Here is a 72089-nt window from a genome sequence, read left to right on the forward strand (position 1 = left end):
CCCCTTTAGGTGATATCAAGAGCTCCCTTCAGGTTATTGTAGCTTCCCCCTTTAGGTCATAGGTGATAGTAGCCCCAAGATTGGACAAAAAAACTCACACGGCTGGATTAGAGTACCAAGACAGGTTAACAAGATTCGGGTTATTTAGTGTGCAGAAATGATGTCATAGGGGCAATTTTATCACAATGTGCAAAAATATAAATTTAGCTAAAAAATCAGGGCATAGCTTCTCATAGAGTAGTACAGAGGTATGAGCCACACCTGTCAAAGTCACAGCTGTAAATAGCATCAGGATTTATTACTGTATTACTGTTTATTCCTGTCCCCTTGCTGTCGGTTTCTAAGGATCGTCCTGGCCAATAAGAAAGGAACTCGTACTTCCCAGTGGAGAAGGAAAAATCAGAGTTTGAACCGGCGCTGCTACCAGTTAAATGGATCAGACTTTTTTGACCAGTTTGGTCAAAAGTAACAGCTTTTATTTGCCATCACAAATGCGTTTTGAGTCTCTAGGTCTCTTTGTCAATGTGAACATGGCTTGATGACTTAAAAACAAAGCAACGTAATTTATAGGAAAAAAAACGTAACAACTGACGCTGGTGTGATCAGCTCACACATATGACGTAAAACACTGAAGTGTAAAATACATTGAAAACAATAAAACATTTTTAATTAACAGAAATAAAAGTACTTACTATAATTTTGTTGTTTTGTACAACAAAGAAAAATGGAGTCACTGACTAAATAAATGACACATGCTTTATTAATTACTTGAAAATAAAAACAACATTTATACATATATTCATATTGCAAGGAAAGAATCAGACATAAAAAACTGTGATATCACCGGATCCACTCATCATTAAAGGGGTACTCCCATGGAAAACTTTTTATTTTTAAATCAACTGGTGCCAGAATTGTGCCAAACAGATTTGTAAATTACTTCTATTAAAAAAATCTTAATCCTTCCAGTACTTTTTAGTGGCTGTATACTACAAAGCAAATGCTTTTCTTTTTGGATTTCTATTATGTCACGACCACAGTGCTCTCTGCTGACCTCTGCTGTTCATTTTAGGAACTGTCCAGAGCAGCATATGTTTGCTATGGGGATTTTCTCCTGCTCTGGACAGTTCATAAAATGGACAGCAGAGGTCAGCAGAGAGCACTGTGGTCGGGACATAATAGAAATCCAAAAAAGAACAGCATTTCCCCTGTAGTATACAGCCCCTAAAAAGTACTGGAAGGATTAAGAATTTTTAATAGAAGTAATTTACAAATCTGTTAAACTTTCTGGCACCAGTTGATTTAAAAACAAAAGTTTTCCACGGGAGTACCCCTTTAATAAGAGTAGTGTCCACAGTAATGGATCAGATTATAGCAGCGTAAATATGTATTGCACATAAAAAATGTATGAAGTTCAATTTTATTAATTTCATTATACAAGTTCAATTTTATTAAGTGGTTATCTACATTCCACAAGGAAATTAAACAAATTGGGGGGTATTTATCAAAGGATTTATGTGTTTTTTTCATGTAACTTTGGCATAGTGTATTTTTGCGCCAAAGTTTGGCGCATCTTCTCCACTGTCATTTTTACAACTTTCTCAAAATCACACGGTCCTGTGTGTGATTTTAACTTTAGTCAGTAATTCATCATTTGCGCCAATCAATTTTTGGCGCAATTTTGAGCCTTTAGGTTTTTTTTTTTTTTTTTGCGCAATTCACTGCCAAGAAATTTTGCACATAGATAACACACTTATCAATGTCAGAAAATGTAAAGGCGGCAAAATCCATGAACATTTTTTTATGTGAAAGCAGCGACGTCTCTGGGGCTGCGCAATACTATCCTGCGACATAGTTGTCTCTGAGGAACCTTCACCCTCCATTGAGCCAGCATTGGACATGGCCACACAGGTTCAGGAAAGGTAAGCACTAAAGCAGTGGTCTCCAACCTGCGGACCTCCAGATGTTACAAAATTACAACTCCCAGCATGCCCGGACAGCCAACGGCTGTCCGGGCATGCTGGAAATTGTAGTTTTGCAATATCTGGAGGTCCGCAGATTGAAGATCACTGCACTAAAGTAACCAAAAAAAAAAAAAAAAAACGACTCAAGTTGAAAATAAAATCCATTTCACATGGTGGCTATAAACCCCACAAAAGAAAATAACTCATGTTCCTTGCTGATATACTGCAGGAGGGACTCCGAAATGGCTGCTCTACAGGGTTAAATACGTTGTCCTCTGTGGCGGTAAGTTCTGTGTAAAAGGCGCTGTGAACAGCTGATTTCAACATTTGAGCCAAAATTACTAACAACTTGCACCAAATGATAAATTTGGTGCATGTCCACGAAAACCAAAAAAAAAAAAGTGAAAAAAAAAAGGGTAAAAAGAAACTGTCAACAGGCAAAATTGATAAATACCCCCCATTATGTGCAAACATTGGAACATCTTGCTACATGCTCCAATACTTAAAGGGGTACTCCAGTGGAAAACGTTTTTTTTTCTTCTTTTAATCAACTGTGCCAAAAAGTTCAAGGGTACCTCTCATCAAATAAACTTTTGATATATTTTAGATTAATGAATGTTGAATAACTTTCCAATAGCATGTTAATGAAAAATATGCTTCTTTCTATTGTATTTTTCCCGATCAGTCCTGTCAGCAAGCATTTCTGACTCATGCTGGAGTCCTAAACACTCAGAGCTGCCAGCCTGCTTTGTTCACAGCCAAACAGGCTGTGAACAAAGCAGGCTGGCAGCTCTGAGTGTTCTCCTTTGTGAACAAAGCAGACTGGCAGCTCGTAGTGTTTAGGACTCCAGCATGAGTCGGAAATGCTTGCTGCCAGGACTGGTAGGGAGACCCCTAGTGGTCATTTCTTCAAAGTGGAAAATTAAATAGAAAGAAGCATATTTTTTAATAACATGCAATTGTAAAGTTATCCTGCATACATTAATCTATAATATATCAAAAGTTTTTTTGATGAGAGGTACCCTTTAAACATAATTGTTAATTACTTCTATTTAAAAATCTTAATCCTTCCAGTATTTATCAGCTGCTGTATGCTCATGAGGAAGTCAAATAGTTATTTTCTGTCTGACCAGAGTACTCTCTACTGATACCTCTGTCCATGTCAGGAACTTCCCAGGGCAGGAACAAATCCTGATAGCAAACCTCTGCTGCTCTGGACAATTCCTGACATGGACAGAGGTGTCAGCAGAGAGCACTGTGGTCAGACAAAAAATAACTATACGACTTCCTCTTTAGTATACAGCAGCTGATAAGTACTGGATAGAATAATAAATCTGGGATCTTGTTTAGGAGAGCTAAAACCATCAAAAACATAGTGGAGTCAAGCTGCCTGAGAAAACCATGAATCAAAATCAGTGCAAAATCCTCAAACAGAAAAGAGCAAAATGGTTGCTGCAAGTGCAATATAAAAAGTTGCTTTGATCCTTTACCCGCAACACTACAGGTGAAGCCTTCCCCATTCCTCTGTTATATATCTTATGGAATGTCTGTGCAAGTTGCACGTCTATCCTGCATGTCTATCCTGCTTCTAAGGCTAGGATTCCATTTCCGCCAGTGCAATTTCCGCCATCTGACATTTTTGCATTTAAGTGGAAAATGCATTTCTGGGTACGAAAAAAAGGATGCAGTAGGGATGGGAAAAATTTATTTAACGAAATTTTTATCTTTTATAACGACATTTTAATACATTTTTAAAAAAGTGTGTTTGTGTTTCACTTTTTTCTCTATTTTTTTTTTTTTACATTTTTTTTAGGTAGTACTACTACTCCCAGCATGGAACACACTGTTCCATGATGGGAGTAGTAGTACCTGTACTAATAGACATATCGCACCGGGTGTGCGATGTCCATAATATTGCAGAGATGCGCAGCAGCTCTATACAGCGCTCGCATCTCTGCACTATACTCAGGCCAGTGATGTGAATTGAAATTCACATCACTCATTAATATTTTCGACCCAGAGTGGTGATTGGCAAGATGGTGGCAGCCAATCACCGCTCTCAGAGGGAAATATGAATGAGTGAGTGGCCGACCTGAGTACGGTGCAGAGATGCGAGCGCTGTATAGAGCTGCTCTGCATCTCTGCAATAGATAGGACGATTGCAGCGGGTGTCAGAAGTGACACTTGCTGTGATCTGTCCCTTACTGCAGAGAGTTTTAAAACTGAAAGATATCTGCTGTGCTGAGTGAATCTGTGGAGCTGGGGTGACTTGTGTGAGTACTTACATTTGCACATAGAGGGATCACTGACTTAACCCCTTAACGACGCAGGACGTATATTTACGTCCTGCGCCGGCTCCCGCGATATGAAGCGGGATCGCGCCGCTCATCAACGGCCGGGACCCACGGCTAATACCACACATCGCCGATCGCGGCGATGTGCGGTATTAACCCTTTAGAAGCGGCGGTCAAAGCTGACCGCCGCTTCTAAAGTGAAAGTGAAAGTGACCCGGCTGCTCAGTCGGGCTGTTCGGGACCGCCGCGGTGAAATCGCGGCGTCCCGAACAGCTGACCGGACACCGGGAGGGCCCTTACCTGCCTCCTCGGTGTCCGATCGGCGAATGACTGCTCCGTGCCTGAGATCCAGGCAGGAGCAGTCAAGCGCCGATAACACTGATCACAGGCGTGTTAATACACGCCTGTGATCTGTGTAAAAGATCAGTGTGTACAGTGTTATAGGTCCCTATGGGACCTATAACACTGCAAAAAAAATGTTTAAAAAAAAGTGTTAATAAAGGTAATTTAACCCCTTCCCTAATAAAAGTTTGAATCACCCCCCTTTTCCCATAAAAAAAATAAAACAGTGTAAAAAAAAAAATATAAACATATGTGGTATCGCCGCGTGCGTAAATGTCCAAACTATAAAAATATATAATTAATTAAACCGCACGGTCAATGGCGTACGCCACAGTCAATGGTACCCTACGAAATTTTATTAAAAAAGGCATCTCCATCGCCATCAAGAATTTTTTTAGACCTGGTCAGGAGGGGGTCTAGATTTGCAGGTTTTTTTTTGCACCATTTATGGAAAAATTTGCAGGGAAATTAAAAACACGCAGATAATAAATTCATGACCACTGCATCCGTCACTTTAAAAAATGGTCTAGCAAGACCAAAAGGTCAAAATTACGGATTTTAGAACTTGAAAAAAAAACGCAAAAAAAACCTGCAATTTGCGCAAAAATAAACAAAATTTGCAAATGTAGACCAAAAAGAAGAATATAACACAATGATAAATAAACCCCATAGTGTTTCAATAAGTACAATGCACGTACATAGCAGCCAATTCTCCAAGCTGAAAGGCACCATCTGGGAACAAATTCCTGAGGATTCCTCAAGAGACATGAGCCATTCTGGACCTTTAAAATAAATGTGCCCACAAGGTCTTAATGACTGCATAGGTTCATCAAGCCATGATCACATTGACAAAGAGACCGAGATTCTCGAAACGCGTTTGTGGTGGCAAATAAAAGCTGTTACTTTTTACAAAACTGGCATCTTGAAGTCTGATCCATTTAACTGAAGGCACCTGTTCAAATCCATTTTTTTCCTTCTCCAGTAGGGAGTACAAGTATCATTCCTTTCCGCCAGGACGATTCTGAGAAACTGACACCCAGGAGGAAGCACCAGCCCATACAGGAATTATTCCTGATGCTATTTAGGGTATGTTCACACTGAGGAATTGGAGAGGAATTTACTCGAGTAATTCTGCTCGCTTATTCTGCTCCAAATCATCTAAAACAATGAAAGTTCCATTTTCTGTTCCACCTGAAGATAGAACATGTTCATTCTTCAGGCGGAATCCTTGAGTAAAAGCCCATTGAAGTCAATGGGATTTTTTTTTCCAGACAAAATCCATTTCAAGCGGAATTCAAGCGGAATCCAGAAAATTAGAATTGAATAGCCTCCTCCTTCATTCCTCTTCATCTCTGTGTGGAAATTCTGCCCGAATTCTGCACAGTGTATAAAAAGACAGAAGGCAAAAATTTCCTGACAGAAATTATTGCTCATGAATTCCTTTTGACACAACTGAGCAAGGTTAACAGTTCTTTTTATATGCACCTCACCCCTCTGTACGAAGACTGTACTACTCTATGAGAACCTCTGTCCTGATTTTTTTAGCTAGATTTTTATTTGAACATCATCATAGTTACATAGTTACATAGTTAGTACGGTCGAAAAAAGACATATGTCCATCAAGTTCAACCAGGGAATTAAGGGGTAGGGGTGTGGCGCGATATTGGGGAAGGGATGAGATTTTATATTTCTTCATAAGCATTAATCTTATTTTGTTCCAGGAATGTATCTAATCCTGTTTTAAAGCTGTTAATTGTTCCTGCTGTGACCAGTTCCTGAGGTAGACCGTTCCATAAATTCACAGTCCTCACGGTAAAGAAGGCGTGTCGCCCCTTGAGACTAAACTTTTTCTTCTCCAGACGGAGGGAGTGCCCCCTCGTCCTTTGGGGGGGTTTAACCTGGAACAGTTTTTCTCCATATTTTTTGTATGGGCCATTAATATACTTATATACGTTTATCATATCCCTCCTTAAACGTCTCTTCTCAAGACTAAACAATTGTAACTCCTTTAATCGCTCCTCATAGCTAAGATGATCCATGCCCCATATTAGTTTAGTCGCACGTCTCTGCACCCTTTCCAACTCCGCAGTGTCCCTTTTATGGACAGGTGCCCAAAACTGAACAGCATATTCCAGGTAAGGCCGTACCAATGATTTATAAAGGGGGAGTATTATGTCCCTGTCCCTTGAGTCCATGCCTCTTTTGATACATGACAATATCCTGCCGGCTTTGGAAGCAGCAGCCTGACATTGCATGCTATTCTGTAGTCTGTGATCTGCAAGTACACCCAGATCCTTCTCTACCAGGGACTCTGTCAGTTTAATCTCCCCTAAGACATACGATGCATGCAGGTTATTAGTACCCAGATGCATAACTTTACATTTATCCACATTGAACCTCATTTGCCAAGTGGATGCCCAGACACTTAGTCTATCCAAGTCATCTTGTAACTTATGCACATCCTCTATAGACTGTACCGTGCTACAAAGCTTGGTGTCATCTGCAAAGATAGAAACAGAGCTATTAATACCATCCTCTATATCATTGATAAATAAATTAAACAACAGCGGTCCCAGTACTGAACCTTGGGGTACACCACTAATAACCGGGGACCAATCAGAGTACGAATCATTGACCACCACTCTCTGGGTACGATCCATGAGCCAGTGTTCAATCCAGTTACAAACTAAAATTTCCAAACCCAAAGACCTTAACTTACCTGTCAGACGTCTATGAGGGACAGTATCAAACGCTTTAGCAAAATCCAGAAACACTATATCCACAGCCATTCCTCTGTCAAGGCTTCTACTCACCTCTTCATAAAAGCAAATTAGATTGGTTTGACAACTTCTATCCTTAGTAAACCCATGCTGGCTATCACTTATAATACCATTATCCCCTATGTATTCCTGTATGTAATCCCTTATAAGTCCTTCAAACAATTTACCCACAATGCACGTTAAACTTACCGGTCTATAGTTTCCTGGGGAAGACCTAGAGCCCTTTTTGAAGATTGGCACCACATTCGCCTTGCGCCAGTCCCTTGGCACAATACCAGACACCAGAGAATCTCTAAATATCATGAACAGGGGTACAGATATTACTGAACTTACCTCTCTAAGAACTCTTGGGTGTAGTCCATCCGGTCCTGGGGATTTGCTTACATTTATATCACTTAACTTACCTTGTACCATCTCTACATTAAGCCAGTTCAGTACATTACATGATGTGTTACCAGCACTGACCTGGCCAATGTCAGCTCCTTCTTCCATAGTGTATACAGAACTAAAGAACCCATTCAGTAGCTCCGCCTTCTCTTGATCGCCTGTGACAACCTCCCCATTATCATTATTAAGGGGTCCTACATGCTCTGTCCTTGGTTTTTTTGCATTTATATATCTAAAAAAATATTTAGGATTAGTTTTGCTTTCTTTGGCCACCTGTCTCTCATTTTGAATTTTTGCTGTTTTTATTACATTTTTACAGATTTTATTAAGCTCCTTGTACTGTTTAAATGTTATAGCTGACCCATCAGATTTGTATTTTTTGTAGGCTATTTTTTTGTTGTTTATTGCTCTTTTAACATCATGTGTCAGCCATGTAGGATTTAGTTTTAATCGTTTATATTTGTTCCCCTTTGGTATATATTTAGCTGTATAGTTATTTAGAGTTGATTTAAAGATGTCCCATTTACCTTCTGTATCAGTATTTTACAACACCTCCCCCCAGTCTATGTCCTGTAGTGCAGCCCTCAGTCCAGGGAAATTTGCCTTTTTAAAGTTACATGTTTTTGCCTTCCCCGCCTGTCTTTGTTTTCTACATTTTAAGTCAAAAGTAACTATATTGTGGTCGCTATTACCAAGGTTTTCCCGCACAGTTACATTACCAACCAGCTCTGCGTTGTTGGAAATGATCAGATCCAACAAGGCATCACTTCTTGTTGGGTCTTCCACAAACTGGCCCATAAAATTATCCTGCAATAAATTTAGGAATTGTCGCCCCTTTGTAGTTTTAGCCAACCCCGGACCCCAATCTATATCTGGATAGTTAAAATCTCCCATTATTACCACTGTACCTGCCCGGGCGGCCCTCTCTATTTGTTTATGAAGCCGAACTTCTATCTCTTCAGTGATATTAGGGGGTCTGTAGATTACCCCAAATACTATTTTTTCAGTGTTTCCCTCCTTTTGTAATTCTACCCACAATGATTCCACATCCTCAGAATCATCACACACTATGGCATCGTTCACACTGACTTTCATACCACTTCTTACATACAGACAGACTCCACCACCTTTTCTGTTCATTCTATCCTTGCGAAACAATGTAAACCCCTGCAGATTGACAGCCCAGTCATGCGAGGAGTCCAGCCATGTCTCAGTGACCCCAACTATATCAATATGTTCCTCCAGTATCAAGGCCTCAAGCTCCCCCATTTTATTTGCTAGGCTTCTGGCATTTGTGAACATACATGTCACGATGCCGGCTGGCAGGTAGTGGATCCTCTGTGCCAGAGAGGGATTGGCGTGGACCGTGCTAGTGGACCGGTTCTAAGCCACTACTGGTTTTCACCAGAGCCCGCCGCAAAGCGGGATGGTCTTGCTGCGGCGGTAGTGACCAGGTCGTATCCACTAGCAACGGCTCACCTCTCTGGCTGCTGAAGATAGGCGCGGTACAAGGGAGTAGGCAAAAGCAAGGTCGGACGTAGCAGAAGGTCGGGGCAGGCAGCAAGGATCGTAGTCAGGGGCAACGGCAGAAGGTCTGGAAACACAGGCAAGGAACACACAAGGAACGCTTTCACTGGCACTAAGGCAACAAGATCCGGCAAGGGAGTGCAGGGGAAGTGAGGTGATATAGGGAAGTGCACAGGTGAACACACTAATTGGGACCACTGCGCCAATCAGCGGCGCAGTGGCCCTTTAAATCGCAGAGACCCGGCGCGCGCGCGCCCTAGGGAGCGGGGCCGCGCGCGCCGGGACAGAACAGACGGAGAGCGAGTCAGGTAGGGGAGCCGGGGTGCGCATCGCGAGCGGGCGCTACCCGCATCGCGAATCGCATCCCGGCTGGCAGCGGAATCGCAGCGCCCCGGGTCAGAGGACGTGACCGGAGCGCTGCCGCGGGGAGAGTGAAGCGAGCGCTCCGGGGAGGAGCGGGGACCCGGAGCGCTCGGCGTAACAGTACCCCCCCCCTTGGGTCTCCCCCTCTTCTTAGAGCCTGAGAACCTGAGGAGCAGACTTTTGTCTAGGATGTTGTCCTCAGGTTCCCAGGATCTCTCTTCAGGACCACAACCCTCCCAGTCCACTAAAAAAAAATTTTTCCCTCTGACCTTTTTGGCAGCTAAAATTTCTTTGACCGAGAAGATGTCCGAGGAGCCGGAAACAGGAGTGGGAGGAACAGATTTGGGAGAAAAACGGTTGAGGATGAGTGGTTTGAGAAGAGAGACGTGAAAGGCATTAGGGATACGAAGAGAGGGAGGAAGAAGAAGTTTATAAGAGACAGGATTAATTTGACACAAAATTTTGAAAGGACCAAGATAGCGTGGTCCCAACTTGTAGCTAGGGACACGGAAGCGGACATATTTAGCGGAGAGCCATACCTTGTCTCCAGGGGAAAAAACGGGGGGAGCTCTTCTTTTCTTATCCGCGAACTTCTTCATGCGTGATGAAGCCTGTAAGAGAGAATTTTGGGTCTCTCTCCATATGATGGAAAGGTCACGAGAAATTTCATCCACAGCGGGCAGACCAGAGGGCAAGGGAGTAGGGAGGGGGGGAAGAGGGTGACGGCCATACACCACGAAAAATGGGGATTTGGAGGAAGACTCAGAGACCCTGAAGTTATACGAGAATTCGGCCCATGGGAGGAGATCTGCCCAGTCATCCTGGCGGGAGGAAACAAAATGTCGCAAATAATCACCCAAGATCTGGTTAATCCTTTCTACTTGTCCATTGGACTGGGGATGATATGCAGAAGAAAAATTTAATTTAATCTTGAGTTGTTTACAGAGAGCCCTCCAGAATTTAGACACGAATTGGACGCCTCTATCCGAGACAATCTGCGTAGGCAACCCGTGAAGACGAAAAATGTGTACAAAAAATTGTTTAGCCAACTGAGGCGCAGAAGGAAGACCAGGAAGAGGGATGAAATGTGCCATTTTGGAGAATCGATCAACGACCACCCAAATAACAGTGTTGCTACGGGAAGGGGGTAAATCAGTAATAAAATCCATACCAATCAGAGACCAAGGCTGTTCGGGGACAGGCAGAGGATGAAGAAAACCAGCGGGCTTCTGGCGAGGAGTCTTATCCCGGGCACAGATAGTGCAGGCTCGCACAAAGTCCACAACATCCGTCTCCAGAGTCGGCCACCAATAGAAGCGGGAGATGAGTTGCACAGATTTCTTGATACCCGCATGACCTGCGAGATGGGAGGAGTGACCCCATTTGAGGATTCCGAGGCGTTGGCGAGGAGAAACAAAGGTCTTTCCTGGAGGAGTCTGCCTGATGGAGGCAGGAGAAGTGGAGATCAGGCAGTCAGGTGGAATGATGTGTTGCGGAGAGAGTTCAACTTCTGAGGCATCCGAGGAACGAGAGAGAGCATCGGCCCTAATGTTCTTATCGGCAGGACGAAAGTGAATCTCAAAATTAAATCGGGCAAAGAACAGAGACCACCGGGCCTGGCGAGGATTCAGCCGTTGGGCAGACTGGAGGTAGGAGAGGTTCTTGTGGTCGGTGTAGATAATAACAGGAGAACTTGATCCCTCCAGCAGATGCCTCCATTCCTCAAGTGCTAATTTAATGGCTAGAAGCTCTCGATCCCCGATGGAGTAGTTCCTCTCCGCTGGAGAGAAGGTCCTAGAGAAAAAACCACAAGTGACAGCATGCCCGGAAGAATTCTTTTGTAGAAGAACAGCTCCAGCTCCCACTGAGGAGGCATCAACCTCCAATAGGAAGGGTTTGGAAGGGTCAGGTCTGGAGAGGACGGGAGCCGAAGAAAAGGCAGACTTGAGTCGTTTAAAGGCGTCTTCTGCTTGAGGAGGCCAGGACTTGGGATCAGCATTTTTTTTGGTTAAAGCCACGATAGGAGCCACAATGGTAGAAAAATGTGGAATAAATTGCCTGTAATAATTGGCGAACCCCAAAAAGCGTTGGATAGCACGGAGTCCGGAGGGGCGTGGCCAATCTAAGACGGCAGAGAGTTTGTCTGGATCCATCTGTAGTCCCTGGCCAGAGACCAAATATCCTAGAAAAGGAAGAGATTGGCATTCAAACAGACATTTCTCAATTTTGGCATAGAGTTGGTTGTCACAAAGTCTCTGAAGAACCATACGGACATGCTGGCGGTGTTCTTCTAGATTGGCAGAAAAAATTAGGATATCGTCCAGATATACAACAACACAGGAGTATAACAGATCACGAAAAATTTCATTGACAAAGTCTTGGAAGACGGCAGGGGCGTTGCACAGTCCAAAGGGCATGACCAGATACTCAAAGTGTCCATCTCTGGTGTTAAATGCCGTTTTCCACTCGTCCCCCTCTCTGATGCGGATGAGGTTATAGGCGCCTCTTAAGTCCAATTTAGTGAAGATGTGGGCACCTTGGAGGCGATCAAAGAGTTCAGAGATGAGGGGTAAGGGGTAGCGGTTCTTAACCGTGATTTTATTAAGACCGCGGTAGTCAATGCAAGGACGTAGGGAGCCATCTTTTTTGGACACAAAGAAAAATCCGGCTCCGGCAGGAGAGGAGGATTTACGGATAAAGCCCTTTTTTAGATTCTCCTGGACGTATTCGGACATGGCAAGAGTCTCTGGGGCAGAGAGAGGATAAATTCTGCCCCGGGGTGGAGTAGTGCCCGGGAGGAGGTCGATAGGGCAATCATAAGGCCTGTGAGGAGGTAGAGTCTCAGCTTGTTTTTTGCAGAAAACATCCGCGAAGTCCATATAGGCCTTAGGGAGACCGGTTACTGGAGGAACCACAGAGTTACGGCAAGGGTTACTGGGAACCGGTTTTAGACAGTTCTTGGAACAAGAGGACCCCCAACTCTTGATCTCCCCAGTGGACCAATCCAGGGTAGGGGAATGAAGTTGAAGCCAGGGAAGTCCAAGGAGAATTTCCGAGGTGCAATTGGGGAGGACCAAAAGTTCAATCCTCTCATGATGAGATCCGATGCTCATAAGAAGGGGCTCCGTGCGGAAACGTATGGTACAGTCCAATCTTTCATTATTTACACAATTGATGTAGAGGGGTCTGGCGAGACTGGTCACCGGGATGTTGAACCTGTTGACGAGGGAGGCCAAAATAAAATTTCCTGCAGATCCAGAGTCCAAGAAGGCCACTGTAGAGAAGGAGAAGGCAGAGGCAGACATCCGCACAGGCACAGTAAGACGTGGAGAAGCAGAGTAGACATCAAGGACTGTCTCACCTTTGTGCGGAGTCAGCGTACGTCTTTCCAGGCGGGGAGGACGGATAGGACAATCTCTCAGGAAGTGTTCGGTACTAGCACAGTACAGGCAGAGGTTCTCCATACGGCGTCGTGTCCTCTCTTGAGGTGTCAGGCGAGACCGGTCGACCTGCATAGCCTCCACGGCGGGAGGCACAGGAACAGATTGCAGGGGACCAGAGGAGAGAGGAGCCGAGGAGAAGAAACGCCTCGTGCGAACAGAGTCCATATCTTGGCGGAGTTCCTGACGCCTTTCGGAAAAACGCATGTCAATGCGAGTGGCTAGGTGAATAAGTTCATGTAGATTAGCAGGAATTTCTCGTGCGGCCAGAACATCTTTAATGTTGCTGGATAGGCCTTTTTTGAAGGTCGCGCAGAGGGCCTCATTATTCCAGGACAATTCTGAAGCAAGAGTACGGAATTGTACGGCATACTCGCCAACGGAAGAATTACCCTGGACCAGGTTCAACAGGGCAGTCTCAGCAGAAGAGGCTCGGGCAGGTTCCTCAAAGACACTTCGGATTTCCGAGAAGAAGGAGTGTACAGAGGCAGTGACGGGGTCATTGCGGTCCCAGAGCGGTGTGGCCCATGACAGGGCTTTTCCGGACAGAAGGCTGACTACGAAAGCCACCTTAGACCTTTCAGTGGGAAACAGGTCCGACATCATCTCCAGATGCAGGGAACATTGGGAAAGAAAGCCACGGCAAAACTTAGAGTCCCCATCAAATTTATCCGGCAAGGATAAGCGTATCCCAGGAGCGGCCACTCGCTGCGGAGGAGGTGCAGGAGCTGGCGGAGGAGATGACTGCTGAAGCTGTGGTAGTAACTGTTGTAGCATAACGGTCAGTTGAGACAGCTGTTGGCCTTGTTGCGCTATCTGTTGTGACTGCTGGGCGACCACCGTGGTGAGGTCAGCGACAACTGGCAGAGGAACTTCAGCGGGATCCATGGCCGGATCTACTGTCACGATGCCGGCTGGCAGGTAGTGGATCCTCTGTGCCAGAGAGGGATTGGCGTGGACCGTGCTAGTGGACCGGTTCTAAGCCACTACTGGTTTTCACCAGAGCCCGCCGCAAAGCGGGATGGTCTTGCTGCGGCGGTAGTGTCCAGGTCGTATCCACTAGCAACGGCTCACCTCTCTGGCTGCTGAAGATAGGCGCGGTACAAGGGAGTAGGCAAAAGCAAGGTCGGACGTAGCAGAAGGTCGGGGCAGGCAGCAAGGATCGTAGTCAGGGGCAACGGCAGAAGGTCTGGAAACACAGGCAAGGAACACACAAGGAACGCTTTCACTGGCACTAAGGCAACAAGATCCGGCAAGGGAGTGCAGGGGAAGTGAGGTGATATAGGGAAGTGCACAGGTGAACACACTAATTGGGACCACTGCGCCAATCAGCGGCGCAGTGGCCCTTTAAATCGCAGAGACCCGGCGCGCGCGCGCCCTAGGGAGCGGGGCCGCGCGCGCCGGGACAGAACAGACGGAGAGCGAGTCAGGTAGGGGAGCCGGGGTGCGCATCACGAGCGGGCGCTACCCGCATCGCGAATCGCATCCCGGCTGGCAGCGGAATCGCAGCGCCCCGGGTCAGAGGACGTGACCGGAGCGCTGCCGCGGGGAGAGTGAAGCGAGCGCTCCGGGGAGGAGCGGGGACCCGGAGCGCTCGGCGTAACAATACACTTTACATTTCCATCCTTTATGTTATTAGGGTTAATGGGATTCAAGGGTGTAAGTTTTATTTTCCTATGAAGCTTATTCCTATTAACTATTCTAACCCCTCCCTCCGCTCCACCCCCAGGTACATTTATAATTCCCACCTCTCTATCTACACTATCTTCCCCCTCTTTGCTGTAGGTTCCCTCCCCCCAAGTCCCTAGTTTAAACACTCCTCCACCCTTCTAGCCATCTTCTCCCCAAGCAAAGCTGCACCCTCCCCATTGAGGTGCAGCTCGTCCCTACGGTAGAGCCGGTAACCGACAGCAAAGTCAGCCCAGTTCTCCATGAACCCAAACCCTTCCTTCCTACACCAGCTTCTGAGCCACTTGTTTACCTCCCTGATCTCCCGCTGCCTCTCTGGTTCGGCTCGTGGTACTGGTAGTATTTCAGAAAAGACTACCTTGGAGGTCCTTGCCTTAAGCTTGCGGCCTAAGTCCCTGAAATCATTTTTAAGGACACTCCACCTACCTCTTACTTTGTCATTGGTGCCAATATGTACCATGACTGCTGGGTCCTCTCCAGCCCCGCCCAACAACTTGTCAACCCGATCCGCGATGTGCCGAACTCGTGCGCCAGGCAGACAACACACTGTTCGGCGATCCCGGTCTTTGTGACAGATTGCCCTGTCTGTCCCCCTAATAATTGAGTCCCCCACCACTAGTACCTGTCTGGCCTGCCCTGTACTCCTCCCTCCCTCCTTACTGGAGCAGACACCCCCCTGGCGGTCAGAGGCGGTATCCTGCTGCAGTTCTGCTAGCTCTGTAATGGCATCCCCCTCATCTGCCAAGCGGGCAAACTTGTTGGGGTGTGCCAGTTCAGGACTAGCCTCCCTGACGCTTTTTCCCCTACCCCTCTTTCTAACTGTAACCCAGCTAACTGCCTGACTGTCCTGCAACTCCGTCCCACTGTCCTCCCCCACCTCTATTCCCGAGAGTGCCTGCTCAGTGAGCAGGAGACTCCTCTCCATGTTGTTAATGCTTCTCATTGTTGCCAGTCGCCCCTCTAGATGCAGGATCTGGGCTTCCAAAAGGACAACTAGCACACATCTCGCACAACAATATGCACCCTCAAACTGTTGTTCAAGGATTGCATACATTGAACAGGATGTACATTGGACTGCACTTTCCAACATGGAGGCCATCTAGTTATGGGGATTTCACAAATGTATAGGAAAAAACAGACAGTCAAAATTACACTTAAAATTTTTTGTAGACCTTGTGGGTTCAAAAATTAAAACTCACAGCGATCTCAACCTCCTGCTTTCAAACTCCAGTTTTTGAAACTCCTCTTTCACGCCCCCTCTTATACAGCAACACTCAGAAAGAGCAAGCTCTCAATAAGAGTCCCAAGCTAAGATTTATACACCTGTGCCCAGACAGGGATTCTTTACCATAAGAGCAGTAAGACTCTGCCACATGATGTTGTGATGGCTGATTTAGTAATCAAGTTTAAGAAGGGCCTTGATGTTTTCTAGAAAAATGTAATATACAAGATATGGATACTAGATTTATGTGGATAGATCGTTTCACCAGGGATTTTTTCTAATAGACATATTGGAGTCCGGAAGTAATTTTTCCTCTGTTATGGGGCAATTGACATCAGACTCATGGGTGGGGGGGTGGGGGGTTGCCTTTCTCTGAATCAACACAGTAGGGCAGTAGGGTTATAGGTTGAATTAATAGACTTGTTTTTTGGTAACCTTATCAAACTACATAACAAATAGACCCATATTCACCTTCCAACATGGCTTCTTGTGGCTGCCTGCATAACATGGGCAGCCAGAAGAGTGACAGACAGGGCAAGGAGCCAATGGCAAATAGCTGAGTCATTAGACATGCATATAGTTAAATGCATTCTGTCCCTGCTTGTTCAGGCGGCCGACCTGGCATGGGCCACGAAGCAAATGCCCAATGTGCCCTATGGTCAGTCCGGGGCTGGTGTTTCCACAAGGCAATGGCGTCTCTAAGTGCCTTCACCAGCAATAATGATCTTCAGTGGCTCCACTTCACTATGATGCCTGTTTAGTGCCCCCCACTCAGTAAAATGTCCCCCTTTAGCACTGATGCCCCCACTTAATAATGCCCCTTATTAGCCCCACATAGTAATAATGCTCCCCTTACTGCCCCACGTGAGTAATCATCTCAATCTTTGTGACCCTCCTAAAAATGTTGCACCCTTACTGCTGCCACTTAGTTAACATGTCATTTCCCTTCTTAGTAATTTTGCCCCTTTATTAATGGTGTCCACTAGAGATGTGCGAATCGAAGCTGACGAACCCGAATTCGTTACGTACATCTGCAAATATTTGATTCACAAGTAATGCGAATATCGCCGTGATCCTATCATGCGAATCGCTACATTAAACTCCATTTACTACGGTGTAGGCTCCAGGGTATCTAAAATGGCGAATCCACATGTTAGTACATGGGGCAAGGAACACTGGGAAGGCGGGAAGGCAAGGCGGGTAGAGAAGTAGGCAGGATGACCCTGAAACACATGCAGGATGCAGTCTATAAGCAGTCAGTCACCCCTGTGATGTCACAGCCCTATATAATCGGCAGCCATAATTCCGTCTCCTCACTTTATTACAATATACTACAGAAGGATCATAGGACACAGAGCCTGTGTGTGTGTTACAGCAGAGAAAAGTGCAATCCAGCAGCGTTTAACATCCTCCTAGTCACATCAGCATTCTCGTGGACGGAGAGCATTGTTTTTTTCACTGAAAAGGATTTTTACTGCAGCTGCAGGCATTAACCTCGCAGTCACTTTCTTCGGCATAGTATTAAAGAAAGGGGTAGATAGCTGTGTTTCCTCATACATTTCAACAAGCTGCCTCAACTTCATAAACCTTAGCAGAGGAGGCAGGAAGAATTTTTCAGCGCAATTCAGTGTTTTTGTTCCACAAAAAATCATCTGCTGGTTATACCAGTCTGTAGACGGTATAATACACAGCAGTCCATTCCTAATAGTCTTTGACAGAGTGCAATTTTGTGTTTAGGACACAGCTTTTTTTGGCGCCAACACTGTTGTGTACTGCTGGTGTATAAAAAAAAAAAATTTAAAGGGTACTGTAGCGCATTTTTCTGCCCTCACAAGTGCATACCGCATACGTACATCTAAGTAGTGTTCTATTTTGTACCTGTTATCTGCCAAGGACATATATACTGTGAAAGGACAGACAAAAGTAATCACCGGCTGGTGTTTTACAAAAATACAGAGTTTTTAGGTGTACTGTAGCGCATTTTTCTGCCCTCATAAGTGCACACCGCATACATACATCTAAGTAGCGTACTATTTTGTACCTGTTAGTCTGTCAAGGGCCTACATACTGTGAAAGTCCAGGCAAAAGTACTCACCGGCGGGTGTTGTACTCAGAGACTTTTTTGAGTGTACTGTAGAGCATTTTTCTTCCCTCATCAGTGCATACCACATATCTACACCTAAGTAGTGTAATATTTTGTACCTATTAATCTGTCAAGGGCCTAGATACTGTGAAAAGCCAGCCAAAAGTTCCCACCTGCTGCTGTTCTAGATAAATACTGTTTTTAGCGTAGTGAAGCGTATTGTACTCCCCTCATATACGCACTAAGTATGTCAGGCAGAGAAGTGCCAGGACGTGCACAGAGGGGTGGCAGAGGCCTAGCAGACTAGGGGCGAGTGGCAGCAGGAGTCGCAGCGAGAGGCCTGAGCTCCCGTTATCAGCTAGCGGTCGTGTCTCGACCGACAACCCATCTGCTGTCGTCGATTTGTTAACACGGTCATCCACTTCATTACAAGTGACATCTGACATCCCCAGTCAACAGTCGATGGGTTCCTCAGACACAACCCTCAGTTGGCATGGCCCGGGAGCAGTCTCTGTCCTCCTATTGCCTCTGTCCTATGCTGTTCCTTCCCCTACAGAAGTATCTTATGCTGTGGGTTCAGCTCCAATATTCACTGAGGATGATCTAATAGAGGACAGTCAGCAGCTACTGCCCAGCCAAGAAGTGGAGGAGACATCCGCCACTTCCTCCGCTAGGCGGGCAAGTAGTGATGAGGAAAGTGACGTGGGAGGTGGTGTTGGCAGGGTTCAGGGTCCTGAAGCAGACACTGTTGAGGAACCTGAGGAGGACATCAGTGACGTGCAGACACTTGTTGATGATGATGAAGCCGATCGCACTTGGGAGCCGGGTGCAGAAGGGGCTTCATCATCATCATCAGGAGAAGAGAGTTACAGGTTGCCCATGAGGCAGCAGCTGAGCCAGCAAAGTGGTAGCATGGTTGGCAGTCAGCATGGTGGCAGAAGTGGAAATTATGGAGCCAAACGTCCCCGGGGGAGACCACCTGCTTCACAGAAGCCTACCTTCCCGGGAGGTAGTGGAACAGTGGTTCCTGGAGACGGCAGCAGTAGCAGTCAATTAGTGCGGACTGTTGGTGGGAAAATCAGCTACTCGGCGGTGTGGCAGTTTTTCATCAAGCATCTGGAGGAGGTTTACATCGGCAGAAGGTGAAGCGTGGCCAGGGTCCCAATGTTGGCACCACGGCCCTGCGTCAACATATGCTTCGCCACCATAAAGCGGCCTGTGAGAACAGTGGCTCCGATGTAGTGGTCCAGCCTGCTGCATTACCCAATGGCACGTCGCTCCCTCTTTCAGCCAGCCAAGGCTCCACCACCTCAGCCGAAGGGAGCTGTGTGTCATGCCCTTCTTCTGTTGCTCCAGATGCTCATGCTCCTCTTACTTTTAGTCAGCCATTCTGCCATCTATCCAACGGCGAAGCCGTGTCCACAAGACCAGTAGAAATAGAAAAACAAAAAAGCAACACAAGGCGCCTAGTGCATTATCCTAGGGTACAAGAGAAAGTAGAAAAGGTGCTGGTATTGAGCTCACCTTGAGCGCAATAATATGTGCATATCACCCCGATAGCTGGGGTATAGGATGATGAGATGGTGCCGGGAGTGCTGCACTGCCGATGGGATGTGGATCCAGATGAGCGTCTGTCCACAGAGAATGCAAGATAAACCGAAAAGAAAAGATCCCTCTTAGGCGCTGCTTCTCCCAACAAATTTCACTTAGACGTGAGTAGATGAAAAGTAGGTCTTTTTTATTATTAAACCAATGACGCGTTTCGGGTTCGTACCTTTCCTCAGGTTGCCAATCTGAGGAAGGATACGAACCTGAAACGCGTCATTGGTTTAATAATAAAAAAGACCTACTTTTCATCTACTCACGTCTAAGTGAAATTTGTTGGAAGAAGCAGCACCTAAGAGGGATCTTTTCTTTTAGGTTTATTTTGCATGTCCAAGAAACAACAATATGCACCCACTCATCCAACAGCGCAGAAGGTGAATGTGCTCCTGTCTAAGTTGCTGGTGCTGCAGTCCCTCCCTTTTCAATTGGTGGACTCTGCACCTTTCAGAGAACTGATGGCTTGTGCTGAGCCGAGGTGGAGAGTGCCAAGCCGTCATTTCTTTGCAAAGAAGGCAGTACCAGCCCTGCACATTTTTGTGGAAGAGAAGTTAGTCCAGTCCTCGTGCCTGTCGGTGTGTATCAAAGTGCATGGCAGCGCCGACGTCTGGAGCTGTAACTACGGTCAAGGACAATATATGTCCTTTACGGCTCACTGGGTGAATGTGGTTCCTGCACAGCCGCAACCCCAACTTGGACAGGTCATGCCGCTTCCTCCTCCATGCTCTCAGGCCGTTGGTCCTGTGACAGTGTGCGACTCCGCCTCCTCATCCTCCACTGTGTCCTCAGCCTCCACTGCCCAGACAAGTTTCATTGGCCCTTCAGCATACCATGAGTGCAGGGCACAGCGGTGTTACGCTGTTCTTCACATGGTTTGCCTTGGCTAAAAGGGTAACACAGGGGAGGAACTGCTAAAAGTCATTTGTAAAGTAATCGGAGCATGGCTTACTCCACAAAACCTGGAAATGGGAACCATGGTGACTGAAAACGGGAAGAACATCTTGCATGCACTGCGACTGGGAATCCTGAGCCATGCACCCTGCATGGCACACATGTTCAATCTGGTTGTGAAGCAGTTCCTGAAGTGTTCCCCCTATTAGCAAGACATCCTAACAATGGGAAGGAATCTTTGCATGCACTTCAGCCACTCGTACACCGAGAAGCACACCCTCCTTGAGCTGCAGTGTCAGAATGGTATCCCCAAAGATAGTCTGATTTGTGACAATGCCACACATTGGAATGCCACCCTCCATATGTTGGACCGACTGTACTAACAGAGAAAAGCCATCACGGATTTCTTGATGATCCTAGCCGATAGGGGTACTCCCCTGTGTAAATTCAATCTGAACCAGTGGCAGCTCATACGTGACACCTGCTGTTTGCTCAGGCCCTTCGAGGAAGCCAATTTATTAGTAAGTCACCAGGATTACGGGATTAATGATGTCATTCCACTGCTTCATTTCTTACAACACATGTTGGAAATGATGGCTTATCCAGGCACTGGACACGTGGCGCCTACATCTCACGGCCAAATGAGCCCTGTGGGGGCTGAACTGGAGGAGGAGGGGGAGGGGCACAGTAGAACACAGTTTAGGTTTTGCCAAATGGGCGGTTTTTCTAGTAATCTTAGAGGAGAGGAGGAGCAGGAGCAGCCAGAGGAGCTAGAGGATTATGAGGAAGGTGAGGCAGAGGACCCAGACACACCGTGGTAGTATGCAGTGAAGATGGAGGCAGGGTGTCCCTCCGAGTCACTTGCACAAATGGCATGATGCATGCTCACTTGCTTGCCTAGTGACAGCCGAATTGTCACCATTCGGCAGCAGAATGACTTCTGGATCTCCACCTTATTGGACCCTCGCTACCGCCACAAAATAGGGGCCTTTTTTACACCCACTGAGAGGGAGGACAAAATGACCTACTACAGAGGCATCCCATGTAGTCAGTTGGCCAATGCCTATCGGTGCCATTGTCCATTCACTCACAGGTCTAAATCGGGGGGACCCCTGCGCTCACCTTCCACTGCTATGGCTGCTGGGGAGGGGTGGGGTGGCAGGAGCAGTACAAGCTCCATCAGCAGCAGCCTGAGTCTACAGTCCCTGATGAGTAGCTTTCTTCACCCGCATAGTGAAGCAACTCATCAGCAACAGGTAGACCTGGAGCAGGACCTAAACCAGCAGGTGGTGGCATACCTTTAATTGCTCATGCCAACACACCTTGAAGATCCGCTGGACTTCTGGGAAGCCAAACTTGATTTGTGGCCGCAACTGTCAGAGTTTGCCCTGGAAAAGCTGTCCCGGCCAGTAGTGTGCCATCAGAGTGGGTGTTTAGTGCGGCAGGGGCCATAGTCACCCCAAGGAAAACTTGTCTGTCTGCGAAAAATGTGGAGAGACTGACCTGAAGATGAATGAGACTGAAGATGAATGAGGCATGGATCAGCCAGGATTTCCAACCACCAATGCCTGATGCATGAGAGTAGATTGACCATGGTGCCACACCAACACTTCACAAATATGGATAGTGCCAAACAGATTTAAGGCACTGCTCCCCAGTTACAAACATTCCTCCGCATCAGACTTTTTTTTTTCACCCACCTTCGTCACCGGGTACTGGTATTGCCACCCACTGCAAAACTCTGTCACCGGGTCACTTTCAGGACTTCTGATGCTGCTGCCACCTCCAGGCTGTCTCATTCAGCCACTATATGGTCTCCTCCTAATGATGCCACCTCCAGGCTCTGTCATTGTGCTGCTATGTGACATGTGACTCCTTGTTAGATTTAGTCCTTTGTTCCCACACGCCGGGGCCCGGGACACTAAAACTTGGGAGTTAAAAGTTCAATTTCAAGTTAAAAATCTTACATTTCTATTTAAAATTCTTTAATTTCAATGGTCTCCTCATGCTTCTGCCAACTCCAGGCTGTGCTATTCAGACACTATATGGTCTCCTCATGCTTCAGCAAACTCCAGGTTGTGTGCCATTCAGCCAATATATGGTTTACTGATGCTGCTGGCCCAGGAATAACATTTTTGTTATGGTAGCACTAGCTACCCAAAATCATAGGTTTATATTTCAGAATTCATCTTTTAACCCCTTAAGGACCGAGGTCATTTTGGCCTTAAGGACCAGAGCATTTTTTGCAAATCTGGCCACTGTAACTTTGAGCTTTAATAACTCTGGGTTCCTTTTACTTATGAATTTGATTCCGAGATAGTTTTTTCGTGACGTATTCTATTTTATCATAGTGGTACATTTTTGTCTATGTTTGCATAATTTCTTGGTGAAAAATTGCAAAAATTTATGAAAAATAAAAAAAATAGAATTTTTCTAACTTTGAAGCTCTCTGCTTGTGAGGAAAATAGACATACCAAATACATTATATATTGATTCATATTTACAAAATGTCTACCTTATGTTTGCATGATAAATTTGATATGTTTTTACTTTTGGAAGACATCAGAGGGCTTCAAAGTTCAGCAGCAATTTTCCTATTTTTCACAAAATTTTCAAAATCGGAATTTTTCAGGGAACAGTTCAGTTTTTAAGTGTATTTGAGGGGTCTTCATATTAGAAATACCCCATAAATGACCCAAATTATAAAAACTGCACCCCTCAAGGTATTCAAAATGACATTCAAAAGGTTTGTTAACTCTTTAGGTATTTCACAGGAATAGCAGCAAAGTGAAGGAGAAAATTCTAAATCAATTTTTTACACTAACATGTTCCTGTAGACCCAGGTTTTGAATTTTTACAAGGGGTAAAAGGAGAAAATGCCACCCAAAATGTGTAACCCAATTTCTCTCGAGTAAGGAAATACCTCATATGTGTATGTCAAGTGTTCTGTAGGTGTACTAGAGGGCTCAGAAGGGAAGGAACGACAATGGGATTTTGGAGAGTGAATTTTGCTGCAATGGTTTTTAGGGGGCATGTCGCATTTAGGAAGCCCCTATGGTTCCAAAACATGCAAAAAACAAACAAAAAACATAGCTTCCTATTTTGGAATCTACACCCCTCAAGGTACATAACAAGGGGTACAGTGAGCCTTAACACCCCACAGGTGTTTGACGACTTTTTGTTAAAGTTGGATCTGTAAATAATTTTTTTTTCCACTAAAATGCTGGTTTTCCCCCATATTTAACATTTTAACCCCTTCATGACCTAGCCCATTTTCACCTTCATGACCTGGGCATTTTTTGAAAATCTGACCACTGTCACTTTAAACATTAATAACTCTGGAATGCTTTTACTTATCATTCTGATTCCGAGATAGTTTTTTCGTGACATATTCTACTTTATGTTATTGGTAAAATTTCACTGATATTTGCATCCTTTCTTGGTAAAAAATCTAAAAATTTCATGAAAATTTTGAAAATTTTGCATTTTTCTAACTTTGAAAGTCTCTGCTTGAAAGGAAAATGGATATTACAAATAAATTACATATTGATTCACATATACAATATGTCTACTTTGTGTTTGCATAAAAAATTGACAAGTTTTTACTTTTGGAAGACACCAGAGGGCTTCAAAGTTCCGCAGCAATTTTCCAATTTTTCTCAAGATTTTCAAAATCGTAATTTTTCAGGGCCCAGTTCAGGTTGGAAGTGGATTTTAAGGGTCTTTATATTAGAAATACCCCATAAATGACCCCATTATAAAAACTGCACCCCCCAAAGTATTCAAAATGACATTCAGTAAGTGTTTTAACCCTTTAGGTGTTTCACAGGAATAGCAGTAAAGTGAAGGAGAAAATTCTAAATCTTCATTTTTTACACTCGCATTTTCTTGTAGACCCAATTTTTGAATTTTTACAGGGGGTAAAAGGAGAGAAATCACCCTAAAATTTGTAACCCAATTTCTCTCGAGTAAGGAAATACCTCATATGTGTATGTAAAATGTTAGGCGGGCGCAGTAGAGGGCTCAGAAGGGAAAGAGCGACAATGGGATTTTGGAGAGTGAGTTTATCTGAAAGGGTTTTTGGGGGGCATGCCCCATTTAGGAAGCCCCTATGGTGCCAGAACAGTGGACCCCCCCCCCCACATGTGACCCCCATTTTGGAAACTATACCCCTCACGGAATTTAATAAGGGGTGCAGTGAGCATTTACACCCCACTGGCGTTTGACAGATATTTGAAACAGTGGACTGTGCAAATCAAAAATTTTATTTTTCATTTTCACAGACCACTGTTCCAAAAATCTGTCATACACCAGTGGGGTGTAAATGCTCACTGCACCCCTTATTACATTCCGTGAGGGGTGTAGTTTCCAAAATGGGGTCACATATGGATATTTATTGTTTTGCGTTTGTCAGAACTGCTGTAACAATCAGCCACCCCTGTGCAAATCTCCTCAAATGTACATGGCGCACTCTCCCTTCTGAGCCTTGTTGTGCGCCCTCAGAGCACTTTGCACTCACATATGGGGTATCTCCGTACTCGGGAGAAATTGCGTTAAAAATTTAGAGGGTCTTTTTTCCCTTTTACCTCTTGTGAAAATGAAAAGTATAGGGCAACACCAGCATGTCAGTGTAAAAAATTTATTTTTTTACACTAACATGCTGGTGTAGACCCCAACTTCACCTTTTCATAAGGGGTTAAAGAAGAAAAAGCCCCTCAAAATTTGTAAGGCAATTTCTCCCGAGTATGGCGATACCCCATATGTGTCCCAAAACTGTTGCCCTGAAATACGACAGGGCTCCAAAGTGAGAGAGCGCCATGCGCATTTGAGGCCTGAATTAGGGATTTGCATAGGGGTGGACATAGGGGTATTCTATGTCAATGATTCCCAAACAGGGTGCCTCCAGCTGTTGCAAAACTCCCAGCATGCCTGGACAGTCAATGGCTGTCCGGCAATACTGGGAGTTATTATTTTGCAACAGCTGGAGGCTCCGTTTTGGAAACAGTAGCGTACCAGACGTTTTTCATTTTTTGGGGAGGGGGAGCTGTGTAGGGGTATGTGTATATGTAGTGTTTTTTACTTTTTATTTTAGGTTAGTGTAGTGTAGTGTTTTTAGGGTACAGTCACATGGGCAGAGATTCACAGCAAGTTTGCCGCCGGAAGTTTGAGCTGCAGCGCAAAATTTGCGCCATCTCAAACTTGCAGCACTCACTGTAAACCTCCGCCCATGTGAGTGTACCCTGTACATTCACATTGGGGGGAGGGGGCAAACATCCAGCTGTTGCAAACTCCGAGCATGCCATTTGGCTGTCCGTGCATGCTGGGAGTTGTAGTTTTGCAACAGCTGGAGGAACACTGGTTTGGAAACACTAAGTTAAGTAATAAACTTTCAAGTGTTTTGCAACCAAACTTAGTGTTTCCAAACCAGTGTGCCTCCAGCTGTTGCAAAACTACAACTCCCAGCATGCATGGTCTGTCAGTGCATGCTGGGAGTTATAGTTTTGCAACAATTGCAACAGCTGGAGGTACTGAGGTAGGAAACGGACAATGTTTCCCAACTAGTGTGCCTCCAGTTGTTGCAAAACTACAACTCCCAGCATGCCCAGACTGCCCAGGCATGCTGGAAGTTGTAGTTCGGCAATATCTGAAGGATCAGATGTTGCCGAACTACAACTTCCAGCATGCTTGGGCAGTCTGGGCATGCTGGGAGTTGTAGTTTTGCAACATCTGGAGGTCTACATTTTGGAGACCACTGTATAATGGTCTCCAATCTGTGCTCTTCCAGATGTTAGAGAACTACAACTCCCAGCATGCCTGGACAGACTGAGCATGCTGAGATTTGTAGTTTTGCAACATCTGGAAGAGCACAGATTGCAGACCATTATACAGTGGTCTCCAAACTGTGGGCCTCCAGATGTTGCAAAACTACAACTCCCAGCATGCCCAGAAAGCCAAAGGCTGTCTGGGCATGCTGGGAGTTGCAGTTTTGAAACTCTCAGAGGCAGCAGTGAGATTGCTTTACGGTGATCTCACTGCTGCCAATGAAGATGCCGCACTGCTGCTGCAAACTCACCTCCGGGACGCAGCGCAGCCGGGACCGCATGGAGGACGCCGGGACCGCCGGGACTGCTCGGGACACCGCTCGGACGGGTAAGTGACGAGAGGGGACGGGTCAGGGACACTTAGCAGAGCGGTGTGTGTCCTGATCCCTGTGATCGGGACTCACACACCGCGCTGCTAAGTATTTTCATAGCGAAACGCTGCTATCAGCTAGTCAGATTTGACCAGCTGATAGCAGCGATCGCTGGGGGGGGGGGGGATGAAACCCCCCGTGGTCGCACGGTAAGATGGCTGGCTATCAGTGATAGCCACCATCTTTCCGGGCGCTGCGGGGTGCCGCGAGTAGCGGCAGTAATGTTCATGACGTACCTGTATGTCATGGGTCGGGAACACCTTGCCACCCATGACGTATAGGTATGTCATAGGTCGGGAAGGGGTTAACAAGGGGTAATAGGAAAAATTGCCCCCCAAAATTTGTAACTCCATCTCTATGGTAATACCCCATGTGTGGACGTCAAGTGCACTTCGAGCGCACTATAATGCTCAGAAGAGAAGGAGTCACATTTGGCTTTCCGAAAGCAAATTTTGCTGAAATGGTTTTGGGGGGGAATGTCCCATTTAGGAAGCCCCTATGGTGCCAGGACAGCAAAAAAAAAAAAAAAAAAAACACATGGCATACTATTTTGGAAACTACACCTCTCAAGGAACGTAACATGGCATACAGTGAGCCTTAACACCCCCCAGGTGTTTGACGACTTTTCGTTAAAATCGGATGTGTAAATGAAAAAAAATAATTTTCACTAACATGCTGTTTTTTTCCTAAAATTTACTATTTTTACAAGAGGTTATAGGAGAAAATGCCCCCCAAAATTTGTAACCCCATTTCTTCTGAGTATGGAACTACCCCATATGTGGACGTAAAGTGCTCTGCGGACGAACTACAATGCTCAGAAGAAAAGGAGCTTTTGGATAGAGAATTTGTTTGGAATGGAAGCCGGGTACCATGTGCGTTTACAAAGCTCCCATGGTGCCAGAACTGCAGAAACCCACCACATGTGACCCCATTTCGGAAACTAAACCCCTAACGAAATATAATAAGGGGTGCAGTGAGCATTTACACAACGACTGTTCACAAAATATGTCAAACGCCAGTAGGGTGTAAATGCTCACTGCACCTCTTATTACATTATTTGAAGGGTGTAGTTTCCAAAATGGGGTCACATGTGGGGGGGGCACTGTTCTGGCACCATGGGGGCTTTGTAAACGCACATGGCCTTCAATTCCAGCCAAATTCTTTCTACAAAATCCCAATGGCACTCCTTCTCTTTTGATCATTGTAGTTTGCCCGCAGAGCACTTTACGTCCACTTATGGGGCATTAATATACTCATAAGAGATGGTGTTACAAATTTTGGGGGGCTTTTTTCCTATTACACCTTGAGAAAATGAAAAATTTGGGATAACACCAGCATTTTAGTGAAAAAAAACATTTTTTTCAATTTCAACGAAAATTCTTCAAACAGCTGTGGTGTGTTAAGGCTCACTATACCCTTTGTTACGTTCCAGGAGGGGTTTACTTTCCAAAATGGGGTCACATGTAGGTGTTTTTTTTTTTGTGCTTATGTCTGAACCGCTGTAACGATCAGCCACCCCTGTGCAAATAACCTCAAATGTACATGGTGCTCTCACTCCTGAGCTATGTTGTGCGCTCACAGAGCATTTTACTCCCACATATGGGGTATTTCCGTACTCAGGAAAAATTGCATTCAAAATTTTGGGGGTCTTTTTTTCCTTTTACCTTTTGTGAAAATAAAAAGTATGGGGCAACACCAGCATGTTAGTGTAAATATAATTATTTTTTTACAATAACATGCTGGAGTAGACCCCAACTTTTCCTTTTCATAGGGGGTAAAAGGAGAAAAAGCCCACCAAAAATTGTTAGGCAATTTCTCCCGATTACGGAAATACCCCATATGTGGCCCTAAACGGTTGCCCTGAAATACGACAGTGCTCCGAAGTGAGAGAGCACCATACCTATTTGAGGCTTAAATTAGGGATTTGCATAGGGGTGGACATAGGGGTATTCTACGGCAGTGTTTCCAAAACAGGGTGTCTCCAGCTGTTGCAAAACTCTCGGCATGCCTGGACAGTCAATGGCTGTCCCGCAATACTGGGAGTTGTTGTTTTGCATCAGCTGGAGGCTCCGTTTTGGAAACAGTGCCATACCTGATGTTTTTCATTTTTATTGTACTGTGTAGGGGTATGTGTATGTGTAGTGTTTTACTCTTTATTTTGTGTTAGTGTAGTGTAGTGTTTTTAGGGAACATTCACACGAGCGGGTTTACAGAGAGTTTTGAGCTACAGCGGCAAATTTGCTGAATTTCAAACTTGCAGCGAGAAACTCACTGTGAATCCTCGTGTGAATGTACCCTGGGGGGGGGGGGGGGGGAGCAAAACTACAACTCCCAGCATGCCCTTTGGCTGTCCATGCATGCTAAGGGTTGTAGTTATGCAACAGCTGGAGGCACACTGGTTGCAAAACATTTGTTACTTAACTCAGTGTTTCCCAACCAGTCTGCCTCCAGTTGTTGCAAAACTGCAACTCCCAGCATGCACGGACAGCCAAAGGGCATGCTGGGAGTTGTAGCTTTGCAACATCTGGAGGAGAACAGTTTGGAGACCACTGTGTAGTGGTGTCCAGACTTTAGCCCTCCAGATGTTGCAAAACTACAACTCTCAGCATGCCCAGACTGCCCAGGCATGCTGGGAGTTGTAGTTTTGAAACTACCAAAAGCAGCAGTGAAGAGCTTCACTGCTGCCTCTGATGCAGATGCCGCCGCTGCCTCCTCCACTTAACCGCCGTAGCCGCCAATTAGTGTGCCTCCAGCTGTTGAGAGCCTGCCGCCAGTCCCCTCTGCCGCGCCGGTACTTGGTAAGTGCCGCGGTCCCCGCTGCAACTCTCAGCGTCATCTTCCCCTGCTCTGCCCGGACTTCTTGTGGCGGGCAGAGCAGGGGAAATTAACTTTACCACCCAGTCAGCTCATTCACTGGGATTAGTCTACAGGGACCAATCACAGTGATCGCAGACCAGGACCATTGACAGATGATCCTGGGGGGTGTTGCAGAAGTTGTCCCCTGCTGGAAACAGCAAGAATTCTGCCAGTTAACCCGTGCGATGCTGCGCATCACCAGGTTAACTGAATGACGTCTATAGACATGATTCTGCGGGAAGGACCTGTGCAATTCAACGTCTATAGATGTTATTCTGCGGCAAGGGGTTAATCTTAGGGATTGTAAAGCCCTAGTGTCTACTCATGCTGCTGCCAACTCCTGGCTGTGCCATTCAGACACTATATGGTCTCCTCATGCTTCAGCTAACTCCAGGCTGTGTAATTCAGGCAATATATGGTTTACTGATGTTGCTGGGCCTGGGAATAAACATTTTGTTATGGTAGCACTAGCTACTCAAAATCTTCAGTTTAAATTTCAGAATGTATCTGTTATTCTTAGAGATTGTGAAGCCCTAGTGTCTACTCATGCTGCTACAAACTCCAGGCTGTGCCATTCAGACACTATATGGTCTCCTCATACTTCAGCTAACTCCAGGCTGTGTCATACAGGCAATATATGGTTTACTGATGCTGCTGGGCCTGGGAATAAAACTTTTGTTATGGTAGCACTTGCTACCCAAAATCTTCAGTTTAAATTTCTGAATTCATCTTTTAATCTTAGGGATTGTGAAGCCCTAGTGTCTACTCATGTTGCTGCCAACTCCTGGCTGTGCCATTGAGACACTATATGGTCTCCTCATGCTTCAGCCAACTCCAGGCTTTGTCATTCAGGCAATATATGGTTTACTGATGCTGCTGGGCCTGGGAATAAAATTTTTGTTATGGTAGTACTAGCTACCCAAAATCTTCAGTTTAAATTTCAGAATTCATCTTTTAATCTTAGGGATTGTAAAGCCCTAGTGTCTACTCATGCTGCTCCCAACTCCTGGCTGTGCCATTCAGACACTATATGGTCTCCTCATGCTTCAGCCAACTCCAGGCTGTGTCATTCAGGCAATATATGGTTCACTGATGCTGCTGGGCCTGGGAATAAAAATTTTGTTATGGTAGCACTAGCTACCCAAAATCTTCAATTTAAATTCCAAAATTAATCTTTTAATCTTAGGGATTGTGAAGCCCTAGTGTTTACTCATGCTGCAAACACCTCCACACTGTGTCATTCAGCCACTATATGGTCTCCTCATGCTTCAGTCTCCTCCAAGCTGTGTCATTCAGCCACTGTATGGTCTCCTCATGCTGATGCCACCTCCAGGCTCTGTCATTGTGCTGCTCTGCGGCAGTGATACTAAAAGCAATGACTGTAATCTGCATGTCATACTGAATACAGTATTATTTAACTACCAAAGCACACTCCATATGCATGTTAGAACACAGCAAAGTGTTCCACACCCCTATTGAGGCTCTCTGTAGGCCAGAAATAACCGTTTTTAATGTAGATTCGCCGCAAATAAATTCGGATCGAACCAAATTGAATTTTTCAAAAGTTTTCTCATCTCTAGTGTCCAACTAATGGCCCCACACGCAGTTATCAATCCCCCCTTCTTGCACACCTTTTGTCTCCCTTAGTGTTCCTCATGTATTGTGGCCAAATAAAGAAAAACACAGCATCAGCAAGACAGAATCGGAGCTTTTTGGCAAGTCACATCAGCTCTCTGGGGGAGATTTATCAAAACCTGTCCAGAAGAAAGGTTGCTGATTTGCCCATAGCAACCAATCAGATTGCGTCTTTCATTTTGCACAGGCCTTTTTAACCCCTTAAGGACTCCATTTGGGCCTTAAGGACTCAGACAGTTTTATTTGTATGTATTCGTTCTTTCCTCCTCACATTGTAAAAATCATAACTTTATTATATTTTCATCCACAGACTAGTATGAGGGTTTGTTTTTGACGCGACCAGTTGTCCTTTGTAATGACATGACTCATTTTACCATAAAATGTATGGCGCAACCCAAAAAATACTAATTGATAAGAAAACTGCAATTTTGCTAATTTTTGAAGGTTTCCTTTTCACGCTGTACACTTTATGGTAAAATAGACATATTTTCTTTATTCTGTGGGTCAATACAATTAAAATGATACCCATGATTACATACTTTTCTATTACTGTACCGCTTTAAAAAAAATCGCAAACTTTCTAACCAAATTAGTATGTTTAAAATCCCTCTAGTTTGTTGACCTATACCTTTTTATTTTTTCGTATAAGCGGAGGTATGTCCCTATAAATCTAGTATACATAACCGGTGATGCTATTATTGTCCAAAAATGCATCCAGACCTTTTTTGAACTCTTTTACAGAGTTCACCATGACCACCTCCTCAGGCAGAGAATTCCACAGTCTCACTGCTCTTACAGTGAAGAACCCTGTCTGTGCTGGTGTAGAAACCTTCTTTCCTCTAGACGTAGAGGATGCCCCCTTGTTATTGATACAGTCCTGGGTATAAATAGATCATGGGAGAGATCTCTGTACTGTCCCGTTATATTTATACATAGTTATTAGGTCGCCCCTAAGCCTTCTTTTTTCTAAACTAAATAAACCCAATTCTGATAATCTTTCTGGGTACTGTAGTCCTCCCATTCCCCGTATTACCCTGGTTGCCCTTCTTTGAACCCTCTCCAGCTCCACTATATCTTTCCTGTACACTGGTGCCCAGTACTCTATACAGTATTCTATGTGTGGTCTGACTAGTGATTTGTACAGCGGTAGAATTATTTCCTTGTCGTGGGCATCTATGCCCCTATTGATGCACCCCATGATTTTATTTGCCTTGTCAGCAGCTACCCGACACTGGTCACTACAGCTAAATTTACTGTTAACTAAGACTCCCAAGTCCTTTTCCACGTCAGTCATCCCAAGTGTGCTCCCATTTAATACATAATCCCAGTCCGGATTTTTCCTCCCAATGTACATTACCTTACATTTATCAGTGTTGAACCTCTACCCCTCCCCCTTTCCGTTTTGTCCGATCCTTCCTGAATACAGAGCCTGCGGCCAGGACTGATGGGGGATGTTGCGCAAGTGACGTTCCTCAGCAAAACCCGAGCAGGAGGATGTCAGCGACATCACTCGTCAGTCCCGGCTGCCGCAGGAAAGAAGAAAGAAGCTGAAGAGGGTTCAAAGACTGCAACCAGAGTAATATAAAGAATGAGAGGACTACAGTACCAAGAAAGATTATCAGAATAGGGATATTTTAGATTACAAAAAAGACAGCTTAGTGGTGACCTAATAACTACACATAAATATTTCAGTTGGGCAATTCAGAGCCTGCCACCGGGACTGATGGGCGACGTCGCGCAAGTGACACTCCTGCGCAAACCCGAGCAGGAGGATGTCATCACTCGTCAGTCCCGGCTGCTGCAGGAAAGAAGAACCCACGGAAGCCCAGGTGAGTGTGTCTGTAAGTGTATCTGTCTGTAGTGTGTCTCTGTAAGTGTATATCTGTAGTGTGTGTCTGTAAGTGTATGTCTGTTAGTGTGTGTCGGTCGATCGGTCAGTCAGGCTAGGGGGCCCAAAAAAATTGCCCAGGGTCCTGTCAAAATTAAAGATGGCGCTGCATGTTATCATGTGAATTAGAGGCTTTAAATCACAAGTCACATGGGATCAGAATGAAGAGTTTATGATGTCTTATTATTACAGTGTGTAAATCAGGCCTATGAACAGTATAATCTGTAAAAAAAAGAGGAAGCTTATGAAAGCTTAAAGGACCTAAACATAAAAGGACCATAAATAATTCATTGAGTATAAATAGAGAATCTAGCCCAAAGTCATCAGTAGGTTCCTTACAGCTTAAAGTAGATAATCATATCTGGGGCTGAGGGGTTTTCTTTCCGGTGAATCAAAATCACACAAAAAGAGTTTAAGACTAAAAATCAAGGTTAAAAAAAGACGGCAGCTACCTTAACCTGGGGACACACAGAACTACTGCCTGCAATAACCCTTACAAAATAACCTGAACCAAGATCCTGAAGACAATGATGAACTAGCTTGAAGGGGAACCACTCGGATTAGAGAAACTGAAATCAAGAAGGGTCTAGGAGTTACTGTGCATTCTGAGATATACAACAGGTAAGATTTATTTGTTTAATTATCAAGACATAGATTAGTCAATGGATAAAATGTTCAAGTTAAGACCAGCATTACACTATAGCTGCAAATCTTAATCGTACATAATGTAAAGAAAATATAAGAATTTGGTTCCTGGAAAATTCAGTAAAAGTATACAGAGATGGCAGTGCCTGGTGGCCCCCTGTGGTCTGACCCTGTGAGAAAAAACCTCCAGTATTGAGCAATCTATTCGATGACACATAAGCTGCAAATAGATCACCAAATCTAATAATCTATATCTTATCCCAACAAAGACACAAAGAACTCACTTTTCCTAAACAGTTCATTCCTCTCCCACATATTATTTCTATATCCTCACTTTTTACAATCAACATACCATTCACTCGATGTGTATGCATCACTACTGCAGACTCTAAAGAAAAAAAAAATAAGATAGTTTCATTATTTTCCAGGACTGAAGTATGGGGGACAATAGTGTTACCACCATTTCCCCTGCCACTGTGTCTCCAACGGACACTAACACCACATTGGAGAAGATCAGTATTGGCCAGCATTCCTTGGTTGTTGTTGAACCAACCGTTTTGTGGAAGAAAGGAGGCCGCTTGCTCTCTGGACTCTTGGGGTTAAATGTGCTACTTTTGACCACTGTGCTTGTTAGCAGTGGGGCTTTCAGTAATGTTGCAGTGGTGGAAAGGGAGGTACTCTCTTTGCTGTGCATCCTTATGGGCCTCACTAGCTGCTGGATGATGGTTTACCTGCTCTGGACTTCAAAAAAGGACCAACAGACAAGTCTAAAGGACTCGCATGCTGGACCCATCTGGCTGAAAGGTACGGACACGCAATGTTTATTTACAGTTTTAACTCTATGGTATGATCATGGTGGGTAAGAATTTTGGAGAATTTGTGGGGGGGGGGGGGGGGGGAAACACATGAGGCAAGGCAAATTAATAGAGGAAGAACAACATAAAATATGGACAGATTATAATGTTCTTTGGTTAATGTGTTGGCCACCCTTAACAAGATTTTTTAGAAACCATAATGTATGACTTACTGAAGCAGAACTCCTCTGCAGCTTTGCCCCCCGTGAACCCCCTATGCTTGTATGCAGCCAGATGGCTCATCCATACATACATACATGCTTCCTGTGGAGGAGCACATGACGATACACATCACTGTGCCTCTTCTATAGCATACACTGCTCTCGGTCTCAAGCAATGAGCGCAGGCACAGAGAAGGTACACCAAGTTTAAATACAACAGACAATAATCGTTTTCCACTTTCCTGACAAATTAACAATAGAAGATATTTATTTTTATTTAACATTAATGTTGATCAATGACAAATTTTATCGGAATGTATCACACAACCAATTCTCTATAAAGGGAACATGGATCTTGGTATAAAAAATTGCACTCCAACCACTATAAAGATATATTATGAAATTATTAAGAAAAATTATTTGAGAAATTCTTTAGAGATGATCTCAAAGAGGCTTTTTTTGTGATGTTTCACTGTAAAAAAAAGAATCCAAATTTTATACCTTAGATACATTTTAGACTGACTATATTATTCAATTCACTAAAAGAAGGCACTTATAAGCTGGTTACTGTCTCACAAGTTCCATTATTTTGCATTATTCCTTTTAGTTGGGCTGGCAGTTTTTGGAGTTTGCTCATTGGTTCTTGATGTGCTGAAGATTGGGAAATCTGCTAGTCTGGCTCATTGTGAATCTCCGATCCAAATTGTCCATCCAGTGTTCCAGGGCCTGTTTGTGGTGTTGCAGGTAAGATTTGGGAAACTACACCTTTTGCCTTATTGACAGCAGCCATTGTACACAAACCTAACGTACTGCATTATAATTATTTTGTCTTTGTATTAATGTTCATTGCTAATGAAAATAGGATTTTAATTTCATAATGACTTTCCCATACAGACGTACTTCCTTTGGGTGTCCTGCAAGGACTGTGTTCAGAGTCACATGAATTTTACTAGGTAAGAACTAATGCCGAATCATGGAGTACTGTATAATCCCCAGGTTAAATAACTTGCAATTAAATGTTGTGGAAAAAGTAGCTTCAATGTGGCCTTAGCCTTCATGGTCATATGCTGTCATATGTATTACAGGTGCGGCCTCATGTTGACTCTCAGCACTAATCTGGCAATCTGGATGGCTGCTGTCACAGATGAATCTCTCCACCAGACCCCTAGTGGTAACAACTCATCTGGTGGTCACAGGCTTGCCAGAGGTAAGCCATCAAAATGTTAAATTACTTTTTTTATATCCATACCAAATTGACAATGTTCACAAGAATCCATTCCATTTCTAAGCAAATCCATCAGCAGACTGCAGGTTTCCATATCCTAAGAAGAAGACACTGCTGATCATGCTATAACCCTAAGGGTCTATTCACACGTACAGTAGTCTGTGCAGTTTTGATGCACAGTTTACATTGAAATCTGCAGCAGAAAATCCTGCGCATCAAAGCTGCTCAGAATACTCTACGTGTGAATAGTCCCTAAGTCTTCTGATAGGCTGACAGAGAGCATACATGAAGTTCAAACTCCTCCAGCTGCCATGTCGTGTTACCAGAGCTCCTCTAATATAAAAGGGAGATATTCCCCCCTAAAAATTGATCATCTCTCAAGATAAATAGTAAGATGGGTAATTCTTCAGCAGCGCTGACACCTTTCTGCAAAAGGATCCACTCAAAATGTTTTTATAGATTTATTTATTCTTCATAAATCTTTAGATGTTCAGAAAACATTGGCCATTAGTTATCAATCTGCTTAAAAACCAAAACTGTCTCATAACAGCCAATCACAGTTCTCATTTTACCAGAACTTGTTCTGATGAAAGCTGAGCTGTGATTGGTTGTTATGGACAAAACCAGAAAGTTTGAGTTTCAGGCAGATTTATGGATCTGGGCCACCGTATTTCCAAACTGGAGGAACCTGATGAAAAGCCTAGTTTAGTCTCAGAATGTCTTGCTAATATGTACATCTGAAGTTTTATGGAAAAAAAAAATAATCCAAAATAAAATATTGAGTGAATCCTTAGGTGCCAGGCAGCGCCGGTGGAGAATCCCTTACTTTTCCTCTTCTCATGTAAACACTAACTGTTACCGGACTTGTCTGACCTGCCAATGGCACAAGTATATATTTGTTCTTTCAAAAACAGATGTTGTTGTGCTCTGGTTCCACAACACAACAAAGTGAATGCTTTTTTAACCATATCTTTCAGTCCATATGTATAAATGTGCTTATACACCTTAGACTAAAGTAGGGCAAACCCATCACATTCAGCAGGTTCAGAAAACTAAGGTGTATGGTTACCTCTTGACTGTCCACCTACAGATGATGTTGATGAAGAGAATGGTTGGGCGTGTTGGATTTTCTCTGTAAAGACCTTAAATAGTCGTATCCTATATTTCTTTTGTTTTTGTGAGATAAAATAATACAAATAATGGGGTAGATTCATCAATTTCTTTGCACCTAGATTTTGTCCTAAAATTTGGCACATTGTGGTGCATTTCATTTGGGATGCGGGTCGCATCCCAATTTACTCACCTGTCCCGTTCCCCGGCTGACACATCCTGGAGCGCGCGGCTCCGCTCTCTAGGGCGCGCGTGCGCCAGCTCTCTAAGGTTTAAAGGGCCAGTGCACCACTAATTGGTGCCTGGCCCAATCAGTGTATTAGCTTCCCTGCACCATGCCTATAAAACCTCACTTCCCCTTCCCAGCATTGCCGGATCTTGTTGCCTTGTGCCAGTGAAAGCATTTTGTGTATGTCCCAAGCCTGTGTTCCAGACCTTCTGCTGTTGCCCCTGACTACGACCCTTGCTGCCTGCCCTGACCTTCTGCTACGTCCGACCTTGCTCTTGCCTTGTCCTTCTGTACCACGCCAGTCTCAGCAGTCAGTGAGGTTGAGCCGCTACCAGTGGACACGACCTGGTTGTTACCGCCGCAGCAAGACCATCCCGCTTTGCGGCGGGCTCTGGTGAATACCAGTAGCAACTTAGAACCGGTCCGCCGGTATGGTCCACGCCAATCCCTCACTGACACAGAGGATCCACCACCAGCCTGCCGAATCCTGACAATTATGATAAGGGCATAGCTTAGAGAGAAAAGAGGCATGACTCCACTGGAAGGTCATGTCTTAACATGACTTAAAAAGCAATAAGGCTAAGCTTCAACTTAGAGAAAGAAATACGCTAATTCTGCCGCATGGCGATTTTTCGGCAAAAAATTGCTGCGGCCAGATGTCAGTGGTAAATCAATGAGAAATCGCTAAATTCTTATTTCACTTGGCGTTTTTCACTTTGACGTTTTTTTTTTCATCCTTTTGGTGTTTTTTCACTCTTTTTTTGGCTTTTTTTTAGCTCCTTGGCGGTTTTCCAAAATCGCAGCATGTTGAGCCACTGGCGATTTTTTAGTCAAAATCATGGCGTTTTTCTCCTGTAGAAGTCTATGGGAGTAAAAAAAAAACCCAAGAAAAATAATATGTGGGTTTTAACTTTTATATTTTACGATATGTCCGTTTTTGCAGGTGGTTTTTATACTTTTTTGGACTTTAGCGATCCAAAAAAGTGATGGAGATACTTTTTTTAATAAAATTTCGTAGGGTACCATTAAAAAAATTAATAAAAAGATAAAGTAGTGAAGGAAAAATTTGTATCTAATGAAATGTATCTTTTTATAACAACATTTTTATTAATTTTTAAAACAGCGATCAATTTATATGGGCAGGCGGGCACCTAAAAATGTAGCCGACAATAATAAAAATGGATGTTTTTAACTTTTTTTCTTTATTTTTTACGTTTTTTTTAGGTAGTACACACTGTTCCATTGGAAAGTAGGGAGTAGTAGAACCTGTACTAATTGACAGATCACCCGTTGCGATCCTCCTGCATAATGTATAGATGCAGCGGCCACTCTTCTATTGTCCCCTGCACTGCTGTTTATATACCTATTCATATTTATAGAATATCTGAGAATAATATGCAGCATCCTTAGACTGCCTAATATATAGTGTCGCTGGCATTTACATTTTGTCATGTAAATGTATTTAATACACCTTTTGGCATGTTGTTCAGACATGTCAAAAGTTTTGATCCCACTAGGGCTCAGTCCTGAGACCCACTGCGATTGTGTGTTATAACCAGCTGAAGTGCATGTCAGTTGTCCATAGACTATAATGGAGCACCATCAGTCGAATTTGACAGGCAGTTAGGGAATGAAGAGTGCTTCCACGTACTTCACCCGGTTATAACTTACGATCGCAGTGGGCCTTAGGACTAAACTTTTACTGAACGACGTGTCAAAATTTTGTGTAAATGACATAACATTTAAAGTTTGAAAAGTATTGCTCAGGATCAGTAAATATGCCCCAATATATTATGCAACTGATGTTAATAAGATATCCAGTCAAACTGTAATGTGCTTACCTAAACCAAGAATGTCACTTGTATTTATATAACTCATCTAGGAAAAACATGTGTATGCAGCATTACCCAGCATTCCACTGAAAATTTTGCTAAGCCTGGTCATATTATGCTTCCATATAGAGCCACGTATGTGCTACTAAGAGGGAAAATTAAAGGGACTAAATATAAAGTTCCTATGTGGCGCATATTGCAGCTGTTAGAAATGTATGTCTAGAAGTCAGAGTCCATAGGATAAACTAGCAAAGACTAACTTTCTTCAAAATCACTTACAATATGTACAGTAAATGACACATCACATTTTCAGGCAATTCCTCTTCCTTATTGCCAATGTAGGCTGCATGTCAGATGCCGCTGATATACTTTTTACTGTATGTATGCCACAGAATTTATCCTCTTTATCTATTTTAAATTGTGTTAATCCAAGACAATATCTATTTTGTTTCAGCTGGCGGAGGATCCTATGGCTGTGCTTGTAATACTCCGGTGTGTGAAACGTTCCAGACTGGATATTATTACCTGTACCCCTTTAACATTGAATACAGCCTCTTTGCATCAGCCATGTCTTATGTGATGTGGAAGAATGTAGGCCGTGTAATGAGTCACCATTCCCAGCATACACATCACTCTCTCCGACCCCACAGACTTTTTGTAGGACTTACCTGTGGGATCGGGGTCCTTGTGGCTGGCCTGGGAGTCTTCATTGTCTATGAGATTGATGTTTCATCAGAGTCATCCAAAACAGAAGCCCTTGAAATGTTTTACATCTTTAACATCATAGCTCTTAGCCTGATGTGTATTAGCTCACTTGCTGGTTTCATCATCTTCAGATTTGACAAGAGGGACACCGACAGTCACAAGAACCCTACCAGGAGCCTTGACATTGCTTTACTGATAATAGCTGCCCTGGGCAAATACTGTATTGCCTATTTCTCAATAATAGCCATTGTAGCTACGGCTCCTGGGCACCTCATTGATGTACTCAACTTGGTGTACTCACTGCTCATGATAGTGCAGCATACCCTACAGAACATATTCATCATAGAAGGACTGCATAGAGAACCGTTCAGTAGTGGACACTCAGACCACCGCAGTTCTGTAGCCTATAATGATAAGAATGAGGTTTACATCAATCCAGCAGTTATAATTCCTCAGGGAAATCTCTCGGAAGCCGAGCATGGACATGAGATGGGTTCCAACAGCAATGGGATTGCTCCACACTCTATCATAAAGAATACTCGAGCAGACGGGAGAAGGAAAGTCCTAAGGGAGATTTCTTTATTCCTGCTCATCTCCAACATCATTGTAAGTTACATCTCCAATAGAAAGGCCAAGCAATATGTTTTTGCACTGTTTTGCATGTTTGTTTTTTATTGTCTACCCACCTAAAGAATTATGAGTTACCTATGGAGAGGTCTAAACATTTAGGGTGGAGATCCGTGCATGTGCTCACAATATGGTTGGCTCATGGCTTCTTTTTTTGGTACTGATTATTATTTATTCATATTCGATTTTTTTTTTATTCTCTTTTTTGCACTAAATTTTTCTAATTTTACTAGCTCTGCGGTGGAAACCCCAGTTTCTGGGGAAAACAATTTAATGAGTTGTGATGGGTCTAACCCAATTGCTCTGTGACATAACAGCACATGATCTTTAAAAAATTTTTATCAATTGGTGCCTGAAAGTTAAACAGATTTGTAAATTACTTCTATTCAAAAATCTTTATCCTTCCAGTACTTATCAGCTGCTGTATGCTCCACAGGAAGTACTTTTCTTTTTGAATTTCCTTTCTATCTGACCACAGTGCTCTCTGCTGACACCTCTGTCCATTTTAGGAACTGTCCAGAGCAGGATAGGTTTTCTATGGGGATTTGCTCCTACTCTGGACTGTTCCTAAAATGGACAGAGGTGTCAGTGGAGAGAACTGTGGTCAGACAGAAAGGAAATTCAAAAAGAAAAGAAATTCCTCTGGAACATACAGCAGCTGATAAGTAACATACTAACATAGTTCATAAGGTTGAAAAAAGACCAGAGTCCATCAAGTTCAACCTATAACCCTAATAAGTCCCTACTGAGTTGATCCAATGGACGGCAAAAAAAAAAAAAAAACTCATACTAGAGGTAAAAATTCCTTCCTGACTCCAAATATGGCATCAGAATAAATCCCTGGATCAACCTTCTGTCCTTATTAATCTAGAATCCATAACCAGTAATCTTATTACTCTCCAAAAATGCATCCAAGTACTGGAAGGGTTAGAATTTTTTTAATAGAAGTTATTTACAAATCTGTTTAACTTTCTGCCACCAGTTGATTTAAAATAAAATGTTTTCCAGTGGAGTACCCCTTTAAGAGCAAGCCCAAAACTAGAACTCCCAGCATGTTGCACCATAACCAATACTACTATATATTGTAACATGCTGGGAGTTGAAGTTTTGGTCCAGCTGCAAAGAAAGAGGCTGTGTCAAGGAATACTGGGAGTTGAATTTATTAACTACAACACCCAGCATGCCTTGCTACAGCCTATGGCTCTGCAGCTGACCCAAATAAAAACTACAACTACCAGAATGTTGCACCAGTATAGTAAAGGTAATGGTGCAACATGCTAGGAGTTGTAGTTTTGGGTCAGCTGCAGAGGTATTGTCTGTATGAGGGCATGTTGGGTGTTGTAGTTAGTAACTAAGGTTGTGTTTTTGTATGCCTGTGTCGGTGGGGGAAGTTTTTTGGGGGAGGCTCCTGTCAGTCTGCCCATGCTCCATGTACTACTACTCTGGTCCATGACCTATGGGCAATAGAAGTAGGTCCCTGGACTGGAGGAGCAATAGTTTTCCCCCATTTTGTAGTTTGCTGCCCAGTGTGTAGTTTCCACCCTTTTAGATAGTTTTCTCCCTTGTAGGTAGTAAGCTCCCTTTAGGTAGGAGCCCCTGTATGTACTTTGTCCCTGTAAGTATTATGTTTTCCCTTAATAAGTAGTTTCCCCAGTAGGTCATTTTCCCACATTAAAGATGGCCTCCTTATAGTTAGTGTGCTGCTTGTATGTAGAAGCCCCTTTAGGTAGTGTCCACCTGTAGGTATGAGCCCCTATAGGTAGTTTGCCCCTTTAAGGACACAGGGTTTTTCAGTTTTTGCATTTTCGTTTTTTCCTCATCACCTTCTAAAAATAATAACACTTTCAATTTTCCTCCTAAAAATCTATATGATGGCTTATTTTTTGTGCCACCAATTCTACTTTGTAATGACATCAGTCATTTTACCCCAAAATCTACGGCGAAGCAGAAAAAAAATCATTGTGCGACAAAATGTCTAAATTTATAGTTTGGACATTTACACGCGATACCACATATGTTTATTTTTAGTTACACTTACATTTTTTAGTTTTTTTTATTGGGAAAAGGGGGGTGATTCAAACTTTTATTAGGGAAGGTGTTATATGATCTTTATTAACTTTGTTTTTTCACTTGTTTTTTGCAATGTTATAGCCCCCATAGGGATCAGTGTTATCGGCGGTTGATTGCTCAAGCTTGCATTTCAGGCTTGAAGCAATCAATCGCCGCTCGAACGCACAGGAGGCAGGTAAGGGACCCTCCTGTTGCATTCTAGTTGATTGGGACATCGAGATTTTACCGCCATGGTCCCGATCAGCCCAACTGAGATGCCGGGACATTTTTTTCTTTCACTTTAGACAGGGCAATCAAAAGAGTTGATGCCGGACATCAGCCCGATCGGCGATGTCTGGCATTAGCCACGGGTCCTAGTTGCTTATAGCAACCGGGACCCAGCGGGTATGATGCGCGCTCACCTGCTGAGCGCGCGTCATACTTTAGGAGCCTCTTATGGACGTTTATAAATGTCTATATGCGACAAGGGGTTAAGTAGGAGCAATATGGTTAGTTTGCCCATATAGGTTTTTTTCTATTTAGGTAGGACCCTTGCAGGTAGTTTTCCCAATTAAAGGGGTACTCCGGTGAAAACCTTTTTTCTTTTAAATCAACTGGTGGCAGAAAGTTAAACATATTTGTAAATTACTTCTATTAAAAAATCTTAATCCTTCCAGTACTTATTAGCTGCTGAATGCTGCAGAGGAAATTCCTTTCTTTTTGGAACACTGATGACATCACGAGCACAGTGCTCTCTGCTGACATCTCTGTCCATTTTAGCAACCATGCATAGCAGATGTATGCTAAGGGCAGCATGGTGGCTTAGTGGTTAGCACTTCTGCTTTGCAGTGCTGGGGACTTGGGTTCAAATCCCACTAAGGACAACAATAAATAAAGCATTATTATTATTATTATAATAACGTCAGCAGAGAGAACTGTGCTCGTGATGTCATCAGTGTTTCAAAAAGAAAGGAATTTCCTCTGTAGCATTCAGCAGCTAATAAGTACTGGAAGGATTAAGATTTTTTAATAGAAGTAATTTACAAATATGTTTAACTTTCTGCCACCAGTTGATTTAAAAGAAAAAAGGTTTTCACCGGAGTACCCCTTTAAGGTAGAACCCTGTAATTAGTTTTCCCCCTGTTGGTAGGGCCTGTCGGTAGGAATCTGTCATCAGTATTACATGCAATAACCTGGTGTACAGGCTTGTAGTGCAGGTGACAATGATGACAATGATATTTACCAGTTCCTGCTCCATGCTTCTGTTCTGCCACAATTCTGGTTCTCCGGTACATGCAAATGACCTGCTTGGTGAACAGGGGCATTTTCAAGATCCCTGTGCATGGTGACATTTGGCATCTTTCTATTAAGGCCCCCTCCCCTGTGCTAAGCCTCTGCAGTTTGGAGCTCCATTGTGCAGCACAGAAGGCTAAGCACAGGAAAGGAGATATTAATAGGAAGATAGTGGCCGCACATTAGTATACATAGTAAGCTTGGTGAACGCCGTCCGTGCAGGTCGTTTGAATGTACTAAAGGACCAGGATTGTGGGAGAGTGGAGGCACTACAAGCCTGTACAACAGGTTAGTGCGGGTGATACTAATAACAGATTCTCCATTAAATAGGAGCCCCTCACAAAGATTTGAAATAAAAAAATATAACTCACCTGCTCTCGGTTCCCCAGCGGTCACTGCCATCTTCTCCTCCCATTCTCTTCCTCCCATTACTAGAACATGACAACGTTAGTCATTGTGTGCCGGAGTGTCCCTAAGATAGAGGTCAGGAGTATCATCTAAGCATTGCTTTTAAATGTAAACGCATCAATATGATATGCTTATAGTTAAAAGGGGCACCAGGCCAGAAAAAAAAAATCTTCCTAGCTTCCGGGGAGTGGTGGACGGGTAGAAGGGGGACACCCTGTGATCAGCTGATCTTCAGGGAATCTTTTAACAAAGATTGTCCATTTAGCCCTTTAGCAGTGTTGAATCTTTGATACTAAAATGGTCAGTTCCAACCGAGACTGTTATCAGACCAGCTTTTTTTCTCAGACTTTAATGATCACTGAGGCTATTAGTGGTAAATAAAAGGCTTCTAATGATGTGTAATGTGATGAATATGTTATTATTTAGTAAGAAATATCCATACCAGGATAGAACTATACTATAAATGCTAAAATAAAATTCAGAAAATGTATTATGTCTGTTTAGTACCGTATTTCATCCCACTAATAATAATAATATTGTGTTCTGTTTTTGTAGTTTTGGATCATGCCTGCCTTTGGTGCTCGTCCACAGTTTGATAATGACCATGAGCTGAAATTCTATGGAGAATCCATGTGGATAGCTGTAGTAAACATTGGACTTCCGTTTGGCATCTTCTACAGGATGCATTCAGTTGCCAGCCTTCTGGAGGTCTATGTAGTTTCCTAGCCCAAACGGCATTACGGCACAGCACCAACATGCCAAAACTAAAAGTCTAAGAAAGACAAGTTCATTGTTTCCATGTCCTATTCATGTTTGCGTGAGTTATTAGACTGTGATTAAAATACCAAAGACACCCAAAGACACACAGGCAAATGGCTACCCTTGCTATGTACTGTATGTATTACATACATGTATTTTCTATAAAGCTATGAAGCTGTAAATATAATAATTTTAATTGAGGTTATTTGAAGCCATGCCAGAAGGGTAACCATGTATTTTATGCCAAGGTCCAAAGCTCTTTCTAAAATGACTCAACAGATAATGGCTGATATCAATCAGGCCAATGCAACTTCAGTTTGGAAATTCAGCAATAAAACTTTCTACAGAAGCGCTTCTACAGCAGTCAATAGACACAGTTACATTACGTTACTGAACTATGGCCAGTTCCATTCTGATGTATCATGGACATCGCCTGAGATGATTTACTATATTGCAAAATGCGACAATCCCATGAAATTGTATAATAATACAAATAAAGTTAAATGAGAAATCTAAATCCGTGTGCTTTCATTAATAAGGGACGTTTTGATAGAAAAGGGAATAAGAGCCTTACAATCACAGTAAACCTTTTCCAGGATCCGCTCAAGCCATTATACAAAAATGTTTAAAAATAAATAAATATATATATATATATATATATATATATATATATATATATATATATATATATATATACAGTCATGGCCATAAATGGTGACACCCCTGAAATTTTTCAAGAAAATGAATTATTTCACACAGAGAAGGATTGCAGTAACACATGTTTTGCTATATACCTTCATTTCCTTTGGGGGGGGGGGATTTATCATTTATCACTCCTTTGATACATTTTGTGCAAATATAGAAACCCCCCCCCCCCCTCGCTCTACCATGCACTCCTTCTCAACCTCATACTTCACAGAGCTGTGGCATTTTCCCGTGGTACACTGCTCACATAGCTGGAAGTGCCAGAGCAGCAGTGTGTGCCGAACATAACTTTGCACAATCATAAAATCATAAATCTTTATAAAGAACACAGAGGGGGAGATGCTCAAAGAATTTTGCACCCAAAAAAAACAAACAATTTTTGCACGACTAGTATCGACCACACTGGGCGTGTCTACGTATATTGTCTACTTTACAAAGGGGTGAGAGTCCAGTTTACATCAAAAATTTCACACCAGCTTTTTGATAGTGTAGAAATCACAGAAATGGTTGTAGTGTTATTGTTTTTGTTTTCTTCTCATTTTAGATACGTGAATGCGTAGGACTACGTCAGATTCCGTGGATTACGATGATGAACAGCATTTTTTTAAATGTCAATAAAAGGGTTAACGAGAGTGTTTTTTTTTTTTTTAAATACATTTTTTTCTAAATGTGTTGTGTTTTTTATAATTGAATTTTCAGGCTTAGTAGTGGTAGCCGTCTTGTAGACAGAATCCAGTACTAAGCCAGGGCTCAGCGTTAGCCCCAAAATCAGCTAGCGCTAACCCCCAATTATTGCTCCCCGGTACCTATCGCCACAGGGGTGCCGGGAAGAGCCAGTACCAACAGGCCCGGAGCATCAAAAATGGCGCTTCTGGGTCTAGGCGGTAACAGGCTGGCATTATTTAGGCTGGGGAGGGCCAGTAACAATGGCACTCACCCACTCTGGTAACATCAGGCTGTTGCTGCTTGTTTGGTATCTGGCTGTTAATGAAAAAATGGGGGAACCACACACATTTTTTTTTATTTATTTAAAATAATAAGAAAAACAAAATGCATAGGGTTCCCCCTATCTCCAGTATCAGCCGGATACCAACCAAGCAGCAACAGCCTGACGTTACCAGGGTGGGTGAGGACCATTGTTACTGGCCCTCCCCAGGCTTAATAACTCCAGCCTGTTACCGCCTAGGCCCAGGAGCGCCATTTTTGACGCTCCAGGTCTGTTGGTACCGGCTCTTCCCGGCACCCCTGTGGCGGTGGGTACCGGGGTAATAATTAGAGGTTAGCGTTAGCTGATTTTGGGGCTAACGCTAAGCCCTGGCATAGTAATGGATTTTGTCTATAAGACGGCTTCCACTACTAAGCCTGAAAATTCAATTATAAAAAACACAACACAATGGAAAAAAAATTATTTAAAAAAACACTCCACCACAGCCCTCGTTAACCATTTTATTGAAATAAGAAAAAACTCTGGTCATCGTCGCAGTCCACCGAATATGACATAGTCCTCTGCATTCAGGTATCTGAAATGAGAAGAAAAGAAAAACAAGAAATATGGGTTAGTACATTTTTTGCTTGAGGAGAGTGCACATAATGCAGCGTGTTCATAAACAGGGAGCCTCCAATTGTTGCTAAACTACAACTCTCATCATGGGGGCAGTAGTTAAGCAACAGCTGGAGTCTCCATGTTTGGGAACACACTGCCAGAAAGGCTCTGTTCCCATTATGCAAAATGCATAATGAGAACAGAGTCAGGCCTGGACTGTGTAGCTCGATCTGTCCTTCTGCCCTTGGACTACTACTCCCATCATGGGACAGAGTCTGTCCCATGATGGGAGTAGCTGTAGTACCGCAGCGCTGATGGATGGCACTTCCCCCGGCTGCGGGACTTTTAGGACTACTACTCTCATCATGGACAGACTCTGTCCATGATGGGAGTTTTAGTCGAGGGGCAGATCGCACCAGGTCATTCTCCAGAGACGCGCTGTGATCTGCATTTACAGTATTAACGGTAAAATCCGGCGGCACATGCGGCTGCACTGTGCTGCCCGCCGGCTCCTGTTACTTTATCACATTTCATAATCCCCACCCGGGAGATGGGATCTCTGATTGGTGAATAGCTATTCACCAATCAGAGCTCCTGTCTCCCGGCAGCGGGGATTATGAATTATGAGAGATGTATACAGGAGCCGGCGGCCTGCACAATGTTGCTGCCTGTTCCGCCGGCTTTTACAGTTAAATGTGTATCGCAGTGGGTCTCCGGAGAATGACCCAGTGCGATCTGCCCCTCAGCCCCTGGACTACAACTCCCATCATGGGACCGAGTTTGTCCCATGATGGGAATAGTTGTAGTACCGCAGCGCTGCACATCTCCCGGCTGCGGAACTTTTAAGACTACTATTCCCGTCATGGACAGACTCCATCCATGATGGGAGTTGTAGTCCAGGGGCTGAGGGGCAGATTGCATCGGGTCATTCTCCAGAGACCCGCTGCAATCCGCATTTATTAACTGTAAAAGCCGGCAGAACATGCGGCTCCTCTGTGCTGCCCGCCGGCTCCTGTATACACCGCTCATAATTCATAATTCCCGCCGCCAGGAGACAGGAGCTCTGATTGGTGAAAAGATTTTCACCAATCAGAGCTCCCGTCTCCCAGGCGGGGATTATGAGATGTGATACAGTATACAAGAGCCGGTGGGCAGCGCAGTGTAGTTGCATGTGCCACCAGCTTTTACAGTTAATAAATGCGCATTGCAGCGGGTCTCTGTAGAATGACCCGATGCGATCTGCCCCTCAGCCACTGGACTACTACTCCCATCATGGGCAGAGTCTGTCCATGATGGGGGTAGTAGTCCTAACTGTCCCAAAATAGTTAATATAATTCCCAGATGTCCTCTGAGGTGGGGTAAATGTGCTCTATGGTTAACTTAACCGTAGACATGGCTATGAAGAATTCTTAGACATGGCTATGAAGATTTTGCACAAAAAAACTCTTGCGCAAATTTTTGCATAAAAAAATAGACAAAAAACAAAGCTCTGTATAAAATGATACATTTCCCCCTTTGTGTGTTTTGAAATTAAACCAAAAAAAGAGAGGGAAAAAAAGCTAATTGGACATACTGTCACGCCAAGCTCCAAAAATGGGCTGGACAAAATTATTGGCACCCTTAACTTAATATTTGGTTGCACACCTTTTGGAAAAAGTAACTGAAATAAGTTGCTTCCTATTACCATCAATAAGCTTCCTACACCTCTCAGCCGGAATGTCGGTCCACTGTTCCTTTGCAAAGTGCTCCAGGTCTCTCTTATTGGAAGAGCGCCTTTTCCCAACAGCAATTTTAAGATCTCTCCACAGGTGTTCAATGGGATTTAGATCTGGACTCATTGCTGGGCACTTCAGAATTCTCCAGCGCTTGTTGCCATGCATTTCTGGGTGCTTTTTGACGTATGTTTGGGGTCATTGTCCTGCTGGAAGACCCAAGATCTCGGACGCAAACCCAGCTTTCTGTAACTGGGCTGTACAATGCGACCCAAAATCCATTGGTAATCCTCAGATTTCATGATTCCTTGCACACATTCAAGGCACACAGTGCCAGAGGCAGCAAAACAACCCCAAAACATCATTGACCCTCCACCATATTTCACTGTAGGTACTGTGTTCTTTTCTTTGTAGGTCTCATTCCGTTTTCGGTAAACTGTAGAATGATGTGCTTTACCAAAAAGCTCTATCTTGGTCTCATCTGTTCAAAAGACGTTTTCCCAGAAGGATTTTGGCTTACTCAAGTTCATTTTGGCAAAATGTAGTCTTGCTTTTTTATGTCTCTGTTTCAGCAGTGGGGTCCTCCTGAGTCTTCTGCCATAGTGTTTCATTTCATTTAAATGTCGACGGTTGGTTTGCGCTGACACTGATGCCCTCTGAGCCTGCACGACTGCTTGAATATCTTTGGAACTTGTTTGGGGCTGCTCATCCACCATCCGGACTATCCTGCGTTGACACCTTTCATCAATTTTTCTCTTCCGTCCATGCCCAGGGTGATTTAGTTACAGTGCCATGGGTTGCAAACTTCTTGATAATGTTGCGCACTGTGGACAAAGGCAAATCTAGATCTCTGGAGATGGACTTGTAACTTTGAGATTGTTGATATTTTTCCACAATTTTGGTTCTCAAGTCCTCAGACAGTTCTCTTCTCCTCTTTCTGTTGTCCATGCTTAGTGTGGCACACACAGACACACAATGCAAATACTAAGTGAACTTCTCTCCTTTTTATCTGCTGTCAGGTGTGATTATTATATTGCCTTCACCTGTTACTTGCCCCAGGTGAGTTTAAAGGAGCATCACAAGCTTAAAACGACCTTATTTTTCAACAATTTTGAAAGGGTGCCAATAATTTTGTCCAGCCCATTTTTGGAGTTTGGTGTGACATTATGTCCAATTAGCTTTTTTTCCTCCCTTTCTTGCTTTAGTTCCAATACACACAAAGAGAATAAACATGTGTATAGCAAAACATGTGTTACTGCAATCCTTTTCTGTGAGAAATACTTCATTTTCTAGAAAAATTTCAGAGGTGCCAACATTTACGGCCATGATAGTAAACAATGAAAAACTTAAATGGGTATTCCAGGCAAAACCTTTTTTTATATATATCAACTGGCTCCGGAAAGTTAAACAGATTTGTAAATTACTTCTATTCAAAAATCTTAATCCTTCCAATAGTTATTAGCTTCTGACGTTTTCTGTCTAACTGCTCAATGATGATGTCACGTCCCGGGAGCTGTGCATGATGGGAGAATATCCCCATAGGAACTGCACAGCTCCCGGGACGTGAGTCATCAGAGAGCAGTTAGACAGAAAACAACAACTCAACTTCAGAAGCTAATAACTATTGGAAGGATTAGGATTTTTTAAAAGAAGTAATTTACAAATCTGTTTAACTTTCTGTAGCCAGTTGATATAGAAAAAAAAGTTTTGGAATACCCCTTTAACCCCTTAAGGACCAAGGACGTACCGGTACGTCCTTGGTCCTGCTCTCCTGATATAACGCGGGGTTACACAGTAACCCCGCGTCATATCACGGCGGGCCCGGCGTCATAGTGAAGCCTGGACCCGCCTCTAATAGTGCGCATCGCCGATCGCGGCGCCGCGCGCTATTAACCCTTTAGCCGCGCGCTCAGAGCTGAGCCGCGCGGCTAAAAGTGAAAGTGAAAGTTGCCGGCTAGCTCAGTCGGACTGTTCGAGATAGCCACGGCTAATCGCGGCATACCGAACAGCTGACAGGACAGCGGGAGGGCCCATACCTGCCTCCTCGCTTTCCGATCGCCGAATGACTGCTCAGTGCCTGAGATCCAGGCCTGAGCAGTCATGCGGCAGAATCGTTGATCACTGGTTTCTTATGAGAAACCAGTGATCAGCATAGGAGATCAGTGTGTGCAGTTTTCTAGGTCCCTATGGGACCTATAACACTGCAAAAAAAAAGTAAAAAAAAAAAAGTGAATAAAGATCATTTAACTCCTCCCCTATTAAAAGTTTGAATCACCCCCCTTTTCCAATAAAAACAAAAAAACTGTGTAAATAAAAATAAACATAAATGGTATCACCGCGTGCGGAAATGTCCAAATTATAAAAATATATCATTAATTAAACCGCTCGGTCAATGGCGTGCGCGCAAAAAAATTCCAAAGTCCAAAATAAGATCAATAAGTCCTATCAATGCAAAAATGGTACCCTTAAAAACTTCAGATCACGGCGCAAAAAATGAGCCCTCATACCGCCCCATACACGGAAAAATAAAAAAGTTATAGGGGTCAGAAGATGACAATTTTAAGCGTATTCATTTTCCTGCATGTAGTTATGATTGTTTTCCAGAAGTCCGACAAAATCAAACCTATATAAGTAGGGTATCATTTTAATCGTATGAACCTACAGAATAAAGATAATGTGTCATTTTTACCGAAAAATGTACTACGTAGAAACAGAAGCCCCCAAAAGTTACAAAACAGCATTTTTTTAAAAATTTTGTCGCACAATGATTTTTTTTTCCGTTTCACCGTAGATTTTTGGGCAAAATGACTGACGTCATTACAAATTAGAATTGGTGGCGCAAAAAATAAGCCATCATATGGATTTTTAGGTGCAAAAACGGAAAAAACCCCGGTCCTTAAGGAGTTAACTACAATACTGTTACCACATGCCACATACAGAGGGGGGTGTCGCTGAATTTGACATATGCTGGATCCGCAGAGTCTGAGAGTGATCTATGCAATCTTGAAACTGTGAATGAAGAGGCAGGTGGAGTCAGAAGAGAGGATGGTATCGTGTAACAGGGATGAAGGAGCCCGGGGAGAGACATTTGCTTCATGGGATCAAAGTGGGGCATACTCTGAGCTCAATATGATACGAGCGCTAATACAAGGGCTACCATCTGAAAATGATTTAGAGAGTGCAGTGAAGCATATTGAGAAGTCTCAACAACAAGCAGTTGGAGAAATTAGAGCGGACATTGAGCAGGTAACATCACGTATTAAAACAACGGAAGAGGACACAGCAATGTTGAAAGGAATAGTAGCCTCCCTGGAGGAAAAAGTTATAAAAACATCACAACAAGTGCAAAAATTATCTGTACACTTGGATGATCAAGAAAACAGAGGGAGACGGAATAATATAAGGCTGAAAGGTGTGCCCGAGTTGTACCAACAAGATGATTTATATAGGCGTGTGACTGAAATCTTTAACAGGTCGTCCAGTGGAGGCTACATTCTTTATTGATTGATTACATAGAGTTACGGTTATGGCAATAGAGAGCCTCAACACCAGTAAGATGTGATATGTCGACTACACTATTTTACGGATAAGGACTTGATTATGCAGGCGTCAAGGCAGAAGGGGGCGCAGATACGGCTCTTTTCAGATTTTTCATCTCGTACCTTACAAATGAGGCGTATTTTGTATCCGTTATTGGGGAAAATGAAAGAAGTTTTCGATGGGGCCATCCGTTCCATCTGGTGGGGAAACGTAACTCTGAAACTTTTTTCTTGCACAGACATGAAGAATTACCGGAGTTATTTGACTTCCTCCATATTGGTCCTGTGGAAGTAATCAATTGGCTGGACTGGGTGGTGGAGCTAATGTTAATGGGGAAAGAAATTGAAATGTTTTCTTTCTATCACATGAGCTAATAGGGTGGGTTATTTGGAAGAGTAATTCAATAAGGGGTGATATGTACCTGAGGTGGTGGGTAGAGGGAATAGAGTGAGAAGGGGAGGGGAAGACAGTAGCAGTTATTTTAATTTATATATATATATATATATATATATATATATATATATACATATATATATATGTTTTTATATATATATATATATTTTTGTTGTACAGCAGTGCATATATAAATTTCCCCACTCTTTAATGCCTGGAGATTTTGGTTAATAAAGACTGGTAGAGAGTAAGGGTACCGGAGCGAATTGAGCTGAAATTCATTATTTTCCACACTCCTAATATTTTGATTTTTGTTTTTTCTTTTTCCCATTTATCCATAAGGGGGACCTAGCTTTTTTTTTTCTTCTTTAGCATGTGCAGGTAACTGTACCCTGCACGGTTTTAGCCCTAGGGCAGGGAAGGGATTTCCCTTTTGTAACGCTCTGCACTCCATTCGCAAGCTCTGGCCATGAGCACAGTGTCCCGGGGTCCCCGTCTGCCGGCGGGGCTGGGATTCGCAGGACGCGCCCACATGCAAATCCCAGCCCATCACTCACCTCACTCCACTGCCTCTGTGCCTCAGCTCCGGCATGCGCACGCCGGAGCTCTGAAATTTCAAGGGCCAGTGCGCCCAGTGGCGTTGCTAAGGTTGGTGTCACCCGGTGTGATATAAAATGGTGTCACCCCATACCTACCCCCCCCCCCCCAGTAAGTTTTTTGTCTGATGTAGAGCAGTGTGAAAAATTCCAGTATAATAATCAAATATACCAATTGCCAAAGAATGGGAAAGCGCTAAAAAAGGTTTCACCAATTAAAACTACAGCTCCCAGCATGACCTAAGCAGTGGTAAGGTTATGCTGGCAGCAGGCCCGGTGCTGTCATAAGGCAAACCATGCATCCGCTTGAGGGCGCATGGACTCGCAGCTGATGGGGGCGGAAAAATGAAGACTTTTTTTTATACTAAGACCCCCACAGCAGAGGTCACTGCCACCACTCCACCCTCTCTGGTTTTATTGCTGCGGCCCACCGAGATTCCCGAAATGGAGCTTCGCTTGTGTAGGCAGAAATCCTTGCACCGGCCCTGGCTGGGAGTTGTAGTTTTACTCATCACAACTGCAGAACTTACAAGTGACTACAGCTCTGATGGGACATAATGAGGAAAATACACATTAATAACAGTGACTACAGGTGACTTCTCTATAGTCTTTCCTTATACACCCTCATCTTACATAAGGAGGATCATCCTCCTGCCAGTGGCACCCCCATCATCCAGGATGGTGGGGGTGCTACTGGCAGAAGGATGATCCTCCCAATGGATTATGAGGGTGCTATGGCCAGGATGATGGGGGTGCTACATCTGCAGGAGCATCCTCCTGCCAGTTGCACCCCCATCATCCCGGAGGATGATCTGCTGATGGATGATGGGGGTGCAGCACCCCCATAATTCATGAGTAGAACCCTCATCATACATAAGGAGGATCATCCTCCTGCCAGAGGCACCCCCCATCATCCAGGAGGATGATCCTGCTGATGGATGATGGGGGTGCTACTCACAGGAGGATGATCCTGCTGATGGATGATGGGGGTGCTACTCACAGGAGGATGATCCTGCTGATGGATAATGGGGGTGCAGCACCCCCATCATTCATCAGTAGCACCCCCATCATACATAAGGAGGATCATTTTCCTGGCAATGGCACCCCCCAGAGCCTCTCAGCACCCACTTTCTCCCTGTTACATTAAAACATTAAATCAGTGTTTCCCAACCAGGGTGCTTCCAGCTGTTGCAAAACTACAACTCCCAGCATGCCCGGACAGCCAAAGGCTGTCTGGGCATGCTGGGAGTAATAGTTTTGCAACAGCTGGAGGCACCCTGGTTGGGAAACACTGCATTAAATACACAGTTTTGCAGAGAGGTCTCACCAGCTCACCAGTCTCTTGTCTTCACTTTCTCCCCTCCCCGGGCGGCTCCAGGTCCAGGAATGTCCGGGGGTTGGGGAGGAATTTATCACCCATGAATCCTCAGAAGACGCGGAGCACATGAGGCAGGGACACGTCGGGGGAGGGAGCAGACGTGCGCACGGCACTTCTGTTCCCAGAAAGCATTGCAGGTCTTAAAGAGGCAGCTTCCTGGGGCTGGGGGATAGGATTGTGTCGGGGGCTGAAACTGGAGTGCGGCAGCCTGCAGGTCATGAAAGAAGCGCTCTTCTGTCTGGGGATGCTGCAAATACCGGCTGAGTTGAGTGACGGTTTGCAGATGAGGGGGGGTAGGGGGGGTGCTGCCGGCCGTGGTGTCACCCCTCCAGGCTGGTGTCACCCGGAGCGCTCCGCCACTGAGTGCGCCCATAATTTGTGTTTGCACCTGACACCACATTATAAGTCCCTGCACCTCCCACACTTCCCTGCCGGATCTTCAGTGCCCCTAGCCTGGGATTAAGCATTCCATTTTGCCTATTGCCTTAGCCGTGTATCCAGAACATCCGCTACGTTATTTGACTCCGCCATGATGCAGCAGTTGCTAACTGCTCAGCAGCAAACGTCACAACCACAGCCTCCTCCTGCTCCAGTCCTGCCTCCCGCTGCTGCCGTCTCCTCTGGAACGAAACTCCGCTTGTCTCTTCCAGAGAAATATGAGGGGGATCCCAAGTCTTGTCGGGGTTTCGTGACTGAATTTATGGCGGAACAGTTCCCTACAGAACAAGCAAAGGTGACCTTTGTCATCAGTCTCCTAACTGGAAGGGCTTTGGCCTGGGCAACTCCACTTTGGGATCGCAGTGATGCTTTCACAACCAATCTCCAGGCTTTCCTGACAGAATTTCGGGGTGTCTTTGAAGAACCTGCCCGAGCCTCCTCTGCTGAGATGATGTTACTGAATCTTTCGCAGGGCAACTCCTCTGTGGGCGAGTATGCCATTCAGTTTCGTACCCTGGCATTAGAGTTGTCATGGAACAATGAAACTCTTTGTGCCACCTTCAAGAAAGGACTATCCAGTCATATCAAGGACGCCCTTGCTTCTTGGGACTTGCCTTCTACCTTAAATTATCTTATACAATTGGCATTTTATTGATGCCTCCCTAGTACATAGATATCATCTTCCTGTATCTCGCTTTTTAAAGCCCTTGTACATCTCTACAGTTAAGGAAGAAAGACTGTACTGTACTGTGCTGTACCGCACTGAACTGTTGTCTATGCAGGTCAAAATCTCGCATAAGGAGACCTTGTCTTTCTATGTACTCCCTCATTGTACTTCTCCTCCCCTGCTAGGCCTTCCATGGTGGCAACTCCATGCCCCGCAGCTGGATTGGAAAATTGGAGAAGTTCTTCATTGGGGTCCGCATTGCAAGAACCATTGTATTCAAATACATTTAATTAAGTTGAAACCATCTTCTTGTCCTCTGCCCGGTTTGCTTTGTTCCTACAGGACTTTGCTGATGTCTTTAGTGAAAAACAAGCTGAAGTCTTACCACCTCATCATCCATATAATTGTCCTTTTGACTTACTGCCCGGCTCCACACCTCCCGGGGCAGAATTCCGGGGCCCTTTATCGGTCCCTGAAACTCAGGCTATGTCTAGTTACATCCAGGAGAATTTTCAGAAGGGGTTTATCAGGAAGTCCTCTTCCCCTGCCGGAGCTGGGTTCTTCTTCGTAGAAAAGAAAGACGGGTCTCTGCGACCTTGCATCGACTGCCGAGGCTTGAATAAAATTACAATAAATGACTGCTACCCACTTCCTTTGATCTCTGAATTATTTGATCATCTGCTGGGTGCCGAGATCTTCTCTAAACTAGATCTTCGTGGGGCCTATAATTTGATTCGTATACGAGAAGGGGACGAGTGGAAGACTGCGTTTAATACTTGTGACGGACATTTCGAGTATCTGGTGATGCCATTTGTAATGCTCCAGCAGTCTTCCAGAAGTTTGTCAATGACATTTTTCCTGACCTCCTATACTCATGTGTTGTTGTCTATTTGGATGACATTCTCATCTACTCGCCCAATCTCTACACTCATTGTTCTCACCTCCGCCAAGTTTTACAGCGCCTCCAAGACAATCATCTCTATGCAAAACTTGAAAAGTGTACTTTTGAAAGGACCAACCTTCCATTTCTGGGGTATATTATTACCAGTCAAGGTCTACAAATGTATCCTAATAAGTTGTCCGCTGTACTGGATTGGCCTCAACATTCTGGCTTGAAGGCGATTCAACGCTTCCTCGGCTTTGCAAATTATTATCGCCAATTTATTGTTACGCCGAGCGCTCTGGGTCCCTGCTCCTCCCCGGAGTGCTCGTGGCGTTCTTCAGCATGCAGCGCCCCGGTCAGACCCGCTGACCGGGAGCGCTGCTCTGTTATCACCGGTGGGGATGCGATCCGTGTGGCGGGACGCATGTGCCCACGGGTCGCATCCCAGTCCTCTCACCTGCCCCGTTTCCCTGCTGTCAAGTCCCGGCGTGCGCGACCCCGCTCTCTAGGGCGCGCGCGCCTGCTCTCTGAAATCTAAAGGGCCAGTACACCACTAATTGGTGCCTTGCCCAATCAGTGCTAATCACTCCCAAACATATAAAAACCCACTTGCCCTTCCTGTCCTTGCCGGATCTTGTTGCCTAGTGCCCTGAGAAAGCGTTCTGTGTGTTCCCAAGCCTGTGTATCCAGACCCTTGCCGATGCCCCTGACTACGAACCTTTGCCGCCTGCCTTGACCTCTTGCTTCGTCCGACCTTGCCTTCACCTTGTCCTTGTGTACTACGCCTATCTCAGCTGTTAGTGAGGTTGAGTCGCTATCGGGGGATACGACCTGGGAGTTACCGCCGCAGCAAGTCCATCCCGCCTTGCAGCAGGCTCTGGTGAAAACCAGTAACTTCTTAGAACTGGTCCCCAGGTACGGCCCACGCCATCGCCTCACTAACACTGAGGATCCACTACCCGCTTCCAGTCTGGTTCCTGACAGTAGGTCCGGCCATGGATCCCGCTGAGGTACCACTGCCAAGCCTCGCTGATCTCACCACCGTGATCGCCCAGCAGTCCCAGCAGATCGCTCAACAAGGACAGCAGCTGTCACAGTTGACTGTTATGTTCCAGCAGCTTCTACCTCCACAGCAGTAACCATCTCCTCTGCCAGCTCCAGCATCTCCTCCACAGCTGCCACCTCCACGCCCAGAGTCTGCCTGTCTCTACCTGACAAGTTTGATGGGGATTCTAAGCTCTGCCGTGGGTTCCTGACGCAGTGTTCGCTGCACCTGGAGATCATGTCGGACCACTTTCCCACTGAACAGTCTAAGGTGGCATTCGTAGTCAGTCTGCTATCTGGAAAGGCCTTGTCCTGGGCCACACCGCTTTGGGACCGCAACGATCCTGCTACTGCTACCATCCAGTCCTTCTTCTCCGAACTACGCAGTGTCTTTGAGGAACCTGCCCACGCCTCTTCCGCTGAAACAGCCCTGCTAAACCTCGTCCAAGGAGACTCCAGTGGGCGAATATGCCGTACAGTTCCGTACTCTGGCCTCTGAGTTGGCCTGGAATAATGAGGCTTTCTGCGGTACCTTCAAGAAAGGTTTATCCAGCCACATCAAGGATACCTTCTTCCCTGTCTGATCTCATTCATTTGGCTACCCGCATTGATATGCGCTACATTGAAAGACGCCAGGAGCTTCGCCAGGAAAAAGATCTTGTTCGCACCAGGCATAATCCGCACCTGGCTCCTCTCTTTCAGCATCCTTTGCAATCTGATACTGTGCCTTCCGCCGAGGAGGCCATGCAAGTGGACTGGTCTCGCCTGACCCAACAAGAGAGGACTCGCCGTTGGAACGAGAACTTGTGTCTATACTGTGCGAGCTCTGAGCATTTCTTAAAGGATTGTCCTCCTCGTCCTCCGCGTCAGGGAAACACGCGCACCTAGTGAACGTGGGAGAGGTGTTACTAGGTGTGAATTCTTCCTCTCCACGTCTTACGATTCCAGTACGGATTTTCTTGTCCACTAAGTCCTCCTTCTCTGCTGAGGCCTTTCTAGACTCTGGTTCAGCAGGAAATTTCATCGAGGCCTCACTCATCAACAAGTACAATATTCCTCTTACCCGTCTCGTCAAACCTCTCTTCATTGCCTCGGTGAATGGAGAGAGACTGGTCTGCACCGTGCGTTATCGCACTGAACCCCTGCTCATGAACATTGGAGTTCACCATCTTGAAAATATTGAATTTTTCGTATTGCCCAATTGTACTTCAGAAATTCTTCTTGGCTTGCCCTGGCTCCAGCGTCACGCACCTATCCTCGACTGGGCCACTGGGGACGTTAAGAGTTGGGGACCTTCCTGCCACAAGCGATGTCTTAAGTCGGTTCCTGACAATCAAGTCTCCATCGCTCCTCCATAGCCAGGTCTTCTTAAGGCCTATCAGGACTATTCTGACGTCTTTTGTAAAAAGCAAGCAGAGGTCTTACCTCCACATAGACCCTATGACTGCCCTATCGACTTGCTCCCTGGTACCACACCGCCCCATGGTAGAATTTACCCACTTTCTGCTCCGGAAACACAAGCCATGACAGAGTACATTCAGGAAAACCTCAAAAGAGGTTTTATCCGAAAATCTTCTCCAGCCGGGGCTGGATTTTTCTTCGTTGCCAAAAAAGATGGATCTCTACGCCCCTGTATTGACTACCGTGGTCTTAATAAAATTACGGTAAAAAATCGCTATCCTCTGCCTCTCATCTCCGAACTCTTTGACCGACTACGTGGAGCTAAGATTTTCACCAAACTTGATCTAAGGGGCGCATATAACTTCATCCGTATTCATGCAGGTGATGAATGGAAAACCACCTTCAATACTAGAGATGGTCACTTTGAATACCTTGTCATGCCCTTTGGACATTGCAACGCCCCAGCAGTCTTTCAGGACATTGTTAATGAGATTTTTCGGGAAATGCTGTATTCCTGTGTGGTAGTCTACTTTCATGACATCCTCATTTTTTCCTCCAACCTAGAGGAATATCGCCTTCATGTCCGTCAAGTGCTTCAGCGACGTCAAAATCATCTTTACGCCAAAATTGAGAAATGTCTATTTGAAAGCAGCAGTCTCCCCTTCCTGGGATACATTGTGTCCGGTCAAGGTCTTCAAATGGACCCTGATAAGCTATCGGCGGTTGTAGATTGGCCTTGTCCCACTGGCCTACGAGCTATCCAAAGATTTCTCGCATTTGCAAATTATTATCGTCAATTTATTCCCCACTTCTCCACCATCGTTGCTCCTATTATAACACTGACTAAGAAAAATGCTAATCCGAAATCCTGGCCGCCACAGGCGGAGGAAGCCTTTAACGACCTCAAAGCCGCCTTCTGCTCTGCTCCAGTCTTGTCCAGAAGAGATCCTCAGAAGCCCTTCTTCCTCAAGGTTGACACCTCCTTAGTTGGAGCCGGAGCTGTTCTCCTACAAAAATCCGCTAAAGGAAAAAATATCACTTGCGGATTTTTCTCCAAAACCTTCTTTCCTCCTGAAAAAAACTATTCCATAGGAGACCCTAAACCATTGGCTATTAAGTTGGCACTTGGGGAGTGGAGACATCTCACAAAAATTTGTCTTATCTAAATCCTCGCCAGGCTAGATGGTCGTTGTTTTTTGCCCGTTTCAACTTTCAAATCCATTTTCGTCCTGCAGACAAGAATGTCAGAGCTGATGCTCTATCACGTACCACCAATGCCTCAGAAGCCGAGACCCTTCCTTAGCACATCATCCCCCCTGAGTGTCTGATCTCTTCTGCTCCTTCTTCTTTGGTGTCTATTCCTCCAGGAAAAACTTCTGTTCCTCCACGTCTTCACCTCCGGATCCTCAAATGTGGCCATTCCTCCCTTCTGGCTGGTCACGCTGGAATCAAAAAATCTATACAGTTGATTGCCAGACACTATTGGTGGTCCTCCCTGGAAAAGGATGTGACCGATTTCGTACGAGCCTGTATAGTGTGTGCACGTGACAACTGCAAGCCTGCAGGTCTTCTCCTTCCTCTGCCGGTGCCTGAACAACCTTGGTCCCACATAGCCATGGACTTCATCACTGACCTTCCTTTATCCCATGGCAACACTGTCATCTGGGTGGTCATTGATCATTTTTCCAAAATGGCTCATTTTATTCAGCTTCCTGGCCTTCCTTCTGCACCACAGTTGGCGAAGCAATTTTTCTACAGATTTTTCGCCTTCACGGGCTTCCCACGCATATCGTCTCGGATAGAGGCGTTCAATTTGTGTCAAAATTTTGGAGAGCTCTCTGTAATCAATTAAAGATCAAATTAAATTTATCTTCCTCCTATCACCCCCAATCCAATGGACAAGTGGAAAGAGTGAACCAGATTCTTGGTGACTACTTGCAACATTTTGTCTCCTCCCGCCAAGATGATTGGGTTGACCTTCTGCCCTGGGCTGAATTCTCGAACAATTTCAAAAATTCTGAATCTTCCGCCAAATCTCCATTTTTTGTGGTGTACGGCCGTCACCCGCTGCCCCCCCCCCCCCCCCCTCCCCATGCCCACTTCTTCTGGAGCTCCTGCCGTGGATGAATGAACTCGGGACTTCTCCTCTATCTGGAAGGAAAAGTCAAAAGTCGCTCTTACTGGCCTCATCTCGTATGACGAGACATGCGGATAAAAAGAGAAGAACTCCTCCTGTCTTTGCCCCTGGTGACAAAGTGTGGCTCTCTGCCAAATACATACGGTTTCGTGTCCCTAGCTACAAGCTGGGTCCTCGTTACCTCGGGCCATTTAAAATCAAAAACCAAATCAATTCTGTCTCCTAGAAGCTCCACCTTCCTTCTTCTCTTCGTATTCCTAACTCTTTCCATGCATCTCTTCTCAAACCTTATTCTCCCAAGGTCACTGTTCCTGCTCCTGTTTCTGGCTCTTCTGATGTCTTCTCTGTCAAAGAGATCCTCGCCTCCAAGATCGTCCGAGGTAAAAGATTTTTTTAAATTGATTGGGAGAATTGTGGTCCAGAAGAGAGGTTTTGGGAACCTGAGGCCAACATTCTGGACAAAGAGCTTTTCTACAGATTCCTGGGCTCCAAAAAGAGGGGGAGACCAAAGGGGGGGGTACTGTTACGCCGATCGCTCTGGGTCCCTGCTCCTCCCCGGAGCACTTGCGGCGTTCTTCAGCGTGCAGCGCCCCGGTCAGACGCGCTGACCGGGAGCGCTGCTCTGTTATCACCGGTGGAGATGCGATCCTCTCACCTGCCCCGTTCCCCTGCTGTCATGTCCCGGCGCGCATGGCCCCGCACTCTAGGGCGCGCGCGCCGGCTCTCTGAAATTTAAAGGGCCAGTGCACCAGTAATTGGTGCCTGGCCCAATCAGTGCTAATCCCTCCCAAACATATAAAAACCCACTTGCCCTTCCTGTCCTTGCCGGATCTTGTTGCCTAGTTCCCTGAGAAAGCCTGTGTATCCAGACCCTTGTTGTTGCCCCTGACTACGAACCTTTGCCGCCTGCCTTGACCTCTTGCTTCGTCCGACCTTGCCTTCGCCTTGTCCTTGTGTACTACGCCTATCTCAGCTGTTAGTGAGGTTGAGTCGCTATCGGGGGATACGACCTGGGAGTTACCGCCACAGCAAGTCCATCCCGCCTTGCGGCGGGCTCTGGTGAAAACCAGTAACTTCTTAGAACCCATCCCCTGGTATGGCCCACGCCATCGCCTCACTAACACAGAGGATCCACTACCCGCTTCCAGTCCGGTTCCTGACATTTATTCCACACTATTCCACCTTGGTTGCCCTCATCGTCTCTCTTACCAAGAAAACTGCTAATCCGAAGGATTGGACTCCTGAGGCCGAAGAAGAGTTCAAACAGTTCAAATCTGCCTCCGCTTCTGTGTTGTCAAGACCAGATCCAGGAAAGCCATTTATTTTGGTAGTGGGTGCTTCTTCTGGTGCAGGTGCAGTTTTGACACAAAAATCATCCAAATGAAAAACTGTAACCTGCGTAAATTATACTATTGGAGATTGTGAGCTTTTGGCTATTAAGTTGGCCTTGGAAGAATGGCATCATCTCTTGGAAGGCTCTGTGCATACCATTTATACTGACCACAAGAACTTGCTATATCTACAGACTGCCCATCGTCTCAACCCTCGACAGGCTCGCTGGTCTCTGTTCTTCTCCAGATTTGACTTTTTTGCTCACTTCCGTCTAGCAGAGAAGAATCTTCTAGATCCTCTGAAGTACAAGACCAAAAATCTCACCCTCAACATATTGTACCTCCTAATCGTCTCATTTCCGCAGCACCAGCAAGTCTTCATCACCTGCCTCCTGTGAAGACCTACATTATTCACTTCCTAAGACTCCGAATCTTGAAATGGGTTCATTCCTGTCTGTTGGCCGGTCATGCCGGTAAAAGTAAGTCCTTGCAGCTCATCTCCCGACAGTATTGGTGGCCAACTCTAAAACAAGATGTCATTGACTTTGTTCGTTCCTGTTCAGTCTGTGTCGAGACAAGACCCCTTGTGCCAATCCTGCTGGTCTACTACATCCTTTGCCTGTTCCTGAGCTGCCCAGGACCGACAAAGCTATGGACTTTATTTATTTATATAAGACCTTCCTTCTTCTGACTGCAATACAGTGATCTGGGTTGTTGTGGACCAATTTTCTAAAATGGCTCATTTTGTGCCCTTGCTGGGTTTACCATCTGCACCGCAGAAAAAAAACGACTTAATCCCATGGCTTATTCCCTCTATCTGCCCTCCTCTCTCCAGATCCCGAATTCCTTGTCTCCCTCTTGAAGCCTTTCATCCACAACCGCTTTTCTCAAAAGGACATCTCGCCTTCCTCCATCTCTGGTACCTCTGATGTTTTTGCTGTTGAGGAATTTCTTGATTCCAAGTTGGTGAGAGGAAAACGCTTATTTCTTGTGGATTGGGAAGGATTCGGTCCAGAGGAGAGGTCTTGTGAACCACAGGACAATATCTTGGACCAGGATCTTCTCAAAAAATTTCTGAACCACAAGAGGAGGGGGAGACCAAAGGGGGATACTGTCACACTCTGCGCTCTGGCCACAAGCTTTGGCAATGAGCACAGTGTCCCAGGGTCCCTGTCTGTCGGTGGGGCTGGGATTTGCATCACGGGACACGCCCCCATGTGAATCCCAGCCCGTCACTCACCTCGCTCCGCTGCCTCTGTCTCTCAGCTCCGGCACGCGTGTCCCCATCTCCTAGGGCATGCGTGCGCCGGAGCTCTGAAATTTAAAGGGCCAGTGTGCCCATAATTTGTGTTTGCACCTGACACCACATTATAAGTCCCCACACCTCCCACACTTCCCTGCCTTGACACCTTTTTTTTCTTATTTTTTTGTTGTTTTTAGTTCATTTCGGTTTGAGCATTTGAATGGGTGTGTATTTCTTTCCTCCTTTGGTGCTTTTTTTTTTGCGCACATTTGCGTGCAGTGGTTGATCGGAGTGGGATTAGTATCTTAGTCAGCTGTAGACTCCGAGTAAGTAGGCGGGAAAATGGGGACCAAGAAAGTTGGGAAACTGATGGTGGGCTTGCTTAATGTGAGCGGCTTGCAGGACGTGGGTAAACGATCGATATTGAGTAATTTACTGAGGACAGAAGGCTTGGACATAGCATTCCTCCAAGAAACACATTATCTACCAACACATAAGTTTGATCTTATGAACAAAAACTTAACATTGCTTACCATAGTAATAGAGATAATCCCAAAGAAAAAGGTACTAGCATTTTGATATCACAAAATATTCTATGGATTCATGTAGATAGTAGTAAAGACAAAAGAGATATGTTTTTGCAATCGCTTTACATCACTTTACAGAAGGTAACTTTGGCATCAATATACCTCCCAAATATTAATCAGGGGTTAGTATTCCATGAAATATTGGATAAATTGAGGATTTCCCCGAGGGGATTCTAGTTTTGGGAGGGGACTTTAATGTTGTACTTGAAAGTCAGGTGGACACAACACGTGGAATGTTATACATGAGCAAAACGGCAATACTGCAATGTAAAAGGATGATGCATGACTGTCAATTGGTGGACGCCTGGCGCATTCTACATCCGAAATAGAGGGATTATACTTGTTAGGGCTGGTACACATCACGTTTTCTCCCATACGGGAGTGCATACGGCAGGGGAGAGCTAAAACCTCCCGTATGCTTTCGTATGCGCTCCCGTATGTAATACATTTCAATGAGCCAGTCGGAGTGAAACGTTCGGTCCGGTCGGCTCATTTTTGAGCTGTATGAGCTTTTTCCCCGGACCTAAAACTGTGGTCAACCATGGTTTTAGGTCCAGTTGTAAAAGCGCATACGGCACAAAAATGAGCCGACGGGACCGAACGTTTCACTCCGGCCGGCTCATTGAAATGAATTACATACGGGAGTGCATACGAAAGCATACGGGAGCAAGTTTTAGCTCTGCCTTGCCGTATGCGCTCCCGTATGGGAGAAAACGTGATGTGAACCCAGCCTTATTCATCAATTCAAGACTCATTCTCTAGGATTAATTTCTTTTTTTTATATAAAGCAGAAACATGGGCCCGCTGTTGTTTAATTTATTTATCAATGATATAGAGGATGGTATTAACAGCTCTGTTTCTATCTTTGCAGATGACACCAAGCTTTGTAGCACGGTACAGTCTATAGAGGATGTGCATAAGTTACAAGATGACTTGGATAGACTAAGTGTCTGGGCATCCACTTGGCAAATGAGGTTCAATGTGGATAAATGTAAAGTTATGCATCTGGGTACTAATAACCTGCATGCGTCGTATGTCTTAGGGGGGATTAAACTGGGAGTCACTGGTAGAGAAGGATCTGGGTGTACTTGTAGATCACAGACTACAGAATAGCATGCAATGTCAGGCTGCTGCTTCCAAAGCCGGCAGGATATTGTCATGTATCAAAAGAGGCATGGACTCAAGGGACAGGGACATAATACTCCCCCTTTATAAAGCATTGGTACGGCCTCACCTGGAATATGCTGTTCAGTTTTGGTCGCCTGTACATAAAAGGGACACTGTGGAGCTGGAAAGGGTGCAGAGACGCGCGACTAAACTAATATGGGGCATGGAACATCTTAGCTATGAGGAGCGATTAAAGGAGTTACAATTGTTTAGTCTTGAGAAGAGACGTTTAAGGGGGGATATGATAAATGTATATAAGTATATTAATGGCCCATACAAATAATATGGAGAAAAACTGTTCCATGTTAAACCCCCCCAAAGGACAAGGGGGCACTTCCTCCGTCTGGAGAAGAAAAAGTTTAGTCTCAAGGGGCGACACGCCTTCTTTACCATGAGAACTGTGAACTTATGGAACAGTCTACCTCAGGAACTGGTCACAGCAGGAAAAATTAACAGCTTTAAAACAGGGTTAGATACATTCCTGGAACAAAATAACATTAATGCTTATGAAGAAATATAAAATCCCATCCCTTCCCCAATATCGTGCCACACCCCTACCCCTTAATTCCCTGGTTGAACTTGATGGACATATGTCTTTTTTCGACCGTACTAACTATGTAACTATGTAACTATGTGGAATTGTTATAGGTGGCATCAAATGACAGCATAATTTTTTTCTGATCATGTGCTTGTAAAAATAGTAATCATGATGCCTCAAATTTCTGCAAGACAGTTGAACTGGAAATGAAACCCCCTGTTTTTGCAGGATGAAGTAACATAACATTAATGATTTAGCAGAGATAGACCCAGGAGTAGTATGGGAAGCACACAAATGTGTAGCTAGAGGGATACTAGTTAAACATGGAGCCCGACTAAAATAGGAAAAAAATCAAAAACGGAATAGGTTAATGCAAGAACTAAGAGAGCTGGAGATAGAGTATAAAGGGAGTTCAGATGCACTACTGAAAATTAAAGTAGAGAAAAAAAGAGAAGAAATTAGACATGTACTTTTAGATGAAGCAAAAAAGAATCTAAAAAATTGTAAGAGTCAAACGTACGAGTATAGCAACAAAATAGGGAGGGCTCTAGCTGTGGTGGCAAAGGCGCAAAGATCAAGAACATTCATTGAAAAAATACAAACCAAAACTCATAATATCTCACACCGCACAACAGAGATAGCAGAGACTTTTAGAAGCTTTTATGAGGAGTTATATAACCTCCATGTGCATAATCCTATGACTAGGGGGGTGAATTCCGAGCAAAAGTGATGTCATACATAGCAAGCTCAGGATTGCCGAAATTAGAGAGAACTGAAGTAGAGGAGCTAGAAAAGGCTATTTCAGAAGAAGAACTTAATCAGGCCTTAAGTTCATTGCGAGAAGGGAAGTCGCCAGGACCCCATGGGCTATCCTTGGGCTATTACAAATGCTTGAAAGAAATACTGAATCCTTTTTTTCTTAAAGGATTTAATTCAGTGGCTCAAGGGCATGCATTACCCAAGGATACAACTAGAGCTCATATAACTCTGATATTAAAGGAAAGTAAAGATGCCTCACAATGCACGAGTTATAGACCTATTTTCTTCAAGACATTGATCTAAAGCTATTTTCAAAGATATTGGCTAGAAGGTTATCTAGGTGCTTGGGAAGAATTGTATATTATGATCAAGTGGGGTTTATTGAGAAAAGGGAGGCAAGAGACAATATCATTAGAACCATGAATGTGGATCATTTCACCCGATCAAAGAAAATACCACTGATGTTATTGGTGAGTGACACTGAAAAGGCGTTTGACCGGGTGAACTGGATCTACATGGAGGAGACTTTAAGATATGTGGGACTAGAAAATAAGTTTTGAGCTTGATTTTTGGATTGTACCAGACTTCATCAGCTAAGGTTAGAGTTAATGGAATATTGTCTGGGCACTTGGAGATCAGAAATGGCACAAGACAAGGGTGGCCCCTGTTTCCTCTCATTTTTATATTGATCTTGGGGTTCTTTCTATGTAAGGTCAGAGCAAATGGACATGTGGAGGGACTGGAGGTACGGGGTATTAAACATAAGGGGGAGGCCTATGCGGACGATCTGACATTCAACATGCTAAAACCACAGGTTACACTACCGATAGCAATGAAGGAATTTGAAAAAATATGCAAGGTTATCAAATTTCAAAATTAATTGGGGGAAATCAGAAGTGCTCAACATCACTCTGGGGAAGAAGTAAATCAATTACAGCCAGCATTTAAGTTGAAATGGGGAACACAGGCACTTAAAGTGCTGGGAATATGGATCCCTGCTGATCTAGGATTACTGTAAAAATTTAATTATGCCCCGTTAATAGTGTGCTTTCTTTAAAATTATTATTTTACCACGGATTTTGTATATTTTTCAATGCTTACCACTGAAAGTACCGCAGGCCTTTTTCAGAACGTTGGCGACCATTCAGCAGAAATTTGTATGGGGCCGATTAAAACCAAGATTAAAGAGAGAAACATTGTGCTGCCCGAAAGAGAAAGGGGGGGGGGGGGTAGGACTTCCGGAGTTAAAGAGGTACTATATAGCAGCTCACTTAGCTTGGGTAGTGGATTGGTGTAAACACTCTAACACAAAACTGTGAGTGGCAGTAGACCAAGCTACATTATTAGTCCCACTGCAGTGTTTACCATGGTGCCGAGGTACAGCTCTGAAAGGAGTATGAGAACAGACGCTACACGAGTTAATTATGAAAATAACAGGTGAGGAATTAGCTTTTACTCCTGTGGTCTTTTTGCTGCAACACACTGATATATCCCTAAAACAATATTAAAAAAATTATTTGTTAGGGTATTTAGTTATGACAGCCAGGAATTGCATCCCGTTATTGTGGAAACTAGAGAGGGCACCTACGGTGGCACTTTGGTTTAGCAAAGCATGAATAAATATATATATATATATATATATATATATATATATATATATATATATGCAAATATGTATATATATATATATATATATATATATATATATATATATGTATGAGAAAACCATATAGTGGCTGAATGACACAGCGTGGAGTTGGCGGCAGCATGAGGAGACCATATAGTTGATGAATGACCCAGCCTGGAGGGGGCAACAGCCTGACGAGACCATAGGGCCTCACAATTGGGCCTCACAATTGAAACCCCTTCTTGGCAAGTGTTACTTGCCCTAAAAATGGCCGCCCCACACAGGAACCTCTCCCTATTTCCACCTGCCACAAATAAAGTTTGGCTGCCCAGAAGTCCAGCGGATCTTCAAGGTGTGTTGGCATGGTCATGTCAAGGTATGCCACCACCTGCTGGTTCAGGTCCTGCTCCTGGTCTACCTGCTGCTGATGAGTTGCTTCACTATGCGGGTGAAGAAAGCTACTCATCAGCGACTGTAGACTCTGGCTGCTGCTGATGGAGCAGGTACTGCTCCTGCCACCCCACCCCTCCTCAGCAGCCATGGCAGTGGAAGGTGAGTGCAGAGGGCCCCTGAGTCAGACCTGTGAGACGATGGACGATTGCAGTGGGTGTAAAAAAGGCCCCCATTTTGTGCCGGTAACAAGGGTCCAATAAGGTGGGGAGCCAGAAGTCATCCCACTGCTGAATGGTGACAATTCGGCAGTCACTACGCAAGCAAGTGAGCATGCATCGTGCCATTTGTGCAAGTGACTCAGAGGGACTCCTTGTCTCCATCTCCACTGCATACTGCCATGCTGTGCATGGGTCCTCTGTCTCGCCTTCCTCATAACCCTCTAGCTGCTCCTCCACTCCTGTCAGATGACTAGAAAAACCGCCCATCTCGCAAAACCTAAACTGTGCTGCACTGTGCCCCTCCTCCTCCAGTTCTGCCCCCACAGGCTTATATGGCCATGAGATGTAGGCGCCACGTCTCTAGTGCCCTGACCAACCATTGTTTCCAACACATGTTGTAGTAAATGAAGCAGTGGCATGATGTTGTTCATCCCATAATCCTGGCGTCTGACTAATAATGTGGCTTCCTCAAAGTGCCGGAGCAAACGGCAGGTGTCACATATGAGCTGCCACTGGTTGACATTGAAGTTACACAGGGGAGTCCCCCTATCCGCTTGGATCATCAAGAAAATGTTGATGGCTTTTCTCTGTTCGTATAGTTGGTCCAACATATGGAGGGTGGAATTCTAATGTCTGGAAATGCACTTGAAAAATGGAACAAGCGGCAACTCTCCAGTGGATGCAAACAGGAATCTTTATTCTTGCAATATCATACAGACACTTCTTAAAATTGGGAGAAACAAAGACTACAGAACTTCATAAAGTGAGTACAGGTAACAACGTCGTTTCACACACCTCGTGCGCTTCTACAGAGGTCTGTAGAAGCACACGAGGTGTGTGAAACGACATTGTTGTGATAGCCTGGGAGTGTAGGGTATGGGGAGTGTAGCTGTGCGGGTTTTAAAGGGTGCTTGTTAACCCTTGCTATTCGTGACGCCAGGGTGAGGGCTCCTCAACAAAGCTTTTCCTACCGCCGCCCTTGCCAGGAACGATAGGGAGGTAGTTGATAATAGGTTTGAGGTAGATAATAATGGATTGTCCACAACCGGATAGCTTCTGTAAACAGCGTTAACTTTTACTGAAGATTTTCTGTACACTTCATTAACACAACAGTCTCTTATCATAACAACAGCTTCCTTTGGAGATTGACAATGGTTGGGACTTTAGTTTTAAGAGTCTTTTAGTCTATTGCGCTGTTCCACTGTAATTTTTACCGAAAAATGTACTACGTAGAAACGGAAGCCCCCAAAAGTTACAAAACTGCGTTTTCTTTTCAATTTTGTCGCACAATGATTTTTTTTCCGTTTCACTGTAGATTTTTGGGCAAAATGACTGACGTCATTACAAAGTAAATTGGTGGGGCAAAAAATAAGCCATCATATGGATTTTTAGGTGCAAAATTGAAAGAGTTATGATTTTTTAAAGGCAAGGAGCAAAAAACGAAAATGCAAAAACGGAAAAAACCCCGGTCCTTAAGGGGTTAAAGTTAGACTTAAGGAGAGGCGACTAGGGGCTGTCCCACCTGAGGAACCCTACCTGAACGTAGTTACTCTGACTTTGGGGACCTCTACACTAGGTACTGGATGCAATACGGTACCGGGACACCACATTGTTACCTGTACTCACTTCATGAAGTTCTGAAGTCTCGGTTTCTCCCGATTTTAAGAAGTGTCTGTATGATATTGCAAGAATAAAGATTCCTGTTTGCACCCACCGGAGAGTTGCCGCTTGTTCCGTTCTTCAAGTGCATTCATTGACTTTCCCGATTCATAAGCTGAGCACCACCGGGGAACCTGCAGCTGTTGCCAGGATCACATCGCCTCTCACCAGGGGGATAAGGTAGTGCCGGCTTTCTTTGCTTCTTTTACCATTTTGTAATGTCTGGAAATGTCACAAATCAGACTATGTTGGGGGTACCGTTACATAGTTAGTACGGTTGAAAAAAGACATATGTCATCAAGTTCAACAAGGGAATTGAAGGGTAGGGGTGTGGCCCGATATTGGGGAAGGGATGGGATTTTATATTTCTTCATAAGCATTAATGTTATTTTGTTCCAGGAATGTATCTAATCCTGTTTTAAAGCTGTTAATTTTTCTGCTGTGACCAGTTCCTGAGGTAGACTGTTCCATAAGTTCACAGTTCTTATGGTAAAGAAGGCGTGTCGCCCCTTGAGACTAAACCTTTTCTTCTCCAGACGGAGGGAGTGCCCCCTCGTCCTTTGGGGGGGTTTAACCTGGAACAGTTTTTCTCCATATTTTTTGTATGGGCCATTAATATACTTATATACATTTATCATATCCCCCCTTAAACATCTCTTCTCAAGACTAAACAATTGTAACTCCTTTAATCGCTCCTCATAGCTAAGATGTTCCATGCCCCGTATTAGTTTAGTCGCGCGTCTCTGCACCCTTTCCAGCTCCACAGTGTCCCTTTTATGGACTGGTGCCCAAAACTGAACAGCATATTCCAGGTGAGGCCATACCGATGCTTTATAAAGGGGGAGTATTATGTCCCTGTCCCTCGAGTCCATGCCTCTTTTGATACATGACAATATCCTGCCAGCCTTGGAAGCAGCAGCCTGACATTGCATGCTATTCTGTAGTCTGTGATCTACAAGTACACCCAGATCCTTCTCTACCAGTGACTCTGACAGTTTAATCCCCCCTAAGACATACGATGCATGCAGGTTATTAGTACCCAGATGCATAACTTTACATTTATTCACATTGAACCTC

At 44.5% G+C, this 72089-nt stretch overlaps 1 protein-coding gene across 1 annotated transcript; it reads left to right on the plus strand.

Annotated features, from left to right (window-relative positions):
* Positions 1–34238: 34238 nt before the first annotated feature.
* Positions 34239–45020, plus strand: LOC130297293 (proton channel OTOP2-like). Its single transcript, XM_056549602.1, has 6 exons — positions 34239–34605; positions 35424–35560; positions 35711–35769; positions 35902–36023; positions 39646–40523; positions 44850–45020. Exons 1-6 carry the CDS (start codon positions 34239–34241, stop codon positions 45018–45020), a joined length of 1734 nt encoding a protein of 577 aa, XP_056405577.1.
* Positions 45021–72089: the final 27069 nt, after the last annotated feature.

This window comes from Hyla sarda, chromosome 13 (assembly GCF_029499605.1).
Source record: "Hyla sarda isolate aHylSar1 chromosome 13, aHylSar1.hap1, whole genome shotgun sequence".
Taxonomy (NCBI): Eukaryota; Metazoa; Chordata; class Amphibia; order Anura; family Hylidae; genus Hyla; species Hyla sarda.

Bases quoted from the DNA above. Each gene is read 5' to 3' on its own strand.
- LOC130297293 (XM_056549602.1), top strand. From the start codon at position 34,239: ATGGGGGACAATAGTGTTACCACCATTTCCCCTGCCACTGTGTCTCCA. The intron at 36,024-39,645 runs GTAAGCCATCAA...TGTTAATCCAAG, and splicing joins TGGTCACAGGCTTGCCAGAG to ACAATATCTATTTTGTTTCA. The intron at 40,524-44,849 runs GTAAGTTACATC...CTGTTTTTGTAG, and splicing joins TGCTCATCTCCAACATCATT to TTTTGGATCATGCCTGCCTT.